Below are 70,711 nucleotides of genomic sequence, written 5' to 3'. Positions count from 1 at the left end.
TGACCCCTCGGAAGCCGCAGTCAAGAACCGAGGGTGGGAGTGGGGCTGTTGCTTGCTGGGGAGAGGGGTGCAGACAGGGGAAAGGGGGTCGAGGCCGAGCTAGGAGCCAGAGGCCCAGGCTGAGGGTGGGGCTGGGGAAGAGCTGGGGCAGAGTGGGGCTGAGTGCTGCTCCCTCCATGGGGGCTGGCTCAGGCCCTGAGGTGCCCCCATGAATGTTCCTCTGTGTCCCCTAGGAGTCATGCCCCACTTTTTGGGAACCACTGAACCCTACTCACTAATCAGGGGCTAGTGATGCCAAAGCCCTGGGCAAAGTAGAACACGTGCGGGGCCCCCAGCACTGGAGCCATGTGACGGGGCTGCAGGAGAGGGGCAAGGGCTGGTGGCGCAGGGAGTTAAGGGCAACGGGGGCACAGGAGGGGGCAGGAGTTAGGGGTGAAGGAGGCACAAGGGTTGGGAGTGCAGGAGCTAGCAAAAGGGGAGTGGGGACTGTCCAGGGGCAATGGGGAAGTGCCAACAAGCTGCCAAGGGCACCATTTTCCTAATGCTGGTCTGAGCAAACAATTGGAAATGACCTTCAGTGAGACCAGAACCATAGTGTAGAAAAGCCTTTTGGTTAAGTGGTGGTGGCTGAGTGCTTAGGAAAAGCAACTGGGTGTCTTTCTGTGGAGGTTTGATTCTTACCTGCTAGGCATGGCTGGTGTGTGGTGTCTCCACGGCTGTACTTTCAGTGTCTGATCACCCACAGTGCCACAGGGACCCAAGTCTAGACATACTCAGAGGCTCTATGCCAGGGTTTCTCAAACTTCCTTTCACCGCAACCCCCTTCTGCCAAAAAAATACTTACTACATGGCCCGGGAAAGAGGGACCAAGCCCTCCACACTGAGCAGAGGCAGGGGAGACAAAGCCTGAGCCCTGCCCCAGTTAGGAGGACAAAACCAGAGCTTGAAGGATTCAGCTCTGGCTGGTGGGGCTCAGACTTTTGGCTTCAGCCCCAGGCACCAAGAAGTCTAATGCCAGCCCTGGCAACCCCATTAAAACAGGGTTATGACCCACTTTGGGGTCCTGACTCACAGTTTGAGAACCACTCCTCTATACTGAGGGGAGAGTTTTCATGTGGGTGCAGTTAATCCACTTCCCAAGAGGTGGCAGCTATGTCAGTGGAGAAGCTATATCGGTGGGTGTGCAAGCTGTGGTGTTTGCCACATTTAAGAAGTTTAATCAAACCCCATTTTAAACCACCTGTGTTCTGGGAATGGCAAAGGTGCTCGATGAAGCAGGGTCTGTCCTTCAAAGTCCTGGAGATCACGATTCCACTTTACTGATGTGATGGGGGTATAGCTCAGTGGTAGTGTACTTTACTATTGATCAAGTGGTACTTGGTTCAAACCACAGTGCTCTCTTATAACTTTCTTTTAAAAAAGGAAAACATTTTCATTTCCATTCTCCATTATGTTCAGGAGCCCACTATATGTGGATGCTTAATATGAATGTAAACACTCAACATTTTGCTGTCCAAATGCATAAAACCCTAGCAAAGTTGTCCATCAGCTGAAATCAGTCCAATCCTCTAAGTGTCTAGTTTATGTTTTCATCAATTAAACAAAGGGATCATATGAATGTACATTTGCAGATCCTCTTCTCCAGGGGCTGTGCTGTGCAGAAGAACAAGAACCACATCCAGCTGCAGTTCAGGAGTCTGATGACCAAAGAGCCAACAAATGTTCTGAGGGCTGAGAAAATGCCTTCTAGCGAGCTATTGAACGAGCTCAACCTGTTTCGCTTATCAAAAGAAGATTGAAAGGTGACTTCATTGAAGTGTTTAAGGGCCTTAATGGAGACAAAAGATTGGGTATTAAAGGGCTCTTTAATCTAGCAGAGAAAGGCATAACAAGACCCAATGGCTGGAAGGTGAAAAAAGACAAATTCATATTACAACTAAGGCACAAATATTCAACAGCGAGGATGATTCACCACAGGAACAAACTACCAAGGAAAGTGATGGATTTGCCATCTCCTGATGTCATTTAATGAAGACTAGATGCCTTTCTGGAATGTATTTGCCCCAAAAGTAGCTATTGTGTCATACAGGAGGCCTGTGATATGCAGGGGGTCAGATTAGATGCTCTAATGGTCTCTTCTGGCCATAAAGTTGACTAATTTCTGAAAAACTGAGTGTAGCATTGGGAGCAGTGTCTGATGTTTTCCTGTCTAGCCGGCTCGCTTCCTAGAACGAATGCTCCTTGAGTGGGGTGATCCACAGGAGTAGCTCAAACCTCCAAAGTTCCTGGCCAGGGGCAGGACATTAGCACAGCAAGGAGGTGCAGTGACATCACAAAGAATTTTTGCAGGACCTCCGACTATTGGTCAAAGGTGGTGGGGAGGTGGTGACCTCACAGAGAGATGCTGACATCAGCCAGGCAGTACAGGGGCGAGGGGCCAGGGAAACCTCAGAGACCCCTGTGGCTTTGCTTCAGCAACTCTCCTTCTCCAGGTCTCTCTTTGAGGACTGAGAGAGTATTTGGGTTCAGGTACGTGAGTGCCAGGAGGAACCTTTTCGAGTTTTCTCCTTCCCTTTTCCTGATTTTACTAGAAAACAGACGTCCCTGTTTAGAAGGTAAGAGCCTCCTCGAGGTTTGAAACCTGTTCAGTCTGGATCCATCTGGTGACAGTTGAATTCTACGCATGGAAAACATGAGTTTAAGGGGTCGAATTTTATTCTACACCTGGGGTTTTGTCCCTTAGAATCACTGGGGCCATTAGGGTTTGTCCTTTTGTTTCATCTTTTCCTTCATCCGTCCCTCCTCCTTTCTCTTTGTCTCTTGCTTCTTTTGTCCTTTCTCCTGTTCCGCTCCCAACACCAGGAGCGGCTGTGTGGGTTTTATGGGGAGTGCTTGGCAGTGTTGAGATGAGTTCCTGTCTGCATCCTGTAAAACTTGCCCATACCGGTATTGCCCTGGCCTCTTCTTTTGTCATTCAGTGTTGAACGATTCTAAGACAATATGCATTTCTCACCTTTGGGGCGAAGCCAGACTTTAAGGCACCTGCTCCCTACTTGGTGTAAACTTTGCTTGTGCCAATCAGAAACGGACACAAACAGATTTTGGGCACCGTCCCTATGACACTTCTATGCAGGGCCGGCTCCAGAGCCCAGCGCGCCAAGCAGGTGCGTGGGGCGGCGTTGTTGGGGCAGGGCGGCATTTGGCTCCGGCGGACCTTCCGCAGTCATGCCTGTGGGAGGTCCACCGGAGCCCGGGACGAGCGGACCTGCCGCAGGCATGACTGCGCAGGTCCTCTGTTCCCGCGGCCCGCTGGAGCTCCCGCAGGCATTACTGCAGCGGTGCGCTGGTCTCGCGCCTCGGAGGAGATCCCGCAGGCATGCCCGCGGATGCTCCACCGGAGCTGCGGGACCACCACACCCGCCGCAGACACTTCTGCCCCGGCCGCGGGACCAGGGAAGGGCGGCGCAGCACGGCGCCCTGCTTGGGGTCTGGTATTTTATAGAGCCGCCCCTGCTTCTATGATGTCATAGTTAGTACTTTACGCCTGCCTGCCATGTGCAGGCAGGAGAGGAGAAAGAAAACGAATCCTGTGTACACCCGTGAATCGAGCCTGATCACCTCGAAGCCTCTCTCTCAGCTCACGTGTTTCAAACAGAGCTTCTACGCTTGCCGGTCGTTATGCTGGTTTGTATTTGTAAGTATCAGTTATTATTAAATGCTGCACCTTTGTTTATAAATATTGTTAGTAGATATTTTAGTCATTGTGTGTTTTAAGTTTCATTAACTCTATTAGCTAATCATACGCTCCTCCTTACCCCTTGTAATTATCCCCAATAAAATTTAAATTAATTAATTTTAGTGTGTGTGTGTGTCTGCAGTTTGCATCGTGACCCATACTCTCCTTGCATCCCTTACCGACATAGTCTGTTGCCACGCACAGCCTGGTAATTAACAGGCCTGCATTTTCTTTTGCCCCTGCGAGTCCATGGCAATCTACAGGCAGCTCCCACTGTGGGTGGTCCACCCAAAAATGTGGGGCTGAAATAGTGCTTGGGCAGTGATCCCCACCGTGACCTGGGCCATCCTTTGGGCTCTCTGGTGAGAACCCTCAGCCTCCCGTCCTCAGTCTCTACCCTGATTGGCTGAGCAGGGGTTATTGATAGGAGGAGACTCAGGTCCTTGTTCTTCTCTTTAAGACCAAGGAAATAAGTCATAACCGTCATATGTTTGACAAATTTTGCTGCTTTCTGCATTAATGGTCTCTGAGCAGTTCATGATTCTCTCTAACATTGCAGTTCTCAAATACTTGCTGAATAATTACTGTGCACTGTTGTTGGTCTGGAGCTCATCTGAGAGCACTTTATTCAGTTCCTTCAGTGTCTGAAATTCAAGATCTGATGGTTACTTTGAAAATCAGGGCTCTTGGGTCCTATTCCCAACTCTGCCACTGACTGGCTGTGTGACCTAAGACAAGTCAATTCTCCTTTCTCAGCCTTAGCTTCTCCCTCTTCAAGTAAGGATAATAATGATCCGCTCCTACCTACCTCACGGTGGGTGGAGGATGCAGATCCATTGAGAGCGTCACTAGGAGTAGTGTATAATATGAGGTGTCCTATCACATTTACTCAGAGCAGATTAACACATAATAGAATAGCTGAAATAGTCTATTTCATTTGTATTCTTTATTTTGAAATTGTGAAGAGCAGCAACTACTTAGCTCAGACTGAAGCATATTATCTAATGTTTGAGATCTAGGTGTCTCTTTGTGTGTGAGGAGACAATTTAACACACTGTGACAAACAGGAGATGCTTTTGTTTTGCAACAACATATTTTTGCAAAGAACTTTCATCCCACTTGTTATGATTTTGAGAAACAAACTGGTTTAGTCTGAATGGGCTTTTCTGACAGAAACGGTTTCAATGAAATTTCCCCACCATCTCTATTCCTGGGCTTTATCCCTGCCTCGGGGTGGTGGTGGGGTGTTTGTCTGTTAGAACAGGAGTCAGGACCGGTGGCTTCTCTTTCTGGCTCTGTCACCACCTTGCTGGGTAGGTCACCTCCCTTCTCTGTACCTCAGGCTGCTCCTCGTCTGCCCAATGGGAACAGGGACAATTCTCGAACTCTGGGCAGTTTTGAGCCTGAGTGAGATAAGGGGCATTAAAGCCCTCTGTGAAGGAGAAAGGGGAGTTTCACAGAGTTTAGCACCAAGGAATTCGAAAGTTTGCTAAAATGTCTAGTCATGGAAACAAGAAATGGTCGGGGCCAAACTTTTTAACCATTGCCTTTTTAAAGCCCATTCAGGTATGTGAGTCCCTGTCTTTTAGGTACCTGGGGTTCTTTGCCAGCAGGAAAGAAGAGGTTCCTGCCTCCATTTTTGTGGCTTTAACAAACCAGGTGTTGTGTCCCAGTTCTCGTCTGAGATCCCTGGAAAAAAAATCCTCCCATCCATGAACAAGACAGGACCTACCTTTAAAATGAGAACAAAGAGACCCCTGGGACTTACAGACTAGCTAGCCTCACTTCCATAGCTGGGGAGATACTGGAATACATTCTTAAACAATCACTTTGTCAGCAGCACCTCCAGGACACTTTGGTTCTTAGGACTAGTGAGCATGGATTTGTCAAGAACAAATCATTCCAAACCAATCCTCTTTCCTTTTTCGGCAGGGTTCCGGGCCTAGTGGAGGTGGGTAAACAGTAGATGGGATCGATCTCGGTGTTACTAAGGCTTTTGACACAGTCCCGTAGGACATTCTCACAAGCAAAGGAGGGAAATGCGGTCTAGATGCAATCAGTGTCATGTGGGTGCAGAGCTGGTTGAAAGCCCAGACTCCAAGAGCCCTTCTCCATGTCTGGCTGTCCAACGGAGAGGGTGCACCTAGTGGGTCCGGCAGGGATCGGTCCGGGTCCGGTACTATTCAATATTTTCATGAATGATTTGAAGATGGAGTGGAGAGCAGGCTGCTAAAATTGGCAAATGACACCAAGCACTTTGGAGCACAGGACTGGAATTCAAAACGCCCTTAACAAATTGGCGAATTGGTCTTCTTGAGCCAAACTCCATGGCTGGGCTCTCTCTAGACTGGGCTGAAGTGAAACCCCAGAGCCAAACCCTCCTCCTCCTGGGCAGTGCGCTCCACCCTTGAATGGTCAGATGCTGCTTAGCACTGTCAGAGCAGCTTTGGCTGGGATTCTCCCAGCACTTTCCAATAGCGGGAAAGTAGGAAATCCCCATTTGACTGCTGGGGACAGAGCCCTAGAGGGGGGAGCAACCTGCCCAAAGTCCCACAGGAAAAGGAAAACAACCAGCAGTGGAACCAATAGGAGACCCAGCAATGGAACTCAGGAGTCCTGACTCCAGTCCCCTGGTCCAGTCACTCCAGCGGAGCACACTCTCTCAAAGGCAGGGGAGCAGCCACGAGGGCTGCTTGTAATTGCCAGCTGTGGGAGTGGTTAAGGGGCCTGGAAAGAAGGACTGCTGGGTCCCATCCATCCTTCTGACACTTGGTGTGACCCTGAGCCACTAGCTTCCCCTCCCCAGGCCTGTTTCTCATCAGTAGGGTTGGGGTCGCAGTCCTGACAGCCCAGGGGGGTTGGGAGGCTCCAGGAAGGTGTGTAAAGTGCTGGGATTTCAGGATCCGGAGGCACTGTCACCCCCGCACTAGGGTGATGTTCTGCACCCCCTGCTGCTGGCCAAGTGTCTCCTTTCCCTGGCAATAAGACAGACTCTTGTTTTCCCAGCCAGCCGATCACCCGGTGTCATCACCCTGCCTGCTGGCTGGGCAGGGTAACTCCTCAGGTCACCCCCCCCACCCACCCAACAGCCAGCCGTGGGCTTTGAGAGTGAGGAGAAGGGTGAGGGATGACACTGAACATCCTCCATCCATCGCTCCGTCACCAGAGCAAGTGAGTGGCATTAGGGTTCCTCGGTGGCGTCCCCTGTCTGTCTGGGGAGAGGCAGAAAGAGGGGGAGAGAATCTCTCCCAAAGGAGATTGGATTTGCAAACAGCCCCCAGGAGCCCCTCGCTCTCAGACTGGGGAGGTGCTTCTCCAGAGCCGTCTCCACTGTGCTTGGAAAGGTCCCAGCAATGGGGCTCCCAGCCCTTCCCTTGTGGGAGACTGTTCCCCAGGCTGAGAGTCTCTGAGCTGGGCCAGACCCGGGGAGCTGCTGAGCATGGAAATCAATGGGAAACGAGGGGGCCCTGGCCTTGCTATGCCGAGGGACTTTGCTGTGGGGAATGGTTTCCCCAGAGAAGTCCGGACTCCTGGGTTCTGTTCCTTCTCTAGCCTGGGCGGGGGGAGGAGGGGGAGTGTGAGTGTGTCCTGGGCTGGAAGGAGGGAGCTGCTTGTCCAAAGTGACCGATGGTCTTTGTGACTGACCCCAGTGCTCGAAAAGGACGAGACTCCCCGGTTCTTGCAGCCCCAGGGATGACAAGGGGGAACGTTGAAGGGGAGCAGATCATGCAATGAACTCCTGCCAGTGTGTGTAGCCTGCACTCCCTGCACCCCTGTGGGGGGAGGAGGAGCTGCTCTGGCTGGGGCCGGGATGGGGAGGGACCAAACAGGCTGGTTAGTGAGAGGCTGCCCTGACCTCGGACTCACGCCCGCTCCCCGCTCGGTTCCAGGGTGGCCGGGCTCCTGAGGATGTTCAGGAAGAAGGCTCTGCAGGTGGCCCCAGAGCCTGAGGGAAGCAGCTGCCATCTTCCCCAGGAGCGGAGCGGCCCCTCCGTCCCCGCTGGCGGGGAAGGAGCTCCCGGCCGGGGCAGGAGGTGGAAGTGCGCAGACTTCTGGAAGAGGAAACCTGCTCCTGGCGCAGGTGCTGAGGTTGGAGAGGCACCGGCCAGGCCAAAATGGAGCTGGGCCAGGATGCGGCTGGGCAGGCAGGACCCAGCGCAGGAGCGGAACCAGGCAGGGTGGCTCCGGGGCTTGTTGTGTGGGCAGCAGCGGCCCCAGGAGCCCAGCCCCCATTTCCAGCAGGAGGCATCGCCCTGCCCAGTCAGTGGGGACCTTCCAGCCTTCCCAGGGCAGGAGGTGGAGGATCCCTCTCCCAGCCCCAGCAGCTCGGCCCGCTCCCCATGGGACAGCAGCAGCGCCTGGGACTCGGACAGCAGCGAGGCCGACGGACGCTTCTGCTTTGTTCCAGGTGAGGAGCCAGGCTGGGCTCAGGAAGGGGTGAGGAGGGGGCTGTGAACACCCCAGGCCCAGGCCCTCGAGCAGTGCTCTGGGGGCAGGTCCCCAGCTCAGGTGTCTGGCCTGAGCCACTGAACCCCACTGTCACTAGATGCTGCCACTGTAATCCTTGGTGCTCCATTGGGTTGGGGGTGGGAGGCACCTCCCAGGGAGTCCAGGACAGTGGGGGGGGGGTGTCTCTTTGCTATGGACTCCTGAAGGAGTTGGGGGCTAATGACAATACACAGGGAAGAACAAAAGGGTCAAATGGGGCCTGGAACCCTTAAGAAGAATCCACCCCACCGAGTACCAACACTTGTCGCTACCTGCTCTCAACTCCACTAAGAATGTTTTGGGGTCACGCCTTGGCTTTATCAACCTAGGCATCTCAGAGCATCATAATTAATAAGTGCTCCAGTGGTGCAATTGGCTAGTGCACAGTATTTATAGAGCAGTGCTGTGAGGAGCTATGCTGAGGTTGTGAGTTCAAGCTTCATCTAGAACACTGGTTTTCATTAACTGCATGGCATCACCCCCTCATTTGGCCCTGTGGAATATAGAATTCCAGCCCTGGGGACCCTGAGGAGGGGAGGAGTCAGAAATGCCCCCTTCAATTATTACCTCCTCTCCAGAGCACAGGTCAGAAACTACAATCCTTTCTCCCCCACCAGCCCCTGTGCCAGGATCCCTCAAGCAGAGCCTGGAGTCCTGCCCCTGGCGTCTGTACTATTGACAAAGACTAAGTGACAGGGACAAACACTCAAATCCCGCCTGGTGCGGGGAGCCAGGTTTGCTCTTCAAATTCTGTCGTTGGTACATTTCCAGGTCTGGGAATGTCCCACAACAGCATTGAATGGGAAGCTGCCTGCAGAACAGTTACACTGCACAGAGCTCCTGTGGAGGAGGGGTGGGAATTAGTAACATTTTGAGGATCGTTTGGGAAATGAGCCTTTGCTGACAAGGTTTGTCTCTGTTTATATTTCACCTTCAGGTGTTATGTTGAGGGATCTTTAGTGTATTTTTGGGAGGTTAATAACTATCTCCTCAACTTTATTTACTCAACTTAAAAATTGATGTCACTTGATTTTTGCATCTCCCTGTGAAAATACAACTGACACGTGTGTCTTTCTACAGGGGCCATGACGTTAAAGATGGGGAATTCAGTCTCTGTACTTCTGGTGGGGGTGTTGCTTTTTTACAGCTGCCTCATGGCCAGGCACACGGGGCTGTTAGCTGCACCCACTGTCCTTGCCAGGGGCCCCTGCTGAACCCTGGGGTTGCACTGCCATGCTGGGGTGACTCTGCAGGGGGAGAAGCTGCTGTGGAGCAATGTAGAGCAGGTGCAGGAAGGAGACGGGGTGCCACACTGGTAAATAGTACAATGGGTCAATGGTATGATATAACCTTTTCCAGAGGGTTTGGCTGGAGAGTCTTGCCCGCATGCTCGGGGTTCAGCTGACCGCCATATTTGGGGTCGGGAAGGAATTTTCCTCCAGGGAAGATTGGCAATGGCCCTGGAGGTTTTTCGCCTTCCTCCGAAGCATGGGGCAGGGGTCGCTTGCTAAGGAGTGGGTGGATCGGCTTATGTGGCCTGCATCTTGCAGGAGGTCAGACTAGATGATCATAATGGTCCCTTCTGATCTTGAATTCTATGATTCTATGATTCTATGATTCACATTCTGAACTGCACAATTTTCACTCCCAGCCCTACCGGTGCCCCTCAGTCCTGACCCGCAGCCCTCTTGTTTCCCAGCTCTACCTCACTCCCGACCTGCAGCCCCTGGGCTCCCCGCTGAGCTCCCCCATCACTGTGCGGCTAGTGCTCCTCACTCCCGACCCGCAGCCCCTGCTATCCCAGCCCTGACCTCCAGACTCACACCTCTGCTGGTGCCCCTCAGTCCCAACCCGCAGCCCCCTGGTTTCTCCCCAGCTCTACCGGTGCCCCTCACTCCCGACCCGCAGCCCCCTGGGATCCCCGCTGAGCTCCCCAGTCACTGCGCTGCCAGTGCCCCTCACTCCCGACCCGCAGCACCTGCTATCCCAGTCCTGACCTCCACACTCACAGCTCTTCTGGTGCCCCTCACTCCCGACCCGCAGGCCCCTGGGCTCCCCGCTGAGCTCCCCAGTCACTGTGCTGCCGGTGCCCCTCACTCCTGACCCACAGCCCCTGCTATCCCAGTCCTGACCTCCAGATGAGAACTGGGGCACAACACCTGGTTTGTTAAGGCCACAAAAACAGAGGCAGGAACCTCTTCTCTCCTGCTGGCAAAGAACCCCAGGTACCTAACAGACAGGGACTCACATCCCTGAATGGGCTTTAAAAAGGCAGTGGTTAAAAAGTTTGGCCCTGACCATTTCTTGTTTCCATAGACTAGATATTTTAGCAAACTTTAGAATTCCTTGGTGCTAAACACTGTGAAACTCCCCTTTCTCCTTCACAGAGGGCTTTAACGCCCCATATCTCACTCAGGCTCACGACTGCTCAGAGTTCGAGAATTGTCCCAGTTTCCATTGGACAGATGGGGAGGAGTCTGAGGTACAGAGAAGGGAAGTGACCTACCCAAGGGCCTACACAGCAAGGAGGTGGCAGAGCCAGAGAGAGAAGCCACCAGTCCTGACTCCTGTTCTAACAAACAGCAAAACCCGCCAGAGGCAGCGATAGAGCCCAGGAATCGAGATGGTGGGGAAATTTCATTGAAACCATTTCTGTCAGAAAATCCCCTTCAGACTAAACCAGTTTGTTTCTCGAAATCAAAACAAGTGAGATGAAAGTTCTTTGCAAAAATATTTTGTTGCAAAACAAAAGCATCTCCTGTTTGTCACAGTGTGTTAAATTGTCTCGTCGCACACAAAGAGGAGACACTTAGATCTCAAACATTAGATAAGATGCTTCAGTCTGAGCTAAGTAACTGCTGCTCTTAACAATTTCAAAATAAAAAAATACAAATCAAATAGACTATTTCAGCTATTCTATTATGTCATAATCTGCTCTGAGTAAATGTGATAGGACACCGCATATTATGCACTACTCCTAGTGACACTCTCCAATGGATCCCCACCCACCATGAGGTAGGTAGGAGCGGATCATTATTATCCCTACTTGAAAGAGGGAGAAGCTAAGGCTGAGAAAGGAGAATTGACTTGTCTTAGGTCACACAGCCAGTCAGTGGCAGAGTTGGGAATAGGACCCAAGAGCCCTGATTTTCAAACTAACCATCGGATCTTGAATTTCAGACATTGAATGACCTGAATAAAGTGCTCTCAGGTGAGCTCCAGACCAACAACAGTGCACAGTAATTATTCAGCAAGTATTTGAGGAGCACTGCAATCTTAGAGGGAATCATGAACTGCTCAGAGACAATTAATGCAGAGAAGCAGCAAAATTAATCAAACATAGAACTGGTTCTGACTTATTTACTTGGTCTTAAAAGAGAACAACAAGGACCTGAGTCTCCTCCCTGTCAACAACCCCCTGCTCAGCCAATCAGGGTAGAGACTGAGGACGGGAGGCTGAGGGTTCTCACCAGAGAGCCCAAAGAATGACCCAGGTCACCGGTGGGGATCACTGCCTGAGCACTATTTCAGCCCCACATTTTTGGGTGGACCAGTGGGAGCTGCAGAGCACTCCCCCTCAACACACACACACACACACACACACACACACACACACACACACACACACACACACACGCTCCTGGTGCTGGGAGGAGAACAGGTGAAAGGACAAAAGAAGCAAGAGAAGAAGAGAAAGGAGGGAGAGATGGATTGAGGAAATGGACAAACCCTAATGTCCCCAGTGATTCTAAGGGACAAAATCCCAGGTGTGGAATAAAATTCTGCTTCCTTGCCTAGAATTCAACTGTTTTCCATGCCTAGAATTCAACTGTCACCAGATGGATCAGACTGAACAGGTTTCAAACCTTGAGGAGGCTCTTACCTTCTAAACAGGGACGGTTGTTTTCTAGTAAAATCACTAAAAGAGAAGGAGAAAACTCGAAAGAGGTTCCTCCTGGCACTCACGTCCGTGAACCCGAATACTCTCTCAGCCCTCAAAGAGAGACCTGGAGAAGGAGACTTGCTGAAGCAAAGCCACAGGGGTCTCTGAGGTTTCCCTGGCCCCTCGCCCCTGTCCTGCCTGGCTGATGTCAGCATCTCTCTGTGAGGTCACCACCTCCCCACCACCTTCGACCAATAGTCTGAGGTCCTGCAAAAGGCCTTTGTGATGTCACTGCCACACCCCTCCCTTGCTGGGCCAATGTCCTGCCCCTGGCCAGGCACTTTGGGGGTTTGAGCTACTCCCTCAAGAACAAATGGATATAAATTGGCAGTCGGGAAGTTTAGGCTTGAAATTAGATGAAGGTTTCTAACAATCAGGGGAGAGAAATTCTGGAACAGCCTACCGAGGAAACAGTGTGGGCGAAGGACCTCTGGCTTTAAGATTAAGCTTGATAAGTTTATGGAGGGAATTGTTTGATAATAGAACGTGATTTAGTCATTAGGTCAATAACGTGCAACCACTGGTAATTAGTACCGAGGGTCAATGTTGGGATATTGAAAGTCTTTTTCCTGAGTGTCTGGCTGGAGAGTCTTGCCCGCATACTCGGGGTTCAGCTGATCGCCATATTTGGGGTCGGGAAGGAATTTTCCTCCAGGGTAGATTGGCAGAGACCCTGGAGGTTTTTCGCCTTCCTCCGCAGCATGGGGCAGGGGTCGCTTGCTGGAGGATTATCTGCTACTTGAAGTCTTTAAATCAGGATTTGGGGACTTCAACAGCTGAGTCAAGGGAGAGAATTATTTCAGGAGTGGGTGGGTCAGCTTTTGTGGCCTGCATCTTGCGGGAGGTCAGACTAGATGATCATAATGGTCCCTTCTGATCTTAAGTTCTATGATTCTATGATTCCCTGTCGATCACCCCATTCAAGGAGCGTTCGTTCTAGGCAGCAAGCTGGTAGTTTTGGATCATCTGCAAATTTTGTCAGCTCACTGTTTAGCAGGTTGTTTATGAATATGTTGACTAGTCCTGGTCCCAATACAGACACCACTAGTTACCTGTTTCCATCCTGAAAACTGACCGTTTATTCCTACCCTTTGTTTCTTGTCTTTTGACCATTTATTGATCCATGTGAGGACCTTCCGGAGGTGAAAGTAAGCCGGTATGTTCCAGTATGGGGTACCGGCAAGAGCTGATACGCTGTGCCAGCCCGTCCTGGCTTCCACAGGCTGGTGATTTAAAGGGCCCAGGGCTCCCTGCAGTGGCCGGAGCCCCTGGCCCTTTAAATCACCTCCCGAGCCCCCCTGCCGGAGCCCCAGGGAGCACATCACTGCCGTGGGTGCTGCTCTCCCGCTCTGCCAACACAGAGCAGGGGCGGCAGAAGCTTCCTTACAGTGGGGGCACCGTTGTCCAAACTGTGGCACCCCATGACACCCCTTCCTAAGGACCCCACTCACAGCACCTCTCCCCGAGGCCACACCCACAGACGCCTCTTCCCCAAGACTGCAACCTCCCCCCCATCATTTGTCCTAACAGCCAGTAAAGAGTGGTGGGGCCATGGTGCTCTAACCCTCTGTTCCAGCCCCCCTGACACCGAGCTAAGCAGGCAGCAGTGTGTGTGTGTGTGTGTGTGTGTGACAGAGAGTGCTGTGCTGAGCTGAGACAGGGAGAGAAGGGGGCCTGATGTCGGGGCTGTCCCCTGCCTCAGGACTGGTTGCTTCCAGCAGCTGTCTGAGCTTAGAGACAGTGTGCGACACACTCACTCTTCCGCAACGCACACACTGTCTCCCCACACACGCTCTCTACCCCCCCACGCACAATGCAGTTGAAAACCAGCAGGCACAATAGTAGGTTGCCCCTGGAACAATGGGATAGAAACCTGCATCATGTGACGCTGTACCAGCCCGTGAGGCATTGCAAACCCTTCCCAAAGCACCCTGCAGCCAGCTGCACAGTGGGATAGCTACCCACAATGCACTGCTCTCTGTGGCGATCCAAGAGATGCTAGCATGGATGTGCTCTGGTGACACAGGGGCATAGGGTGGACATGCAACAACTGTTCAATTAAAACACTTTAACTAAAGCCACATTATTCTTTCATGTAGACATAACTGAAGAGTGAGACAAGACCCAGCTCCATTGAAACTAAAGAACCACAACTTCCTGTGTAGCTGGCAGGATTTGAACCTGCGCAGGGAGACCCCAATGGATTTCTAGTCCATCACCTTAACCACTCAGCCACAACTATTTGCCTGGTATGTAGCTTTCACTGCACTCTAGTTCTGTTCTCACTGAGTGATCAACTCCAGTTGTTTCCTCAGACCAGCTTCCACAACACACACACTGCTGTGCCCTTGTGTAAGTGTGTCCATGGCTGAATTGCAAGAATTCCTGCTCCTTTCCCTTCTGGCTGGAGCATGAGGAGAGTGCATTTGTGGCTAATGACGTTGCTGTAGATTTTTGTCCATATCCTGCCTCAAGTATTCAGACAGTCCCTTTCCCATCATATCCCCAGTACATCAGTGATTGCGATAGCAGGGGGCAGGTTTTCTCTGGGGCACTGAGCTTTGCCAGGGGGTTGATGGGTCCTTTCTTTCCTCACCCTGGAGTAAACTCGCTTTTTATTCCATCCTTGATGTTTCAAGGAATAACAAGAGATGATCAAAGAAGGAGGTGGACTGGGTAGGTCTCCGGGGAGGGGCAGAGAGGGGGGGCAGCAGGCAGACCTTCGGGTATGGGGTGGAGAGGCACGAGGAGGCTTTGCGGGAGGAGAGGAGCGAGCGATCAGCAGGCCTCAGCCAAAGAGCAGGGGTGGGAAGTGGCCAAATGGGAGTGAGGGTGGAGCACAGGGGGGGCCTCGGAGGGAGGAGAACGAGGGAAGGGGGTGGAGGGGGGGACAGCACCACGGTCTGGGAAGGGGCCGCCCACAGGATTCAGGGGGCCTGGGGCAAAACAATTTCAGGGGCCCCTTCCATAAAAAAAAGTTGTAACACTATAGAATCCTGTATTCTCCTGGGGGCCCTGGGGCAAATTGACCCCCGCTGCCCCCCTCTGGGCAGCCCTGCCTTCAGCCTCTCCCTGTAAGTCCCCTGCCCCCTAGACTCTCTCCAATTTGTTTCTGTAGTGTGTGTGTGTGTATGTGGGAACTGGACGCAATGCTCCAGATGTGGCCTCACCAGTGCTGACTAGAGGGGAATAATCACTTCCCTCCATCTGCTGGCAATGCTCCTACTAATCCAGCCCAATATGACCAGTTACCCATATTGAATGCAGACACAGCAATATCTGATACATTGGTTCCTGTCCATTCAGGAGGTTATTTCCCACCTATTCATAAATAATGAAGCTGCTCTAAGCGGAGGGGAGAGAACTGTCCCGTCCGTGCAGTTAACCCATCTCCCCGAGAGGTGGTAGCTATGTCAGCGGGGGGAAGTTATGTTGGTGGGTGTGCAAGCTGTGGTGTCTACATGTGTATATAAAGTTTAATCAAACCCCATTTTTAAACCCTGTGGTCTGGGAATAGAAAAGGAGCTCTCTGAGGCAGAGCCCGTCCTTCAAAATCCTTAAGATCACGGACTTGCCTATGTAAATGTCAGGGGGGTATAGCTCAGTGGTCGAGTGTTTGACGGCAAATCAAGTGGTCCTTGGTTCAAATCCAAGTGCCCCTTACAAGCCTGTTTCTTCAATAAAAATAATTCCATTTCTAGTATGCTCAGGAGCTCTACTATATAGGGATTCCTGAAATGAATGGACACACTTACTGTTTTCCTGTGCAAATGCATAAACACCTAGCAAACGTCCCCCAGCAGAAATCACTTTCAATCCTCTAAGTCTCTTGGTTTGTTTTCATCAATTAAACAAAGACACATGAAGAGACAGGTCCTTGGCCTCCATGGGTTACAATGTGCAGAAGAACAAGAACCACATCCACGTGGGAGGAATGGACTAGTCTGTATTACATTTGGTAAGTAAGTTGCCATTGGGACTGAAAACTCTACTGGGGGTGGACAGGAGCCTGTTACAAAACTAAAATAACCAAGATTTACCAAACTCCCTGTTACACATTCAATCCTCTCTTTGTGCACATGGCATCAACTGGGGCTCTAATAAATGGCAGCCTTCCTTTAACACAGATCGTTGTTCCTTGTGACTTTCAGATGCATTCGAATGGCAGCTGTTCAGAGGTCATGTGCTGCTAGTTCATGAGCAGCAGCAGAGTCTCTGTACGTTTCCCAACCGTAGAGCTGGGTGTGTCTGCATCCAAGTAACTGCAGAGTCAGTGTAGTACCAGACAGTTAATTGCACAGTCTCCCTTTCTGGTCTCATTGATCATTTGGGTAGAAACAGCAACGGTTTGGTGGGTTTTGTTTGTTTTTTCCCCCTTCGTTTTCTCCTAAGGAATGTGTGATCTTGAGCATGTTAGTTTCAGTTCCCTGTGGGTCAGGAAAATTCCATCTCCTTGAACTAGCTGGGAAGTGACCTGTTTGTATCACCTAGAATAAAGGAGCTTTTGTAAAGCAGTTTCATCTTTAAATACGCAGGATAAAAATAGTAAACAGTAAATTCCACAGCCAGACACCAGGCCAGGATCAAGTCATCCCACATAAAAGAACCATGTTGTGGTACATACTGGCCCCATCATGTGGCCATGGCCTTTCCCTCCTCCTCCAGAGTCAGAATGTGATCAGCTCCCACTGAGGAGCAACACCCCTGCCTTGGTCTCTGTGCCAGAGCTCCTATTAGCTCAGTGTCTTTCCCACAAGAGTCGGCTGCTGAGAGGGTTGCGATGGGGTAAATTAAGGCAGAGGAGGATTGTTCCTCATGGGTTTTCTTTGTGTGGCTCTGTGATCCTGATGGAGGAAGCATCATTGGAGTTTGTCTCAGTGGCTTGGGTTGGGCTGAGGTTGTGACCCTGAGCACAGGGGTTCTCTGCTCTTAGCCCCTCAGGGAATGGACAATGGAACAGTTTCAGAAATTGGATAGAAAGTAGCCTAAGAAAGTGTAGCATAAGTGAGAGGAAAAACAACATAATTACCTCCCTGGTGCTCTCGTGGTTAGGATGTGGTACTTTCATTGCCATGGTCTGGGTTCAATTCCCAGTCAAGGAGAAATGACTTTAAACCAAAACTGCTTTAGTTTTTCTTCACTTACAATATAAACAAATCCATATTATTTTCCTGATTCCCCCCATCTTCCCAGTGTCTCTATGGCAGGGCTGGTTCCAGGCACCAGCACAGCAAGCAGGTCCCTGGGGTGGTCAATGGAAAGGGGAGGCTTCAGTGGCAATTCGTCCCTCTCAGAGGGAAGGACTGGACGCCAAAAGCAGCAGAGGTAGAGCTGCAGTTGATTGCAGCTTTTTTTTTTCCACTTGGGGTGGCAAAAACACTGGATCTGGCCCTGCTCCAGGGAAGACAATTTGTTAAATCCCAGATGAGTGCAGTTCTATCAGTTCTCAGCCTGAGTCCTTAGGTCTTAATCCTGAGGATATTGTCCCACCATGGGGCCATTTCCCGCCTCTCTTTCCTAGGGAAGCACAATTTTCCTTGCACAGACACAGGAACAGCAAGATCTTTCTCTGTCCCTTGTGCAAAGCAGGGGGCCAAATTGCAGGGAAACAATGGACAAGCAGGGGGCCCTGGGCACATCCAGCCCTGGCCGTGAGATGTTCCTCCCCTTTTCTTTATGCCCTGTTGTTATTTCATGGATTGTCTGGGATGGGGAAAAGCTGATTTCACTCCAGGTGGAGGGTAAAAAGGACCCTGAAAATCTCAGGACCCAACCCCTGCTACCAGGATCACCGAGGTGCTGGGGATTTGAGTAGGAAAGGGACTGTGTGAATTGTCAAGGTGGGGAATGAATAACAGTCTACAACTAGATCCACCTCATTAACCACTGACACAGGCTAATCCTGCTGCCGATAGAAGGGAAACTGGGAGCGATTCTTTGCTGCTCAGCCATGGAAACAGTGACCCAATTGCAGCACAGTGAATGTGCTGGGGAAAGCTGGACTTCATAGGCAGGTGGAAAGAGCAGACCCTAGAAACAGCTGGAGCTTCCCACACCACTTCTGCCACCGGATCAGGTGTTGAGCGGCTCACAGTGCCCCTCCCCTCCCATTACCTTCCAGCAGGGGGTGGCAGCACCCCCCACCCAATGCAGGGGAGAGGGCTGAGTGCATCTCTGCACCCTGAGTCCAGGGCACCCACTCTCTCTGCCCCACACATCAAATCTGGCCCTGCTGCAAAGTGACCCCTAAGAACCAGCAGCCTCAAGGACCGCAGGTTTGGCCCTCAGAGCAGGGAATGTGCAGCCCGGTCTTCGGCGGTAATTCGGCGGCGGGGGGCCCCCACCGCAGGTCTTTGGGGCACTTCGGCAGCGGGTCCCGGAACGGAAGGGGCTCCCCGCCGCCGAATTACCGCCGAAGACCGGGTTGCGCTTCGGCGGCGGCCCCCGCCCCCAACCTCTTACCCCCGGCTCCCTCCTCGCCCAGAGTCTCAGCGCCTCGCCGGAACAGCCACAGCGTGTGGCCGGCGGGGCCTGAGCTCCATCCTGCTCAGAGCCGCGTGGGGAGGGGGCGGGGCTGGGAGCTCCACGCCGAGCGGAGGGAGCAGAGCTCAGCCCAGAGCTCCCAGTCCCGCCCCCTGACGACGCGGCTCGGAGCGGGGCGGGGCTCAGGGGCCCCGGCGGAGACTCGGCGTTTGATGCGCTGAGGCTCCAAGAGAGGGGCGGAGGCGGGAGCCCCCGCTGTTCTCTTGGGGGCCCCTGCGGAGCCCGGGGCAAATTGCCCTCTTTGCCCCCCCCTCTGGGCGGCCCTGGCTCAGATGCCCCAGTTATTGCACCCTGGCCTGTCACAGAGTGAGAAAAGACACAGCGGGACCCAGCCACCCTACAGTGATCCCATGGACAAGAACCTGGCTGGGAGTGGGGTGAAAGCTCCCTGTGGGCAAAGGGGAGCTGAAATCCCTCAGTGTCCTGGAGTTTAAGCAATGGAAGCTTCAAACCCTGCAGGGGTGTGGGCTGAGGTGCATCAGCAGAAGGTTGGGCTGGACAGGGGCGGCAGGTTTGGATAATTTTTGGTGGTGCCCAGAATGGGACCAAGTCCTGCCCCACCCCACCCCACCCCCACACAGGGCCAGCTTTAGGCCGATTCTCCCGATTCCCCTGAATTGGGCCCCACTCCTAAGAGGGCCCCGTGCCCAAGCCCTGGTTCTGCGTACTGGCAAGAGCTGGTGCGCTGTACCAGGGTGGCCCGGCTTCCCCAGGGGGCAATTTAAAGGGCCTGGGGCTCCCAGCAGGGGCTGGGATAGGGCTGGGGTAGGGCTGTGGGACGCTGGGGGCTATTTAAAAGGTCCAGGGTTCCCATTGCTTCTACCGCCCCGGCCCTTTAAATAGCCCCCAGAGCCCCGCCGCTTCCCCAGGGCTCCCAGAGCTATTTAAAGGGCCGGGCGGTAGAAGCAGGGGAGCCCTGGGCCCTTTAAATAGCCCCCGAATCCCAGGCTGCTGCTGCTATCCCAGTGGGGGAGGGAGGAGGAGGGAGCACTTACCGTACAGGGTGGGCTGTACCCTCTGTACCCGCACCCCCTGCCTGCAGCCAGCCCCTGCTGCACCCCCTGCCCTGCCTCCAGCCCCTCACCCCCTGCCCTGCCTGCACCAGCCCCTGCCTCCAGCCAGCCCCACACCCCCTGCCTGCAGCCAGCCCATTTCCAGCCAGCCCTGCACCCCCTGCCCTGCCTGCACCAGCCCATCTCCAGCCAGCCCTGCATCTCCTGCTCGCAGCCAGTCCCTGTTGCACCCCCTGCCTTGCCTCCAGCCCCTCACCCCCGGCCCAGCCAGCACCCGCCCCAGCCGCCACCCCGCCCCCCACCCCCTGCCTGCACCAGCCCATCTCCAGCCAGCCCAGCACCCCCGGCCCTGCCTCCAGCCCCGCACCCCCTGCCCTGCCTGCACCAGCCCCGGCCTCCAGCCAGCCCCACACCCCCTGCCTGCACCAGCCCATCTCCAGCCAGCCCTGCACCCCCTGCCCTGCCTCCAGCCCCTCACCCCCTGCCCTGCCTACACCAGCCCCTGCCCACAGCCAGCCCCACACCTCCTGCCCACAGCCAGTCCATCTCCAGCCAGCCCTGCACCCCCTGCCCTGCCCACAGCCAGCCCCTGTCTCCAGCCAGCCCTGCACCTCCTGCTCACAGCCAGCCCCTGCTGCACACCCTGCCTGAACCAGCCCCGCACCCCCAGCAGCCCGCCCTGCACCCCGTGCCCTGTCTCCACCCAACCCCAGTCGTACCTCCTGCATCTCTGCCTGAAGCCAGCCAGCTCCCCACACTCCCCTGCCCGCACCAGCCCTACACCACCGGCCCCGCACCTCCTGCCTTGTCTCCAGCCAACCCCTGCTGCACCCCCCTGCCTGAAGCCAGCCAGTCCCGCACACCCCATCTCCAGCCAGCCCCGCACCCCTTGCCCTGCCTGCAGCCAGACCCTACTTCCAGTCAGCCCCATGTCCACTGGTGCCCTGCAGTTCCCAGGGCAGTAACCCTGCACACCTGCTTCAATGAGGGGGGCAGGGAGCAGCTGGAACCCACACATGTGCACACCGTAGGGTGACCAGACAGCAAGTGTGAAAAATCGGGACGGGGGTGGGGTTTATTAGGATCCTATATAAGAAAAAGTCCCAAAAATTGGGACTGTCCCTATAAAATCAGGACATCTGGTCACCCTAGCACAGCCCCAGGGAGTGGCAGGGACCCACACATGTAAAACGGAATTCGTTTCTGGTTCAGGCCCATCTTTTTAAAAAAGAACTTTAGGTAGGGTTAACATACACACGTATTTTCCTGGACATGTCAGGCTTTTTGGTTCTTAAATCACTGTCTGGGAGGAATTTTAAAAATTTAAAAATTTAAAAATTCCTCCTGGGAAAATACGGACGCATGGTAACGCTATTGGTACAAAAAATACGTACTGTGACACATCCCTTAAATGAAAGTCTTATAAATTTTTAGTTATCCCTGCCGGGGCCCCGCCGAAAATGACTGCCCAGAGTTCGAGAACTGTCCCTGTTCTCATTGGACAGATGGGGAGAAGCCTGAAGTACAAAGAAGGGAAGTGACCTTCCCAAGGGCCTACACAGCAAGGTGGTGACAGAGCCAGAAAGAGAAGCCAACAGTCCTGACTCCTGTTCTAATGGACAAAAAAAACCCAGAGAAAAGGATAGAGCCCAGGAATCGAGATGGTGGGGAAATTTCATTGAAACCATTTCTGTCAGAAAATCCCCCTCAGACTAAACCAGTTTGTTTCTCGAAATCAAAACAAGTGAGATGAAAGTTCTTTGCAAAAATATTTTGTTGCAAAACAAAAGCATCTCCTGTTTGTCACAGTGTGTTAAATTGTCTCGTCGCACACAAAGAGGAGACACTTAGATCTCAAACATTAGATAAGATGCTTCAGTCTGAGCTAAGTAACTGCTGCTCTTAACAATTTCAAAATAAAAAAATACAAATCAAATAGACTATTTCAGCTATTCTATTATGTCATAATCTGCTCTGAGTAAACGTGATAGGACACTGCATATTATGCACTACTCCTAGTGACACTCTCCAATGGATCCCCACCCACCGTGAGGTAGGTAGGAAAGGATCATTATTATCCCTACTTGAAAGAGGGAGAAGCTAAGGCTGAGAAAGGAGAATTGACTTGTCTTAGGTCACACGGCCAGTCAGTGGCAGAGTTGGGAATAGGACCCAAGAGCCCTGATTTTCAAACTAACCATCGGATCTTGAATTTCAGACACTGAATGACCTGAATAAAGTGCTCTCAGATGAGCTCCAGACCAACAACAGTGCACAGTAATTATTCAGCAAGTATTTGAGGAGAACTGCAATGTTAGAGAGAATCATGAACTGCTCAGAGACCACTAATGCAGAGAAGCAGCAAAATTCATCAAACATATGACTGGTTATGACTTATTTCCTTGGGCTTAAAAGAGAACAACAAGGACCTGAGTCTCCTCCCTGTCAATAACCCCCTGCTCAGCCAATCAGGGTAGAGACTGAGGACGGGAGGCTGAGGGTTCTCGCCCAAAGGATGGCCCAGGTCACTGGTGGGGATCACTGCCCAAGCACTATTTCAGCCCCACATTTTTGGGTGGACCTCCCAGAGTGGGAGCTGCAGAGCACTCCCCCGCAACACACACAGACACACACAGCCCTCCTGGTGTTGGGAGGGGAACAGGAGAAAGGACAAAAGAAGCAAGAGACAAAGAGAAAGGAGAGAGGGATGGATGGATGGAGGAAAAGGTGAAACAGAAAGGACAAACCCTAATGACCCCAGTGATTCTAAGGGACAAAATCCCAGGTGCGGAATAAAATTCTGCCTCCTTAAGTTCGTGTTTTCCATGCCTAGAATTCAACTGTCACCAGATGGATCAGACTGAACAGGTTTCAAACCTCGAGGAGGCTTCAACCTTCTAAACAGGGATGGCTGTTTTCTAGTAAAATCAGGAAAAGGGAAGGAGAAAACTCGAAAAAGCTTCCTCCTGGCACTCACGTCCATGAACCCGAATACTCTCTCAGTCCTCAAAGAGAGACCTGGAGAAGGAGACTTGCTGAAGCAAAGCCACAGGGTCTCTGAGGTTTCCCTGGCCCCTCGCCCCTGTCCTGCCTGGCTGATGTCAGCATCTCTCTGTGAGGTCACCACCTCCCCACCACCTTTGACCAATAGCCTGAGGTCCTGCAAAAAGCCTTTGTGATGTCACTGCCACACCCATCCCTTGCTGTGCCAATGTCCTGCCCCTGCACATGCACTTTGGAGGTTTGAGCTACTCCCTGTGGATCACCCCACTCAAGGAGCGTTTGTTCTAGGAAGCAAGCCGGCTAGACAGGAAAACATCGGAAACAGTTCCCAATGCTACACTCAGTTTTTCAGAAATTAGTCGACTATATGGCCAGAAGAGACCATTAGAGCATCTAATCTGACCCCCTGCATATCACAGGCCTCCTGTATGACACCAGAGCTACTTTTGGGGCAAACACATTCCAGAAAGGCATCTAGTCTTCATTAAATGACATCAGGAGATGGAGAATCCACTACTTTCCTTGGTAGCTTGTTCCTGTGGTGAATCATCCTTGCTGTTGAATATTTGTGTCTTATTTCTAATATGAATTTGTTTCTTTTCACCTTCCAGCCACAAGCTCTTGTTATGCCTTTCTCTCCTCAATTAAAAAGCCCTTTAATACCCAATCTTTTGTCTCCATTAAGGCCCTTCAACACTTCAATGAAGTCACCTTTCAATCTTCTTTTGATAAGCTAAACAGGTTGAGCTCGTTCAATAGCTCACTAGACGGCATTTTTCTCCAGCCCTGAGAACAATTTGTGGCTCTTTGGTCATCAGACTCCTGAACTGCAGCTGGATGTGGTTCTTCTTCTTCTGCACAGCACAGCTCCTGGAGAAGAGGGATCTGCAAATGTACATTCGTATGATACCTTTGTTTAACTGATGAAAACATAAACTAGACACTTAGAGGATTGGAACTGATTTCAGCTGATGGACAGCTTTGCTAGGTTTTTATGCATTTGGACAGCAAAATGTTGAGTGTTTACATTGTTATCAAGCACTCCTGTATAGAGGAGCCCCTGAACAGAATGGGGAATGGAAATGAAAATGTTTAACTTTTTAAAAAAAAAGAAAGAAGGTTATAAGAGAACACGGGGGTTTGAACTGAGGACTATTTGAACTGCAGTTAAGCACTCTAACACTGAGCAATATCCCCAATGACAACAGGAATATGGAATCGTGATGTCCAGGACTTTGAAGGACAAACCCTGATTCATCGAGCTCCTTTGCCATTCCCAGACCACAGGTGGTTTTCAAAATGGGGTTTGATTAAACTTCTTAAATGTGGTAAACACCACAGCTTGCACACCCACCGATATAGCTTCTCCCACTGACATAGCTGCCACCTCTTGGGAAGTGGATTAACTACACCCCCAGGAAAACTCTCTCCCATCAGCCTAGAGCAGTGGTTCTCAAACTGTGGGGCAAGACCCCAAAGTGGGTCATAACCCTGTTTTAATGGGGTCGCCAGGGCTGGCATTAGACTTGTTGGTGCCTGGGGCTGAAACCAAAAGTCTGAGCCCCACCACCCAGGGCTGAATCCCTCAAGCTCTGGTTTTGCCCTCCCCCAACTGGGGCAGGGCTCAGGCTTTGTCTCCTCTGCCTGTGCTCAGTGTAGAGGGGCTTGGTGTGTCTTTCTAGGGTCATGTAGTAAGTTTTTTGGTTGGTTTTTTTTGGCAAAAAGGGGTTGTAGTGAAAGGAAGTTTGAGGAACCCTGGCATAGAGCCTCTGAGTATGTCTAGACTTGGCTCCCTGTGGCAGATCAGACACTGAAAGTACAGCCGTGGAGACACCACACACCAGCCTGGCTTAGCAGGCAAGAATCAAACCTCCACAGACAAGTGGCTGCTGTTTTCTAACCCATTTCTCTAAGCCCTCAGCCACCACCACTTAACAAAGGGGCTTTTCTACACTATGGTTCTGGTCTCACTGAAGGGTCATTTCCAATTGTTTGCTCAGACCAGCATTAGGGAAAATGGTGCCCTGGGCAAAGCTTGTACTTTGGCACTTCCCCATTGCCCCTGGACGATCCCCACTCCCCCTTTACCGCTAGCTCCTGCACTCCCAACCCTTGCACCTCCTTCACCTCTAACTCCTGCCCCCTCCTGTGCCCCCTTTGCCCTTAATTCCCTGGGCCACCAGCCATTGCTCCTCTCCTGCAGCCCCTTCACATGGCTCCAGTGCTGGGGGCCCCGCACTTGTTCTCCCTTTCCCTGGACTTTGGCATCACTAGCCCCTGCTTAGCGAGTAGGGTTCAGTGGTCCCCAAAATGTGGGGCATGACTCTTAGGGGGACACAGAGGAACATTCATGGAGTCAATGAAATCAATTGAGCTTCTTCAGTTTCTCGCTGCAGATATTTCCCTTGTTTTTAAAGGCAAAAATCCTGATCTTTCCAATGGGAGCTGCTGCTTCAATGTTCAGTTTGGGGAGGGATTTGGCTGCGCTCAGAGATCTGCCCGCGGGTTACAATCTGCGATCCGAAGGGCCGAACGCAAACAGCGTTTAGATGGGACCGTTACTGCCGCCCCCGTGTGGCCAAAGATTAGAACTGACCAGCGGAGTTTACAGCTGGAGCCTGGGACGCTCCTGAACAAACTGGGAACAAAGCCTCTCGCGTGGGATCCTCGCTGTGCAGCAGGAGGCGGAGGGAAGCTGATTGTCAGGGCTCAGGGCAGCACCCTGCCATGCTGAGCCGGTGTCTGTGCTAAGCTCGGCATCAATCAGGTGATTCTGGGAAGTTTGGGGTCCCCGGGCTCCCACAGGAGGGTGAAGCAGGTCACCCCTGGAGCAGGTTAAAGCTGCAGGTTGACAGTGGGGCTGCTGCCCCTGTGAACAGCTGCTGTAGCACCGCCTGGGCAAGACAGGGAGAGCCAGTTATACCCCCCCCCCGCCGCCTGTATCGGGGGATGGGAGCACTCACACCCTGGGGACCCACCCACCAGAGATCTACGGGTGGGAGAGTGGCACCCACACACCCAGGATGTTGTAGGGGGGGACAAGGGCATCCACACTCCGGGATCCTCTGAGAGGGACGGACACCCACACATCCAGGATTCTGTAGGGGGGGCAGAGGTACCCGGACACCTGGGCGGGGGATGGGGGGCACCGAAACATCCGGGATCTTATCTGGGAGGACAGCGGCGCCTGCAGCTCGACATGAGACGGGGCGGGGGGAGCAGAAGCATTTCCCAGTTCCAGGCTGTCCCCGTCTGGCCAAGGCACAGAGCTCACAAGCAGAGTTTAAAGCTCCAGCTGCCAGGCTGAGAAACAAGCTGGGCCCTGTGGCTGGTACCTGTGATCCCAGCTCCTGGGGAGACTGAGGCCAGTGGATCGCTTGAGCTCAGGAGTTCTGGGCTGCAGGGGGCTGTGCTGATCGGGTGTCCGCACTAAGTTTGGCATCAATATGGTGATCCTGGGGGAGTTTGGGGTCTCCAGGTTGCCTCAGGAGGGGTGAACCAGCCCAGGTCAGAAACAGAGCAGGTCAAAACTCCCGTCCTGATCAGTAGTGGGATCACACCTGTGAATAGCCCCTGCAGTGTAGCCTGGGCAAGACAGTGAGACACAGTCTCTTTTTAGACACACACACACACCCCGCAGAGCCTGGAAGGGGGGATGGGAGCACCGACACGATGGGGAGTCTGACTTGGGGGGAGGAATGCCCCCCTACAACACAGATCTTGAAAAGGGGAACAGAGACACCCACAGATCCCGGATGGGGGCAGGCAGGGGAAACCACACACTGGAGCTAGTTCATGGGGTGGGGGACAGAGACACCCACCAGAGATCCTGGATGGGAGCATCCACATGATGGGGATCTTGAACTGGGAGGAGGGAAGCACCATGTACCAGAGGTTCTGAAGGGGGAACAGGGACACCCACACACCAGGTGTCTTGCAGCAAGAGCTGCGGTCTTCATTTACACAGAGCAGTGATGGGGAATTAACCACATCCCTTGCGGAGCTTGTTCCACTAGATGATTAGCCTCATTGCCAGGGCGGCTTCAGGAAGTGCGGGGCCCAATTCGAACAGTTTCGATGGGGCCCCGGCAGGGATGACTAAAACAAAAAAACACTTAAAAAAAACCCTTTCGTTTCTTCCATGTATTATTTACTTTCCATGACTATATAAATAATAACAAAATTATCTATTACATACATTGCATCATATATTAATTAGCTGATTTGCACTTTCATATCAGGAAAATAATTTGTTTTGATAGTTGTACAACTGATTTTCTTCACTAATGTTTATTTTATTAAAATTTATAAAACATTTCCTTATTAATATAAAATTGCCCCCTTCTTCCCCCCCCCAGCGCCGCCCGGCCCCGTGGAAACAAACCCTCCTTCCCCAGCTCCGCCCCATCGAAACAAGGTTCGGCGGGGGAAGGAAGAAACTGCACATGGGGTGACCAGATCACAGCAGTAAAATAGGACCTGCCCCCTCCCTGCTGGGCCCCACCATCACACCCCTCTTCACCCCCTAGCCCCCCGCTGGCTTGCTGCGTCCCTCCTAGTCAGTCCCCACCCACCACTCGCCTCCTTTCACCTTCTCCCTCGCCTGCCAGAAACCCCCATGCCCACCCATAGGCGACAGGTTTGTATAATTTTTGGTGGGGCCCAAAATGGTGGTGCCCCCCCGCTCCCGCCCTGTAAGCCGATATAAAATGAAGCTACAATGTGTCAGTGCCACAAGATTACAAGGGTCAATTAAAAGTGGAAAGTCAGAAGCGGCACTTGCCTACTTCAATATATGGTATTATATTTTGTTGCATCTGTTGTGACAAAGTGGAAATGTTCTTAATGTTTTCTCTGAATACTGTGTGGGTGCCTCAGTTTCCCCTGCAAGATGCCAACTGAAGGTGTTGGGGACAAATAGATCAGGTGGCCTCCTTGTCCAGAAGAGACACAGAGGCCAGAGGAGGGAGTGTCAGTTTGGAGCTGGCTGGGGAAATGGGGAGAGACACAGAACTTGGTTCTGGGCTCCCCACCCCACAAGATGGGCCTGACTGAGGGGTCCTGTTTTCTGTACCAACAAGCTCTGTTTAAACTGTGTTCCCGTCATCTAATAAACCTTCTGTTTTACTGTCTGGCTGAGAGTCACGTCTGACTGTGGAGTTGGGGGTGCAGGGACCTCTGGTTGCCCCAGGACCTGCCTGGGCAGACTGGCTGCGTAAGGCACACAGTGTGGAAGGGCTGAATGCTTCGAGGTCAGACCCAGGAAGGTGTAAGCTTCCTGCACTGGAGACAGTCTGCTCCGATAGAGAAAGCTCCCCCAGAGTCCTGACTGGCTTTGTATGGAGTTGTTCCAAAGCATCCCAGCATCCCCTTCCACACCGTGCGCTTCCCGGAAGTCTGCACAGGCACTGACACTCCCTCCTCTGGCCTTTGTCTCTTTTCCAGGCATTAGGAGGCCACCCGATCTCTCTGTTCTCCAACACCTTCAGTTGGCACCTTGCAGGAGAGCGGCCCAGGCCATCAGTATCCAGGAGACAGGGTGTCAGCCATTCTCTGTGCAGACGGCATCACACTAGCACTCTAGGGCTCTACAACAATCACACCCCCTTATCCCACCATCTAGATCCTTGAGAAATGCACAGGGGAAACTGAGGCACCCACACTGTATTCAGAGAAAACATTAAGAACAGCCCCACTTTGTAACACCTGTATACAACTAGTTATACACTTTAAAGGGGTGTAAAATAGTCAAGTATTGTGCCAAACAAAATGATACTCCAAACTGACCACCAAATTTAAGTTGCATGTTTTTCCCCTCAGGTGTGGGCTCTGGGGTTGGGCTGGGGATGAGGGGTTCACAGTGCAGGAGGGTGCGCAGGGCTGGGGTGCAGGGACTGGGGTGGGGCAGGGCTGGGGATAAGGAACTTGGGATGCAGACAGGCTGCCCCAGGGCTAGGGCCAGAGAGGACCCCCCTCCCTGTTACCGGCAGCCGCAAGCTCCAGAGGAGGGACCCATCGTCCCCACCTCCCGCAGCACACTCACTCTGCGCCACAGTCACTGCACATGCTCCTAGGGACTCTCTCAGGTCCAGAAAGCCCACTCGCCTTCCCTGTGGTGGGTACCGGGTGTCACGGAGTCCCTGGGCGATGCTCTGGAGCTGCTCCCCACCAAGCCAGGCAGGACTTTGGGGAGCCTCCTCTCCCTCAGAGCAGACTTTTTCTGGGCAAGAAGCTCACACGGCTTCACCTTCCTGGGTCTCTCCTTGGAGCATTCAGCATCCTCTGCCCCTCTGTGCGCTTCCCACAGCGAGCCCGCCCAGGTGGGGTCCTGGGGAAGCCAGAGGTCCCGCCCCACTTTGCAGTCAGACGTGACTCTCAGCCAGCCAGTAACACAGAGATTTATTCGATGACAGGAACAGGGTGTAAAACAGAGCTTGTAGGTACAGTGAACCGGACCCCTAGGCCGGGTCCATTCTGGGGGCAGTGAGCCAGACCCCCCTTGTCTGCACTTCACGCCTGGTCCCCAGCCAGCTCCAGACTCCCAAACCCCCTCCAGCCCCCACTCCTCTCTGCTCACCTGATCTCTTTGTCTCCAACACCTTCAGCTGGCACCTTTGCAGGGGAGGGGCTCAGGCCATCAGTTGCCTGGAGACAGGGTTTCGGCCATTCTCTGTGCAGACACCATCACACTGGCCCACGAGGGCTTTACAACAATCACACCCCTTATCCCACCATCTAGAGCCTTAAGAAATGCATTGGGAAACTGAGGCACACAGACAGTATTCAGAGAAAACATTAAGCACATTCCCACTTCGTAACACCTGTATACGACCAGTTACATACTTTGAAGGGGTGTAAAATAGTGAAGTATCGTGCTAAACAAAATGATACTCCAAACTGACCACCAAATTTAAGTTGCATGTTTTTCCCCTCAGGTGAGGGTTCTGGGGTGGGGCTGGGGATGAGAGGTTCACAGTGCAGGAGTGTGCTTGGTGCTGGGAGTGCAGGCTTTGGGGTGGGGCAGGGCTGAGGATGAGGAACTTGGGGTGCAGACAGGCTGCCCCAGGGCTAGGGCCAGAGAGGACTCCCCATCACCACCACTGGCAGCAGCAAGCTCCAGGGGAGGGACCCCTCCTCTGCCCCTCTGTCACCACAGCACACTCACTCTGCACCACAGTCACTGCACATGCTCGTAGGGCCCCTCTCAGGTCCAGAAAGCTCACTCACCTCCTCTATGATGGGTACTGGATGGGGGGGTTGCCATCACAGGTGGCCTTCCATGTTGCTGCCCCTCACCATAACTTCACTGTGGATGGGGGATGGGGCTGCCCCTTCCCCAGCATGGGGCAGGGGCAGGGGCAGGGGCGGGGGCGGAATCATAGGGTCAAACACTCACAGAAGCCCCAGCAGTTGCTAAGGTGAGTGAAGTCCGTCTCCTGGCCGGAAGTCCCCTTTGTGTCTCCTCCAGGTAGCGGGAGAGGAGGGCTGCCAAAAATGGCAGGGTCCCCTCCCTCCTGAGGTGCTACAGCAGCTAGCACTGCTCTTATGCTGTAGCCCTTAGGCGGCAGCAGCAGCAGCAGCAAGGGAGAGAGACGCGCGCTGCGCACTCTTTACGTTCAGGCAGGGAAGATCCGGGGTGGAAGGGGGGAAGATGCCATTTCTGGGGGATTGTTCCCAAGCTGCAATACTTTGTGTTCAAACATCTACCAGCTTCCTTGGTGAAAAATAACACCAGGTTTCTTTGCAATATACAAGAAAGAAGGAGTTCTTCTTCGAGTGATTGCTCATATGCATTCCAGTTAGGTGTGCGCACGCCGTGTGCACGTTCGTCGGAAGATTTTTACCCAAGCAACACTCGGTGGGTCAGATAGGTGCCCCATGCAGTGGCGCTGCTATAGCGCCAGATATATACCACTGCTGACCCACCCGCCCCTCAGTTCCTTCTTACTGCCCGTGTCGGTCGTTGGAACAGTGGAGCGCGGCTTAGCTGACCTCCACTTCCCTAGCTACTCGTAGTTTCTCTCGTTAATTCTTGTATATATAGTTCAGATTTATATAGTTGTAGTTAACTTTATTCGTTTGTAGTATAGTTAGTGTATATAGTTCATACTATATATATGAATGGGTCACAACCTTAGCCCAACCGAAGGCACTGAAACAAACTCAAATGATGCTTCAGCTTCCTCCCTCAGCATCACAAGACCAACACAAAGAAAACTCCCGAGGAACGGAGCTCTGAGCATTGCCAGGTTGTGAGTTCCGTGCCCTCAGGAAGCAGCCAAAATGCTCGAACCCCCAACCGCTTCTCTTGGACCGCTGGCAACATGGTATTTGCACAGGAGCCGGAAGCCCGTCTTTCCTGTCTTTGTCTATCCCAGCCCCTTCCCCCCAAATGCTTTCATCGGACGCTGGAGGGACCTAAGGACCTGCAGGTTCCCGCACCCACCTCCTAAAGCAAACAGTCCTTCCCTTCTCTGACATTCCTGGAGCCGCACATCCTTGGAAGAGTTTTACCCCAGGGGGTTCTGATTCCCTGCGAAAAGATGTGTCTGGCGGCCGGCGGGGAACTGTCTTCTCTGCCCCCTCTTTGGGCGCTGAGAAGCTTTTTCTGAGAAACAGCACCTCCTCCTGCTCGGAGAATCCTAAATTCCACCCTCCCACCCAGGTTTCTCTGAGCAGCTGCTAGATGATTTTCCCACTTCTCTGGTCTAGACACCAGCATCTCACTAGCCTTGGAACGGGCCCTGTTTGCTAGCTGGAGAGCGAAGGAACCAGGAAAGAAGGCAAATGTCAGGAAACGAATCTCAGCACGCAAAGAAACTTCCTTCGCTCTTCTTTTGCACTGTCTGTGCCTTTGCTACCCCTTGAGGCCTAGCCCGACTAGCTCAGTCGGTAGAGCATGAGACTCTTAATCTCAGGGTCGTGGGTTCAAGCCCCATGTTGGGCGTTTCATCTTGCACTCTTCGACATCACTCTCTCCCTTAGAGTCTCAGAGCATGGAATCCACTCTTTGTCCTCTCAACCAGCTGAGGCGGTCTCGGACCTTTAGTACATCATGAAGACAAGACACATTGACAATTCCATGGTCCTAAGAGAGTTGAGTCTCTTCTAGCCCAGGCAAGAGAGGGAAAAAATAACCTTTCAGAAGCTGATTGCCCCCCTCCCCCTGAGCAGCCATCTAGAGCTTCTCTACTTATTTCTATATCTTTGCCAGCGCTCAGTAGTTGAGATAACTGCTTCTTTCTCAAATCCCCCACCAGCCCTCTTCATTGGGATGGAGATTGCTTAAGGCTGACGATTCCACCACATCTTATTCATCCCTCATACATTTCTGTAAGCCCATGGAGAGTAAAACAAGATAGCAACAAAACTATTTTTTTAAAAAAAAAGACATGGCCTCAATGTATAACAATACTGGAAATTGTCTTAATATGTTTTCTGTTTCTTTTTCATATCAGTGCTAAAAATAGGAAGGGAACCGTAAGGAAACGAAGAGCTCAGAGCTTGTGTTAACCTCCTTTGAAGACGAACGAATGGCCTCAGTTGGACAGAAAGTAGGCCTAGAAAGTTATGCCCAACCCCCCCAACTGTCATCTCCCTGGTGGTCTAGTGGTTAGGATTTGGCGCTTTCACCGCCACGGTCTGGGTTCGATTCCCAGGCAGGGAGTTATCCTCTTCAACAAAAGTCTACCTTGCCTTCCTCGCTTGGAGTTCAACCAGAAGAATGCAACTTCCTGGCCTCCTTCAGAATGCTCAGAAACTCTTTAGAGGCCATGGGGAAAGCAAAGCTTCCAACTACTACAATATGGCTATCTGCCCCTTAAAGCCCAGCCTCTGCACCCTTTACACAAATACACTTACTTGTGCAAACAATTTAGTTTTTCCTTCTTACCGAGCCTAACCTAAATTAGAACAACATTGCACTTTGACCCAAGATCTTTTTCTTTTCTTTTCACTTTTCTTGGTGAAACCAAACCAAACCAAACAATCATTTTGGGTCCACCAAAATATTTCACTAAATATAATATTCATCCAAAACCTTTCACCCAGCGCTATATACAAGTCTTTGGAAGTAACACCCCGGAGAAAGATCATTAAGCTTTTCCATTCCTAAGATCTAGCCGCTGAAGGCTTCTGAGCATGGGCTATGGGCCTTTCACCTCTAGGCCAGTGGTTACCCTCTTGCTCAGGTGGCTACTGATGAAAGGCAATGTGGTTTAGTGGCAGATCCATTTCAGCCTCCCCTTCCAATGTCTACAGGAGGGTGTTTGTTTCGCATTGCATCTAAGAATCAAATCAATTCTCTTGAAACCTCAACCTGGAATCAAGGTGATTGTAGGTCAAGGAAGGAAGGTTTTGTTCATCCTGTTCTAGTAAATGCTCAAAGTTGCGATGCTTCTTGGAGCTTCCAGACACATTGGCCAGAATTTTCAGAAGGTCTCACACCCACCGCTAGGGCCAGATTTGCAGAAGAACTAGGCTCCCAGTTAGGCACTAAAATCTTTAGCCAGATTGTCAAAAGGCTCAACCTATTTTTCCAAAAGATGAGTTATTTTGGAAAAAGCTTGTAAAGATTGTGGGTGCTGGTTACTTGTCTATGTGGCCCACACTGCTGGAGTTGGAGGTTCACCATTGTTTTCTCAGAATGCGGTGTCCGTAGTCTGCCTCAGTTCTGGTGTCCATCTTTATTCTCCTAATAAATCAGCAGGAGACTAAAACAACATCGGACTCACAGGGCTCCCGGAAACCTGCCAATTTGGCTCACGGTGAAGGTGTATACAAATCATCTGTGCTGTAGAAGGGCTCTGGGAGTTGAAAGAGTTGTGAATTTAACCCTCTAGGTTTCGGGCCTAATCTGAAACTGTTTCAAAACCAATTCCTTAAATAGACCATAGTTTGAAGCATCAGCAATAGGCATCTTACTGAATATATCCAGAGCTTTCCCAGCCAATTTGGCAACCAAAGTTGTCATCTTCCCTTTCCCGAATAAGCACTTTGTCTGTCCTCCGGGCAACACGCTTAAAAATCACTACCAGTGTCTCAAAGCAATCAGCTGTGCACATATCCTGCTCGACTACGCCACTGTGATGGGTTCGGTCACAGAGATCCCCTTGGGACTGAAATTACTTCCGAGCCCGTTTTCCCTGCCAGCTTGGGACTCCAGAACCCTGCCTTGTTGAGCCAGACACCCTAGCCTGCTGCAACACAGACCCAGGCTCTGGGCCACACCCCCAAAGCTGCAGACTTTAACTCAAAACAGCTCAGCACCTGTCTCCAGCACCCAGCTCCCAGTGGGATCCAAAACCCCAAATAAATCCCTTGTACTCTCTATAAAGCTTATACAGGGTAAATTCCTAAATTCTTCACCCTCTAGATCACTGATAGAGAGAGATGCACAGCTGTTTGCTCCCCCAGGGATTAATCACTTCCTCTGGGTTTATTAATAAACAAAAGTCATTTTTATTAAGGTTAAAAAGTAGGAGTGAAGTGATTTCAAGGAATAACAGACAGAACAAAAAAAGTCACCAAGCAAACTAAAACAAAACACGCAAGCCTAAGCCTAATACATTAAGAAACTGATTCCAGGGAATAGCTCACCCTCAGAGGTGTTCCAATCAGCTTCTTTCACAGACTAGACTCCTGCCTAGTCTGGGCCCAATCCTTTCCCCTGCTTCGGTCTTTGTTACTTCCAGCAGACATCTTAGGTTTTCTCATGACTGGCAGGGGTTTTCTCATGACTGGCAGCCCCTTTGTCCTGCTTCACCCCCTTTTATAGCTTTGGCATAAGGCGGGAATCTTTTGTCTCTCTGGGTCCTCACCCTTCCTTCTAAACGGAAAAATACCAGATTTAAGATGGATTCCACTATCGTGGTCTCTGTAAGACCCCCTAGTTTCCATTCTTCCTGGGTTGGCCCACACGTACACAGGAAGATTTGCAGGTCAATAAACCATTTACAACCAATTGTCAATGGGAGTCGTCAAGGTTTTAAACCACCATTAGTGGCCCACGCTTTGCACAATTACAATAGGACCTCAGAGTTAGACTTCATATTTCCAGCTTCAGAGACAAGAATGAGACATGCATACAAATAGGAGGCATATATTCAGTAGGTTAGAACCTTTGTTATGATACCTTACAAGAGACCTTTTGCATCAAGCATATTCCACTTACATCATACTCACACCTATAAGCATCTTTTCATAAAACGTATGGAGTGCAACGTCACCGGGTGCCCTACCTACCCTGCTTTCGCTGCTTCCTGATGGCACAGAATTGACAACAAAAGAGCCAGGCTAGGAGGCTTCTAAAACCGAGAGAGCTGTTCTATCGCGTCCACATCCTCTCAGGAGGTGTCAAACCCCCTCTCTCCGTTTCCATCCCCCAAATCCTATCAGCTCAATGAGTTTTGTCCCTGGAAGAGCCTCGAGGGAGGCAGAAGAAGCGGAGAGGATTGCGTTGGGGGTAACTAAAACAGAGACGAGTTGTTCCTCTTGGGATTTTGGTGTGTTTCCTGGTGATCCTGACGGAGGAACGGGAAGCATAATTCCATTTTTTCAATGCCTCGGATTGGGTTCAGCTGGTGAACTCTCTGCTCTTGTTCTCACAGGGAATGGAGACTGGACCGGTTTCCCAATTTGGACAGAAAGTGGCTTGCCAAAGCCGAGGAGAGCCTGCTTCCTGCCTGCACCGAGTTGACAAACTGGGGAAGCCAAAGCTGAGAGACCCCGTAGACGAAGTCAGAGTGCTATCCGCTCACATGGAGGGGGAGCACAAGCCCTCCCTGGGTTTCTCTGCCCAAATTATAATCAGTTGAGTGATTTTCCTGGATGAGCCTCTAGGTAGGCAGAAGAAGAAGTGAAGAGGGTTGCGATGGGGTAAATGAAAACCGAGGACTCTTCTTCTTGAGATGTCTTTGTCTTGCTCTTGTGATTCTGATGGATGAACCTAAAGCGTCATTTGAGCGTGTTTCAGTGCTTTTCCTCGGGCTCAGGTTGTGATGCTGAGCACAGGGGTTCCTTCACTCGCTCTGCTTGAACCCTCTGTAATGGGGAACGGACCAGCTTTCGAAAGAGCCTAGTGGAGCTGAACGAAAACAGCAGTAAACATCCAGGTTCACCCTAGATTAATCTTTTGTCCCCAATTTTCTTGGGGAAACAAAACAAAAACAAGGTTTTCTTAAGAACTCAACACCCATTCAGGTTCCAAACTCTTTTGCAAGATTTCCAGAAGGGCTCAACACCCTGAGTGCTGAGCTAGTTTGGGAAAAAAACCCAAACAAGGCCGGTACCGATTGTGAGTGCTGGCTGCTTGACTCTGTGGTCCACCGTGCGGGAGTTTGAGGTTCTCATTAAGCTAAGTGTCTCTATTCTGCCTCTGTCCTAGTGTCCATCTAATAAGTGAGGGGGGAGATTAGAACACCTCAGAAGGCACAGGGTTGTAGGAAACCTGAAACTTTAGATGAGGGTGATGGTGTCTAAAAACCAGATGTGATGTAGGTGTTGAACGAGAGATGCTGTCTTGGCCTCCTTGAGCGGCTCATACAATATTGAAGAAAAGGAGGGTTGAGAGAGCTGCTTTTGTCCCAGCGTCAGGATGGCCGAGTGGTCTAAGGCGCCAGACTCAAGGCTCTGTCTTTCCCACAACTGGGGCTTCTGGTCTCCTGCAGGAGGTGTGGGTTCAAATCCCACTCCTGACACAACCTCTTGATTCCACCTCAAGAGGTGGCCTGGTTTCAATTGCCCTTGTAACATATTGGAAGAGCCCTTGTTTAGGAGCTTTCTTAGAGTAGCGGCAAGAGAAGTTAGAGGGAATCGTAAATACCTTCGGAATCCATGCGCTCAAGGCACCTAGTTGGGTAAATTCCAGTTTATTCCCCACCAGAAAGTTGGCATTGCTTGATCTTGGGCAGGTATGGGTGTCAAATATACAGGTGGAGGAAGAAGGGAGCAGTACAGTAGACACTGATAAAGGGAAGGTAAGACTCTTAGTCTCAGGGTTTGGGCTTGAGCCCTAAACTGGGTGCTCTATGTACTCTGGTTTGGCTGCTTCATGAGGGCACAGAATTGACAACATAGGGAGCAGAGACAGGAGGCAGCTACAGCCAAGAGCCCTGTTAGATTGTTTCAACATCCTATCAGGAGGTCTCAAAGCCTCTCTCTCAGTTTGTATCTCAGAAATTCTATCCGCTCCAGGATCTTTCTCCATCAAAGAGCCGCTAGGTAGGCAGAAGAAGAGGTGGAGAGGGTTGCGATGGAGGTAACAAAAGCAGAGAAGAATTGTTCCTCTTGGGATTTTTTGTGTTTCTCTTGTGATCCTGACGGAGGAACCGGAAGCATCATTAGATTTTTTTCTGGCTACTTTCTGTCCAACAGATTAAGTTGGTCCATTGTCCATTCCCCTCAGGGGTTAAGAGCTGGAACCCCTGTGCTCAGGGTCACAACCTTAGCCCAACCGAAGGCACTGAAACAAACTCAAATGATGCTTCAGCTTCCTCCCTCAGCATCACAAGACCAACACAAAGAAAACTCCCGAGGAACGGGGCTCTGAGCATTGCCAGGTTGTGAGTTCCGTGCCCTCAGGAAGCAGCCAAAATGCTCGAACCCCCACCCGCTTTTCTTGGACCGCTGGCAACATGGTGTTTGCACAGGAGCCGCAAGCCCGTCTTTCCTGTCTTTGTCTATCCCGGCCCCTTCCCCCCAAATGCTTTCATCGGACGCTGGAGGGACCTAAGGACCTGCAGGTTCCCGCACCCACCTCCTAAAGCAAACAGTCTTTCCCTTCTCTGACATTCCTGGAGCCGCACATCCTTGGAAGAGTTTTACCCCAGGGGGTTCTGATTCCCTGCGAAAAGATGTGTCTGGAGGCGGGGAACTGTCTTCTCTGCCCCCTCTTTGGGCGCTGAGAAGCTTTTTCTGAGAAACAGCACCTCCTCCTGCTCGGAGAATCCTAAATTCCACCCTCCCACCCAGGTTTCTCTGAGCAGCTGCTAGATGATTTTCCCACTTCTCTGGTCTAGACACCAGCATCTAACTAGCCTTGGAACGGGCCCTGTTTGCTAGCTGGAGAGCGAAGGAACCAGGAAAGAAGGCAAATGTCAGGAAACGAATCTCAGCACGCAAAGAAACTTCCTTCGCTCTTCTTTTGCACTGTCTGTGCCTTTGCTACCCCTTGAGGCCTAGCCCGACTAGCTCAGTCGGTAGAGCATGAGACTCTTAATCTCAGGGTCGTGGGTTCAAGCCCCACGTTGGGCGTTTCATCTTGCACTCTTCGACATCACTCTCTCCCTTAGAGTCTCAGAGCATAACGGAATCCACTCTTTGTCCTCTCAACCAGCTGAGGCGGTCTCGGACCTTTAGTACATCATGAAGACAAGACACATTGACAATTCCATGGTCCTAAGAGAGTTGAGTCTCTTCTAGCCCAGGCAAGAGAGGGAAAAAATAACCTTTCAGAAGCTGATTGCCCCCCTCCCCCTGAGCAGCCATCTAGAGCTTCTCTACTTATTTCTATATCTTTGCCAGCGCTCAGTAGTTGAGATAACTGCTTCTTTCTCAAATCCTCCACCAGCCCTCTTCATTGGGATGGAGATTGCTTAAGGCTGACGATTCCACCACATCTTATTCATCCCTCATACATTTCTGTAAGCCCATGGAGAGTAAAACAAGATAGCAACAAAACTGTTTTTTTTTTAAAAAAAGACATGGCCTCAATGTATAACAATACTGGAAATTGTCTTAATATGTTTTCTGTTTCTTTTTCATATCAGTGCTAAAAATAGGAAGGGAACCGTAAGGAAACAAAGAGCTCAGAGCTTGTGTTAACCTCCTTTGAAGACGAACGAATGGCCTCAGTTGGACAGAAAGTAGGCCTAGAAAGTTATGCCCAACCCCCCCAACTGTCATCTCCCTGGTGGTCTAGTGGTTAGGATTTGGTGCTTTCACTGCCACGGTCTGGGTTCGATTCCCGGTCAGGGAGTTATCCTCTTCAACAAAAGTCTACCTTTCCTTCCTCGCTTGGAGTTCAACCAGAAGAATGCAACTTCCTGGCCTCCTTCAGAATGCTCAGAAACTCTTTAGAGGCCATGGGGAAAGCAAAGCTTCCAACTACTACAATATGGCTATCTGCCCCTTAAAGCCCAGCCTCTGCACCCTTTACACAAATACACTTACTTGTGCAAACAATTTAGTTTTTCCTTCTTACCGAGCCTAACCTAAATTAGAACAACATTGCACTTTGACCCAAGATCTTTTTCTTTTCTTTTCACTTTTCTTGGTGAAACCAAACCAAACCAAACAATCATTTTGGGTCCACCAAAATATTTCACTAAATATAATATTCATCCAAACACCTGTCACCCAGCGCTATATACAAGTCTTTGGAAGTAACACCCCGGAGAAAGATCATTAAGCTTTTCCATTCCTAAGATCTAGCCGCTGAAGGCTTCTGAGCATGGGCTATGGGCCTTTCACCTCTAGGCCAGTGGTTACCCTCTTGCTCAGGTGGCTACTGATGAAAGGCAACGTGGTTTAGTGGCAGATCCATTTCAGCCTCCCCCTTCCAATGTCTACAGGAGGGTGTTTGTTTCGCATTGCATCTAAGAATCAAATCAATTCTCTTGAAACCTCAACCTGGAATCAAGGTGATTGTAGGTCAAGGAAGGAAGGTTTTGTTCATCCTGTTCTAGTAAATGCTCAAAGTTGCGATGCTTCTTGGAGCTTCCAGACACATTGGCCAGAATTTTCAGAAAGTCTCACACCCACCGCTAGGGCCAGATTTGCAGAAGAACTAGGCTCCCAGTTAGGCACTAAAATCTTTAGCCAGATTGTCAAAAAGGCTCAACCTATTTTTCCAAAAGATGAGTTATTTTGGAAAAAAGCTTGTAAAGATTGTGGGTGCTGGTTACTTGTCTATGTGGCCCACACTGCTGGAGTTGGAGGTTCACCATTGTTTTCTCAGCATGCGGTGTCCGTAGTCTGCCTCAGTTCTGGTGTCCATCTTTTATTCTCCTAATAAATCAGCAGGGAGACTAAAACAACATCGGACTCACAGGGCTCCCGGAAACCTGCCAATTTGGCTCACGGTGAAGGTGTATACAAATCATCTGTGCTGTAGAAGGGCTCTGGGAGTTGAAAGAGTTGTGAATTTAACCCTCTAGCGAGATGGCCCTCTTCTGCTTCCCAAAGGCTTTGGCTGCAGTAACAGCCCTGGGAAAAGCCCTGGCCCTCCTCACCTGCCCTTGCCCAGCACAACGCCTTTCTGGGCCTACACAGCTCCTCACACAACACCCGCCTGGGACCTTGCCCTCACCTACCAGCTCAGCAGCACCTTTTTTCCTCTCAAAACCTCCTCTTGCCACCCTCCCCCTTCCACACTTCACACTCACCTCATCGCAAACTCACCCACGGCCCCTTTGGCTATTCAAGCGCCTCTGGAGGGACGCAGCTTCCCAGGCACGCAGATCCTTCCCTTCAACGCACACTGGATGGACATTCGAAACACAGCCCTTTCCAGTAGGTAATGTGTTGCTTTTGGACCCTGATGCCCAGCAAGAAGTCCTGGTACTCTTTTTCTGACCAATGGACCCCACTGACTTGCCTTTACCAAGCAGAAACTAAGGACCGGCTGATGGCTCTCTTTGCAAACGGACGCCATCAGACTGAGCCACGAGGCGTGCTGCAGGATAGCCCCTCCCCACCAAAAAGCAATGCCGTGACCCGGATTCGAACCTAGGCTGCTGCGGCCAGAGCGCAGAACACTAACCACTATACGATCATGGCCAGGCGCTGAGGGTGCAGGCAGCAACCCAGTGGAAAATGCTCAGCTCTGTGCTCTCGGGGCAGCCACCTACCTCACCAGCATCACAGGTATTTCTCAAGTCTCCCCATTACAGTCACAGGTAAAATGCTGAGCAAAGGAAAAAAGACAGGAAGCCAATCCCATGCCTGTCCCTTTTTCTGTCTTCCTCCACCCCTGGACCAAGTCCCTCCCCCTTTGTCTGGGCCATTGTCCTCATGCCCCTGGCCAGCCTATTTCCCTTTGCATTTTTCCGTGGAGAGGAATGTTTATGAGTTTGTACCCAATTTTTTAAGGCTTTGCTTTGGCAAGGCTGTTGCCTGCTGTGAGAAAAACAGAAGGGGCTACCTGAACTGGTGTCACTGGCTGAAGCTTATCTATAGTATATGAAAAAAGCTCAGAGCTCTGAAAATGGTTTATTTACTTTAAGATTCTCATGTTAGTGAGATTGTTTCCTAGCTAGCAGGGGACTGTTTTGTGATGTGCATTCTACTGGCTCTTTGGTTTTGTATGTTTTTGGGAGGAACGGTGGAGGAGAGTATCACGGTGGAAGAGCAGCAAAGAAATGCGTTGTTGTTTGTGTTAACGTTTGGTTTTTCCTAAAAGTGTATGGTTTGGAGTCATTTGTAACTCTTCGGTTAGTTATTGGTAACGGCTTCTTATTGGGCCCCTGAGTTGAAAGGCTGCTCTTGCAGATTTTAGTTTGTCATTGTTGGAAGGTCAGTTCAAGAGCTGCTTTCTTAGTCTAGTCCGTGAGGGCTCTTCCGCCGCCCTCCTTAATATACCTTCCAGAAGGTGATTGCATGGTTTCCCTCGTCTTCCCACAGAAGAGAAATTGTCCATCCCTTTCCTGTTGGGAAAACACCAGTGTTTTAACTTAGGAAACGGTCAATGTTTTGCCCAGATGAGTGCTAGTTCATAGGCGCAGAAGAAGAGGAAGGCTGTGGCCCTTTGAGTCAGATTCCTAGCGTTTCAGGCCAGAAGGAACCAGCCGATCACCTCAGAGGGACTAAGGGGCACCAATGCCCCAAATGGCAAGGAATTGCTTTGATGCAATTGACTGTCTGTTTGAGCTAGTTCTGTGGGAAGGAGCAGAAAAGAGCCTCGGGGCTGTGGAATAGCGCCTGCATAGGCTTTCTTTACCCTGTTTTGCTGTAAGAGTTAACAGTGAGAGATTGGTAGTGCAGGTCAGTGGGTGGCTTTATGGAAATTAGGAGTATAGAGGGGAAACCAGGGAGAGGAAGGCATCTGCAAGACTTGTCTGTCTTTGAACAGAATTGTGTGTTAAGGGTTCTTGCTTCGAAGTCTTCCACTGGAGTCATTTTGGGGAAGTGATTCTCAGGTAGAGTTCCCGAGTTGTGGTGTTTGTTGTGGTTCTGGGAGCTCGTCCTGGTGAGGTCAAAATGGGTGGGTGCAGGGGTGTGCGTGCGTAGCAGAGTGTGAGTATTGCTTTTTGGTTCCTTGGAGCTCAGATCAAAGTGTCATGTCTGTTCTTATCAGTTTAATCTCTGATACTTCCTTGATGTGAGGACTGTATATTAACTTGATTTTTGAAGCAGCGGGGGTTAAAACAGAAGCTTGCTTTGTCTGTCCTATGCATTGATCTGGTATTGCAGTGCTTCCAGGAACGGTGTATCTCCTTTAGAGGAGAACCTTCTGGTTAGAAAAGCAGAAAAGAGTTGAACTGTGATACTTTCTTTAAAGCAAATGTTTTTTGAAGTAGCAGAAAAATCTGGGTGTTTTTCTTTCTTTACAGTTTCTTGGAAGTGTTTTGTGAGTCTATAGATGTGAGAGGTTCTTCTTTGTCTTGCTAGAGAGTTATTTAAGAAGCTGGACTCCTTCTTTCTGCTGTGAGTCTTTTCAACAGTATGAGGGACAAATGCTTTCCAGATTCTGGGTCTGTTGGGGAGATGGGATTTTTTTGTTTGTTTTTTTTTGTATTTTTGGGGGGTGGGGTGGGGCGGTTGGTAATATTTGAGGTCACGTGTATATCCACAACTGCATGAGTTACACAGACTTCTCCCCACCCGGCCTACGTTCTATGTATCTTGGTTCGTAAGATCAAGACAAGGCACTAGGTGTCGTGCTGCACCCAGCACACAGGGGCCCCAATCCTGATTTCCCCCCCCCCAAGCCTACTGTAATCTAAATGCTACATAATAACCCTTAGCTTCTCATTGTTGCCATCCTCGCTATTGGAAAATCCCCCAAATCATGACAGTGGCTTACAAATCAGGAGGATTCTTTTTTTAAAAAATGTAATGTGGGTTCTCTTTCTTTCCCTTCTGGTTTTCTGAATCAGGCAAGCTAGAAACTTACCTTTCTAGTGTGGCCAGAGCCCCAGATTGCAGCAGCCCCCGGTGCCTGGGCCTGGCAGGCAGTGGGGCTCCTCTGTATCAAGTGTGAACTCCTCAGGCACTAGAACAGCCTTAACATGGAGTCACAGACAGACCCCTTGGGCACCCTGACTCTATCTTGCTACCCAGGGGTAGTAGAAGCTGCTGTAATACGCAAGCTCTGTATGTCCTTTAGGGCTAACCCTAGCCAAACAGCCAGGATCCCTTGCTGCTGCTTAGAAGGTGTGCCGTCTCCCTGAAGTCCAAGCAGCATCGTGGGGAGGGGGGAACAACAGTTTCTTCCTGACAGGGATTTTTATTCCATTCCCCCAGAGCTCAAGCTGATGGGGGCGAGTGTTTGTGCAGGGCTCTGCCTCCTCGTAGGTGTGTGAGGAGGAGCAATCAACCAAGTCTTTTGTCCACAGATGATCCACAGTGGCTTGCCTGATGTCTCAGTCAGGGCCTTCTCTTGTTGGAAAGGAGATGACACCTCTTCTGGTAAACTACCATTTCACACTTGGTAATGCTTCTCTCCTGACTGGTGGCGTGGCGGCAGCAAGGGGGTTTACAGCTTTAGTGCCAACGCTTATATATCACCTTACAACATGGGCTACGGCTATTATAGGTGAGAATAATGCATGCAGCAACTCACGAGCTTGTCATAAACTCTAAACACGTTTTTATAAAGCTAATGCCTGTTTTAACAACACTAACAAACAGGTGAGCAAGACTAGTTTCCAGCCATGCGTTTGTCACTTTTCAGTAAGGCCTAGGGGCCTTGGCATGAGCTGGCACCTGGTCTGCCAGTGTCAGAAGAGGATCTTCCCTCTCTTATCCCCGGGTGTCTGTACTGGGAGCAGTACTGTTCAACTTATTCATAAATGATCTGGGGAAAGGGCTAATCAGTGAGGTGGCAAAATTTGCAGATGATACAAAATTGCTCAAAAGAGTTAAGTCCCAGGCAGACTACCAAGAGCCACAAAGAGATCTCACAAAACTGGGTGAAGGGACAACCGAATGGCAGATGAACGTCGGTGCTCATAAGTGCAAAGTAATGCACATTGGCAAACATAATCCCAACTATCCCTATAAAACGATGGGGTCTAAATTAGCTGTTACCACGCGAGAAAGAGATCTGGAAGTCGTTGTGGATAGTTCTCTGAAAACATCCACTCAATGTGCAGCGGAGCATTGGGAATCATTAAGAAAGGGACAGGTAATAAGACAGAAACTATCATATTGCCTCAATATCAATCCATGGTATGCCCACATCTTGAATACTGCATGCTGATGCGGTCGCCCCAATCTCAAAAAAGATATATGGGAATGGGAAAGATTCAGAAACGGACAACAAAGATGATGAGGGGATATGGACCAGCTTCCATCTAAGAAGAGATTCATAAGATTGGGACTTTTCATCTTGGAAAAGAGACGACTAAAGGGGGATACGAGGGAGGTCTGTAAATCTATGACTGGCGTGGACCAAGTAAATAAGGAAGAGTTATATACTCCTTCTCATAACACACGAACCAGGGGTCACCAAACCAAATTAATAGGCAGCAGCTTTAAAACAAACAAAAGGAAGTCTTTCTTCACGCACCACACAGCCAACCTGTGGAACTCTTTGCCAGAGGATGTCGTGAAGGCCAAGACTATAACAGGGTTCAAAAAAGCACTAGATAAATTAATGGAGGATAGGTCCATCTATGGCGCTTTGCCAGCGGTATCCCTAGCTAGGTATCCCTGTTTGCCAGAAGCGGGGCATGGGCGACAGGGGATGGAGCACTTGATGATTCTCTGTTCTGTTCATTCCCTCTGTGGCACCTGACATTGGCTGCTGTCAGCAGACAGGATACTGGGCTAGGTCTTTAACTTTGATGGGTAGCTGGGAAGACGTTAAATCAGACAGAACCCGTTCGACAAACCTCTTCATTTCCTTGTTATTGCCTGACTCCTTTAATTCATTTCCTTTTCCTTATTTCCCAGCAGACTGACTAGCCACCAGATTTGGGTGCTAGCAGAGGGACCTGACGAGCTCCTTCTTTTCGGCAGCGTTGAACTTGCCAGGGCACAGTCAGATTCTGGATGCTCATCTGAATGTAACGCCTAGCGCTCACCTTTATTTCTGTTTCTTAGCTCTTTTGGGCCATCGATATTTGGTCTGACCAATAGGATCCCTGCATTAGGAGAGATGGCTAATTAATGAGCCCATAAACCTTGGAAATCAAATGAAACCTGAAGTCCGTAGAAGACCTCGAAAGGCCCTTGAGGGGTGGAGTGCGAGCTGAGGAAGAGTTCCCTGCACAGCTTACCTCTCCATTCTCGTTTTCCTGTCCTGAGCGCAAAAGCCAGGAAGCAGCTCCGGGTAGGGAGGGGATACCATATGTGTGCAGTGGTTAGACAGGAAACAGCGAGGAACTGGACTCGTATGGAGTGAAACTGTAAGCATCTTCTGTATGCCTGATGACTGCAGGTTTGAGAGAGTTATGTGGGAAGTGGAGGCTTTCGGTGGCTTTCAGAGGAAATGGAATGGAAAGGCAGCCGAAAGTGGAATCCCAGGTTTTTAAACAATCCTCCACTAACACACCAAACAGCTCAGGTCTAGTTACTCATTGAAAATTAGAATAAAGTTACAGCAAGATTTCATCATAAATGAATTCAAACCCTAAAGATTTCAGAACACAACTGCTAAAAGGAGCCACGAGGGAAGCAATACAAAGTCAACCTTGCCTCAGAGAAAGGCAGTTAAACAATTTCTCTTTTTTAAAGCAGCATAATCTCCCCAAACGGAAGGGCCCTGTTCCTGGAGAAGGGTCCTGGAGAGGGTTTTCCTCGTTGATGCCGGCCATCCACCTCCCCGAAAGGCGGGAGCTAGGTCGACGGAAGAATTCTTCCGACCAAGGCGCGGACTGATGTAGCCGCGCCGATTTACGTTCCCCGTGCAGCCCAGGCCCGAGGGTCGGTGCGTGCTGAACAGTTACGTCAAAACAGCTCCGTCCGTCAGAGGTGTGCCAAAGGGAAAACCCGCTCCTGGGCGACACGGCCACGCCGCCCTAACCCGCAGCGTAGCTAAGGGCATTCGGGCAGGCGGTGGGTGGGCCTCAAGCGACGGAAAGCCCTCCTCCAGCATGGGGTTGTGACAGTCTAGTCTCCGTAGCACAGACAGGGTGGCCACCAAGAGACAGGAACAGACAGCAAAAGCCAAAGCGGCCCCAGGGCAGGGGGCGAGGCTGCCTGTTGGACGAGGAGACCAGGTGGGACAGGCGTTTTGGACAGAGCGTCCTCCCGTCAAAGGAGGAAGAGCCCGAGAAGAAGGGCCGGGCAAGAAGCTACAAGCAGGGAAAGAAGCAGAGCAGGCAGGCAGCTCCCCTTAGAGCCAAAGAAGGCACCGGTCCAAGCCCCCTCAAAAGCAGACTAGAGAGCAGATCAGCTGCAAAAGACCAGGGAAAGCCAAGAACACAGAAAGACCCAAGTAAAGTTCCAGAGCTGAGCTTTGCTTACAAGGAGGAACCTGTGACAAAGATACCTAGAAGTACAGGGCCTGTAGAAAAGAGCACTCCCAAAGACCCAGACTGACAACTGCTTTCCCGAGAGTCTGCTTTGCAGTGCACTAAGCCTAAGCAGCCCACTGTCGGTTTTCTGTTGTTCAAACCAATCGCCAGGGGAGAGCGCGAACGCAGTCCCCCACTACCACAAACTATGCAGTTGAGTTTCCCGCATTTGGGGAAATCGCAGGGGTCAGCACACCCACAGTGCAATGGATGAGCCTCACCCTGGGAAAACCACCTTTGTGATCATCAATAACCAAACTTCCATACAAACGGACTTCACTAAAATAAGACAGGAGATCTACATCACTCACTTCACCTCTCTAAAAAGGAAAAAGGACTGTAAGCTGTCTAAACTCCTACCTGCCACATGGGGCCACAACCGTGATACCCCTAACCCACCGAGCAATATCGTCAATCTATCCAGCCACACACTCAGCCCAGAAGAACAGTCTGTCCTATCTCGGGGACTCTCTTTCTGCCCTGCCACCCCCACCAACATGATACAGTTCTGCGGCGATCTGGAAGCCTACTTTCGCCGTCTCCGACTCAAAGAATACTTCCAGGACAACACTGAACAGCGCACTGATAAACAGTTACCCTCCCACCAACAGCACAAGAAGAAGAACTCCACAGAGACTCCTCCTGAGGGTCAAAATGACAGTCTGGACCTATACATTGAATGCTTCAGCCGAAGTACACAGGCAGAAATTGTGGAAAAACAACATCGCTTGCCTCACAACCTAAGTCGTGCAGAACGCAATGCCATCCACAGCCTCAGAAACCATCCTGACATTATAATCAAAGAGGTTGATAAAGGAGGTGCTGTTGTCATCATGAACAGGTCTGACTACCAAAAGGAGGCCGCCAGACAACTCTCCAATACCAAATTTTACAGGCTACTTCCCTTAGATCCCACTGAGGAATACACTAAGAAACTGCACCATCTACTCAGGACACTCCCTACACTAACACCGGAACAAATCAACATACCCTTAGAACCCCGACCAGGGTTATTCTATCTACTACCCAAGATCCACAAACCCGGAAATCCTGGACGCCCCATCATCTCTGGCATTGGAACTCTCACTGAAGGACTGTCTGGATATGTGGACTCTCTACTCAGACCCTATGTTACCAGCACTCCCAGCTATCTCCGTGACACCACTGATTTCCTGAGGAAACTACAATGCATTGGTGACCTTCCAGAAAACACCATCCTAGCCACTATGGATGTAGAGGCTCTCTACACAAACATCCCACACACTGATGGAATACAAGCTGTCAGGAACAGTATCCCTGATGATGCCACAGCACAACTGGTTGCTGAGCTCTGTGCCTTTATCCTCACACACAACTATTTCAAATTTAATGGCAATATATATCTCCAGATCAGTGGCACAGCTATGGGCACCCGCATGGCCCCACAATATGCCAATATTTTTATGGCCGACCTGGAACAATGCTTCCTCAGCTCCCGTCCACTCACGCCCCTTCTCTACCTACGCTACATTGATGACATCTTCATCATCTGGACCCATGGGAAGGAGACTCTGGAAAAATTCCACCATGATTTCAACAGCTTCCACCCCTCCATCAACCTCAGCCTGGACCTATCTACACGGGAGGTCCACTTCCTAGACACCACGGTGCAAATAAGTGGTGGTCACATTAACACCACCCTATACCAAAAACCTACCGACCGCTATGCCTACCTTCATGCCTCCAGCTTCCATCCTGGGCACACCACAAGATCCATTGTCTACAGCCAAGCACTGAGGTACAACCGTATCTGCTCTAACCCCGCAGACAGAGACCAACACCTAGAAAATCTCCACCAAGCATTCTCAAGACTACAGTACCCACACGAGGAAATAAGGAAACAGATCAACAGAGCCAGATGTGTACCCAGAAGCCTCCTACTGCAAGACAAACCCAAGAAAGAAACCAACAGGACTCCACTGGCCATCACATACAGTCCCCAGCTCAAACCCTCCAACGCATCATCAGGGATCTACAACCCATCCTGGACAATGATCCCACACTTTCACAGGCCTTGGGTGGCAGGCCAGTCCTCGCCCACAGACAACCTGCCAACCTGAAGCATATTCTCACCAGCAACTGCACACCGCACCATAGTAACTCTAGCTCAGGAACCAACCCATGCAACAAACCTCGATGCCAACTCTGCCCACATATCTACACCAGCAACACCATCACAGGACCTAACCAGATCAGCCACACCATCACCGGTTCATTCACCTGCACGTCCACCAATGTAATATATACCATCATATGCCAGCAATGCCCCTCTGCTATGTACATAGGCCAAACTGGACAGTCTCTAAGGAAAAGGATAAATGGACACAAATCAGACATTAGGAATGGCAATATACAAAAACCTGTAGGAGAACGCTTCAACCTCCCTGGCCACACAATAGCAGATTTTAAGGCGGCCATCCTGCAGCAAAAAAACTTTAGGACCAAACTTCAAAGAGAAACTGCTGAGCTCCAGTTCATCTGTAAATTTAACACCATCAGCTCAGGACTAAACAAAGACTGTGAATGGCTTGCCAATTACAGAACCAGTTTATCCTCCCTTGGTTTTCACAGCTCAGCTGCTGGAACAGGGCCTCATCCTCCCTGATTGATCTAACCTCTTTATCTCTAGCTTGCTTCCTTATATATACACCTGCCCCTGGAAATTTCCACTGCTTGCATCCGAAGAAGTGGGTATTCACCCACGAAAGCTCATGCTGCAAAACTTCTGTTAGTCTATAAGGTGCCACAGGATTCTTTGCTGCTTTGTGATCATGGTATTTCCCCTGCCAGGTAAGTATGAGTTCCTGCTGCCTGGCCACCGCCTGCCCTCGCTCGCCCTGCACTTATAACACACGGGGCGGACCAACCACCGGCCTCGCCCACACCGGCCCCCACTGCCGACAGCTGCCCCGACGCGTCCCCCGGAGCCCCTCCCTTCTCCACGCCGAGCTCCCGGTGCCAAAGTCGGGCCCTGCCTGGCAGCCTGCGTCCGCTCCCACAATGCTCTGCTCGCACACAGATCTGCATACCCGCTCACGTGGCTCCGCCCCTCCGCTCGGGCCCCGCCCCCTGCCCGCCCGGGCCGCCACTCTTGCCTGCCCTGTAGTGGTAGCCGGGTCCCGTCCCGGGAAGCCAGGCCAGCAGAGAGACGACGTGGCCCACCTGCTGCTGGGGAAAGAGCACAGCTTACATTTTGCTTCTCGGTCTCTCGCTCTCTCCCCACCGGAAGCTGGTCCAATACAAGAATGACCTCCCATCCCCTCGCAAAAAACCCACCTTTCCAAACAGTCCTTCTTTCCCAGCCCCCTAATTTTGCTTTCACACCCTGGGACCATCTCCTCTCTTTGTCTCCCCCACACCCCCCAGGTAAAGTAGAGATGGAGGCAACTTCAGCCACTGGAGACAGCCCCAGCGAGCGCTGCAGCCCGCCCCGGGGGACGGGGGAGGGGTGTTTGCAGACAGAATACATATATTCCAGAATTCCAGCCCTGGGACACTGAGGAGGGGAGGAGTCAAAAATGCCCCCTTCAATTATTACCTCCTCTCCAGAGGTCAGGTGAGAATCTACAATCCTTTCTCCCCCCCAGCCCCTGTGCCAGGATCCCTCAAGCAGAGCCTGGAGTCCTGCCCCTGGCATCTGTACTATTGACAAAGACTAAGTGACAGGGACAAAACACTCAAATCCCGCCTGGGGCGAGGAGCCAGGTTTGCTCTTCAAATTCTGTCGTTGGTACATTTGCAGGCCTGGGAATGTCCCACAACAGCATTGAATGGGAAGCTGCCTGCAGAACAGTTACACTGCACAGAGCTCCTGTGGAGGAGGGGTGGGAATTAGTAACATTTTGAGGATCGTTTGGGAAATGAGCCTTTGCTGACAAGGTTTGTCTCTGGTCATATTTCACCTTCAGGTGTTACGTTGAGGGATCTTTAGTGTATTTTTGTGAGGTTAATAACTATCTCCTTGACTTAAAAATTGGTGTCACTTGATTTTTGCATCTCCCTGTGAAAATACAACTGACACGTGTGGCTTTCTACACAGGGTCATGATGTTAACGTTGGGGAATTCAGTCTCTGTACTTCTTGGGGGGAGGGAGGTTGCTTTTTTACAGCTGCCTCACGGCCAGGCACACCGGGCTGTTAGCTGCACCCACGGTCCTTGCCAGGCGTCCCTGCTGAACCCTGGGCGGCTGCACTGCCGTGCTGGGGTGACTCTGCATGGGGAGAAGCTGCTGTGGAGCAATGTAGAGCAGGTGCAGGAAGGAGACGGGGTCACTATTCACATTCTGAACTGCACAATTTTCCAATTTTGGGAAAAGATAAATAGATTCATAGACTTAAGGTCAGAAGAGACCATTATGATCATCTAGTCTGACCTCCTGCACAATGCAGGCCACAGAATCTCAACCACCCACTCCTGTAACAAACCCCTAACCTATGTCTGAGTTATTGAAGTCCTCAAATTGTGGCTTAAAGACCTCAAGGTGCAGGGAATCCTCCAGCAAGTGACCCGAGCCCCATGCTGCAGAGGAAGGCGAATGTCTGAGAACAATTCTAAGGGGAAGGTGAATGCAGAGCAATGACACTGGAGATGCCCAGACCTCCAGTGGGGGCAGCGTGGAAATTAATAATGGGAAGATCATTTGCGAAATTAGTCGTCACTGACAAGCTTTGTCTCTGTTCCTATTTCACGCTGTGGTGGTAGTTAGAGGAATCAAGACAGATTTTTTTACTATATTGATTAAACACTTAATTTTATTTAATCAAGCCAAAAACTTAATGTCACTTATTTTTTCTCTGTCCTAGCAAGAATGAATTGAATTTTGTGACTTTCTGGAAAGTGCAGCGAGATTAAATGTGGGGAATTCAGTCTCTGTGTTTGTGAGCTGATGTTTTCCTCTCACAGGTCAGTGCCTACATTGAAATGCCAAGAGGGATCTAAGGGCTGGTGTACACTGGGCACTGAACTGGCAGCGTGACATCTCTTAGAGTGTGAAACCCACCCCCAACCCATAGAGTTAAGGTGACCTAAGCCCTGGTTAGATAGTGCTAAAGAAAAGGAAGAATTGTTCTGTTCATGTAGCTATTACAGGGATTGGAAAACCCTTCCAGTCATCTGCCTGCTCACTCCAGTGGCTGCCGGCCCCTCCGCATGGCAGGGTGGGGTGGGTCTGTGCCTCCACGCGCTGCCCCTGTCCCGAGCCCCTGCAGCCAATGGGACACTGTGGGGGTGATGCCTGGGGGCAGCAACACATGGAGGCCCCCCAGCCTGCCCTGCCTTGGAGCCCCAGGTAAGCGCCACACCCTGACCCCTTCCTGAGCCTGCACCCCCACCCCTTCCCACATCCCCTCCTGCCTACCCCCAATCTTCCTCCCACAGCTCACAACCCCACCCCTACTCCTGTTCCCCCTTCCTCCTGCCCCAGCCCAGAGACTGCACCCTGCACCCAAACACCATCCCAGAGCCTGCAGCCCAGACCCCCGCCCCCCCCCCAACAACCACCCCCAGCCCAACCACTCACCCCTTCTGCACCCAAACTCCCGCCACAGCCTGCACCCCAATCCCCAGCCCCAGCCCAGGGCCTGCACCCTAGACTTCCTCCCCCCACCCAAACTCCCTCCCAGAGCCTTAGGCAGGTGAGGGGCAGAGGGGAGAGAGTTTTCCTGGGGGTGTAGTTAATCCACTTCCCAAGAGGTGGCAGCTATGTCAGTGGGAGAAGCTATATCAGTGGGTGCGCAAGGTGTGGTGTTTGCCACATTTAAGAAGTTTAATCAAACCCCATTTTTAAAACCACCTGTGGTCTGGGAATGGCAAAGGAGCTCGATGAAGCAGGGTCTATCCTGCAAAGTCCTAGTGTGGAAGCCAGTAAATAATTAACAAGGATTTGAAGAGATCTTAATGAATGTTAGTTAGCAAGAGTCAGGCCATACTGTAACCTTAATGACGTAAGACTTGTAGGAGCAAAGATAGTGCGAGGCGACAGGACAGGAACTGTGTACAAAGTTATTATGACCTTGCAATCACTAACCAAAATGCAGGCTTGCTTTTCTTAGGATTGAGACAAATAAGATAAGCCTTTTTGCTATGTATAAACAAAATGTAGTTGTTGCTTTTTACTGTCTGTATTATTGTTAGAAATTGTCTGTAAAAGGTATAAAGGCTTGCTGTGATTGTTTACCAGTTGAGAGACCTGTCCAGGACCCTGTGTCCTATGGCACTCTCTCCCTCCATGGTAATTACTGGAGAAATAATAAAGTATTTAATTTTGCTGCACCCAAACAAAAAAGCGAGAACTGAGTTTTTCTTCGACAATTTGGGGGCTCGTCCGGGATGGCAACGCCCACGGACCCACAGACAACTACTACGGATCATTCCCCTTTGAACCCCATGGCGCCACATGAGAGGTATGAGACCTTTTGAAATCTCTATTGGGGTATCGGAGGAGGACTTTCCGTGAGGACGTCTGTCTCTCTGTTGGGCTCACGCCATCTGAACTTATTGACTGTGCAGCAGGATCAGATGCAAAGTGGTATTGGGGAGAGGCCCCAATAAGGTTAGTTTATAGCAGTACTGGGAACTGCTGAGTTGGCCAAGGAAATGCATAAGGTAATGCATAAGGTAATGCATAGGTAAATGCATTAGAATGCACCGGTGCTGAGGGGTTTTTACCGCCTCAAGAGGGGTTATCATACCACCTCATGGTATTGGTCCGGACCAGGTAAAGATGCATCATGGTTTAAAAAAAAAAAAAAAAAAAAGATAAAAAGGTTGAAAAAGGGTTAAAAAGAAAAAGGAAGAAAAAGAGGCCTTGGTGTGTGTGTGTGTACACCAGTGTGAGTGGCTGTTACCGGGCTAGCCCGGTAACTAGTGGATCTTTAGGAGATCCGACCCACGGTGGGCTGACTCAGCCTGGCATAGTCCGGCGAGGAAGCTGCCTGGGTCTAGGAGTGTGTGAACCCATCTTCCCTTCCCTTTCCTTGTGAGTCTCTCCTGTGTGAGTGGAAAATGTACATACATTATGGTCCTAAAACTGCAGGTATTTAAATGATTGGAATCTGTATACGCGTGAAAATTCATTTAAACAATGCCCATTAGAAGGTACTTTCAATCTAGATAAGATCATATATCTCAGTGGAGCTTTAATCACAAAGAAAAACCTCTGTCACAGTGTGAGCAATTTGTCTAGGAACGGGTTAATTTGAAATTCGGCTTAGCCCTGAGATAAAGGAGAAGTTGTTTTGTGTTCAAGGTCATGAATTAGTGCGGACTATGCTAAGTGCTAAGTAACTGCTTCAGCCCCAGCTGGTTGTGGAAAATAAAAAAAGGCAAACCAAAAAGCAGTATAAGTTACAAAACTGAGATTGCATTTGCAAAGCTTAACGGTTCAGTGAGATCCAACAGTTTTTGCAACCCTGAAGCCGGACAGGCAGCTGACCTGAACTGGAATCTCTGAAAGAGACGCCGCAGGAGATTCCAGGGTGTAAAAGAACAGCCATCCCAAGAGTGGAAGTATGTTGGAAATGCTGGACAAGCTGTATACAGGATAATCTCCCGTCCACCTATTTCCCTTCTCTGAACATTATACACAGACATGCCAGTCTGGATATGTGTAAGTATTAAAGTGGCTTAAGGCTTGGGGCATTCATATTTTTCCCGAGTGATGTGGGAGCATTCCCAACACCCTCCATTGTTGTTTTATTATTTTAATGAAGCTTTAAAATTTGATTATATGCTCTGTCAGTTTGATCACCTGACATGAGGGATAAATTAGTAACAGGAATTTGTCACAGTTTGGTGAGCAATTAAGAATGGGGGGCACTACAGAATTTACACCATCTATCTGTTTTACCCTTGTTAGTTTATGTTTGCTTTGTTTGGTACTGTTGGTGTTTTGTGTTAAGAATAGCATGATTATAGGTGAGCTCTCATAGAATAAGGAAACACTATTTGGTTTTGGTGCACTATTTAGCTTTGGCTCTGTTTTGTTTAACCGGTTACTGATGTTTTTCTGCTCTGTTCATTTGGGCGTTAGGTGTGTGAGCGGAACTGAACTTCTCGTTCGTAATTCCTCAGAGTGGAAGCCATGTGTGCGATGAAGCTCTGAGGTTGTCCTGAAATTTTACAGTCCCGCCCCCCCCCGTAGCGGACAATGTAATAGAAGTAGAAAAATTTGGCTTAGACTGTAATTTTCTTTGCTCTCTGTGTAATTTTCTTTTCTGTTTAAGTGTCAGCAGACAAATGGGTGGGTCTCTGGGTAGACCCCCAAAGGGGTTTGGATTATGTGTTAAGTGAATGGCCATGTATTTTTGCCCAGGTGGCAAGCCTTACTAGGAAGGACTCAGGTAGTCTTGTGAGTAGAAATGTTTTGGGGACAAGACCAGAAGGGTGGGGGCTAGTTGAGTAGCCCACCCTCCTAGCTAAGAACTGGTTGTGGAACAAGCTAGTGTCCACGGACGGGACGATTCAGTGAGGAAAAAAGGATCGGGCCCAAGCGGGAGGGCAACAGACAGTGTGATTGGAAAACAGGTTGGAAACTTTTGAGGGTGTAGTGGAAAGAAGGAGTAAGTGAATATAAGCATGAGCATTTCAAATACTCAAGAGGATATTTGGAATGGTGATTTAAGTTGATAAAAGTGGCTGTTGGAAGGGAAAAGCAAGTGATTTTTAAGAGAACAGTTTTTGGTGTCTATGAAATGTTTGTGAATGAATTCAGGCAAAGAACTTATTAGATTGCAATCATTTGGCTATGAACAATTTTGTTAAATCAGTTGAAGAATGTATACAGTGCTATGTAATGACATTTTATTAGGCCCTACAGGCACTATACGTGGGGATGTTTTCTTTCAGTGTTTAAAAGCAGGAGTTAACAGTAAAAAAAAAAAGGCAAGCCGGAGAGCATCTGTGTTAATGCAAATTAACTAACTGATAAGGTAGAGGCCGCTGAACCAGGGCTGTCTAAGAAGCACATACGAGAAAATATGGGCTAATTCCTCTGTTTTGCCTAGAATCAACAAGAGTATTTGTATATTTTAAGTATTTAATTGCCCAGACGGGGTGGACCTCTGTTTTTGTCTTTCAGATAATCAAAGAAAACTAATGCCAGCTGCACAGCATTCAACGTACCTTGATTTACTGGCACAGTAAAAAAAAATTATGTTGTGTGTTCTATGTTCTGTTTTGTGGTGTTTTGTCTCGTGGCAAAAAAAAATTGTTGTGTTTAATATTTTCATGAGATGGTCTGATTTGATATCAAGCGGAAATGTTGGATTGAGATGCAGATACTTGTTTTGTTCAACTTAGAATACAAAGTGTTTGGTTACATCAGAAAAATGTGATATACTGAAGTCTAATACATTTTCTTAAGTAAGAGAAAGAAACTACATTGGCCAAATCTTTTAATTGAGAATTGTTGTTAAAATTTGCATACTGACAGTCTTTGGAAGCAAGGACATGAAAAGTTAACCCACTCCCCATATTGTACGAGGGATCCTTCTGGCTACCTCAGACTTTTAGCCAGAGGGCTGGGGATGGTGGATAGCTATTGGACTAGAAGTTATATTAAGTGAACTTCTCAAAGTGGGTGTGCTTGTCCTGGCTTGTTCTTCCAAAGTTCTGTAATAAGGTTATTTTAGAGAAAGGGTATATGTGGCATACTTGATTAATAAGACTAATGTACTGTATAACAGTAATGTTTATGTGTTCATGGTATAATAGAAGGTGTATGAGTAAAGGGTAACAGTTTTCTTTGTATGTTAACAAAAAAAAAAGAAAAGAAAAAAAACGCAAAGAAGGGAGAAAAAAGAGAATGGCTAACATGCGCTGGCCCCAGTCAAGGACACTGCTTGGCTGCCTACCAAGGGAAGGGGGGGGGGAAATGGTTGCTACAGTTACACGAGATTGGTGTGCAGCGGCCAGCCCACTCTCCTCCTTGGGGAACTTTTGTGAATATTCAGATTGATTTTATTTCGATGTCTACATGTTGTGGTTATGGATATGTATTTGTTTTAGTTGATGTATTTACCAATTGGGTTAAAGCTTTTCCCTGCAGGAAAGCAGGTGTCAGGACTGTTGTGACATTTTGCTTAAAGATTTTGTGCCACGTTTTGCCATCCCTGTGGGTATCAACAGTGATCGTGGAATTCATTTTTACTGGACAGATTGTAAAGGAGTTATGTGCAACTCACTGCCCTCACCACCCACAGTTGGGACAGTGGAACGCCAGAACGGGATTTTAAAGAATAAACTGGCCCAGATTTGTGCTGAAACGAACTTAAGGTGGCCGGATGCCCTTCTTTTGGCACTGAGGTGTATGAGAGCCATTCCCAATCGAACGACTGGACTCAGCCCTCATGAAATTTTGACAGGACGCCCAATGTGACTACCAACTGCATCCCCACTAACCCCAGCTCAGATGGACATTCATTTGCTGGATAACATAATGCTTAAATATTGTCAGGCACTAATGAAATGTGTTAAGTCTTTTTATGCACAGGTGATGGACGCACTACCAAAGGATCCTGTGCAACCTTGCCTCTCGTTGGAACCAGGAGCCTGGGTCTACATAAAGATCCATCAGCGAAAGACTGCCTTGGCTCCATGCTGGAAAGGCCCTTTCCAAGTCCTGCTGACTACCGACACCGCTGTGAAGTGCCACAGACTGACTGCTTGGACCCAGGATTCTCACTGCAAAAAGACCCCTCCACATCAGAAGAATTTTCCTATTGATGATTAGCCTATTCTTTCTTCTAGTTCTACTGTGCTTCTGGACAGCAGGGAAAAAGCTCCCTTGTCCCCTGACAGACCAACTGTGCCTTTAGACTTTTCTAGAAAAAAGCACAGCTATTACAGGGTGATATGTGCTGGAAACCTCTCCCCTGTAGGATGCTAAACCTCGATTGTTTTGGGAAAGAAGGAGACACACTCACTCCACTGACATTGCCAAAGTCCAGGAATTCCTGACTGAAAAGGACATTGAGAACTGACCCTGGTGAAGAAACAAAGAATTGTACACTGGCAGGAGGAAATTTGTGGGACCCATGCTTGGGACTGTGGTATTAATTGGATTTTGGGGTTTATTCTACAGGCTGCGCCCTGTGTTTTGGATAAATCCTTCAGTATGTATTGCCCTCCCTAGTTGGATTTTACCTGACATTGCCCTTATCCAGTTTTCTACATACCCAGATTGCTCACAAGGGGCTACCATTAGATTAGCACAACAAAAAGGCCTGGGTTATTTCCTCTGGACAAAAAGGGAATTGACCAGATCCTGTGGGCTGGGGCCAATAGTGTAGTAGCCATTTGGACTACTCTTCCAGGCCAAGAACGTGATAAGAAATTGGGGCAACTAGAAAAGGCCACTAGTCTTATTTTTGAAGCTCAGCTATCTTCAGTACAGGCTGGAGTTGGTGAGTTACATGTCATTTCCACCCTTAGTTCTATGACCCAGAAGTTACTGACAGAGATGGTATTGAATATCACTGAGGCTGGGAAGGCATTGCAGTGGGATCTAGACTAGACTTGGCCCACTGCCCTTACAGACGTCAGGAGTACCATCTGATCTGTGGTCATGAAGACATACTTGGACACTTTCTGGATGGAAGTGTGGACAGTCACAGTGCTCCTTCCAAGCATATGGACCGGTTAGGGTGGGTGTGGGCTCCACATACCGAATCCTGCTGGGTCCATGGGGAGGATGCCTGTGGGACTGCAATTGTTTACCGAGACATCTGGGAAATTAGACCACCTGGTATCTCCAACTGATTTCTAGACAGTACCCCTAGAATGACACCTGACATTTTGGATAAGAATAGAGAGTCAATGGACATTTTGGCCGTTAGAACCACCACAGCTCAGTGTATCTATAAACTGAAGCTAGGGGAAGTTGTCACTGTTTATGACAATATTTGTTGAGAGGGTGGAGGTCAAGGAACTACCTGACAGGACACCCATTTTTTTCGAGCTAATGATAGCTGTGTGTGCGTTAATGCCACCACTTTACAAGATATACATATTGATCTTACCACTGCTGCAGGCAATCCTATTATTTCCTGGCCTGCAGATAGAATGTTACATGTAGCTCTTAGATTTCAGGTATATTTTAATTGGACTAGAATAGTACCTGATCGGTTTCAAAATTTGCTTTCATTGTTACCAAAGGTTCAAAGAATCTCTGAATTGCAAGGGCAAATTCCCATGCTTTAGAATATATATCAAGCTGGAAGGAATGCCTTTCATACAGCTTATAGAGTGTTTACTTTATGTACTAGGTATGATGTTTTGTGCTTTGTGTTCACGATTGTACAACAGCCCCATTATATTGTTCCTATAGGATTGTTATTATTTGTAGTGTTGTTAGTTAATTTAGGATTATATTATTGTTGTTGTTGTTGTAAATAATGTAAGAATAGCAATACCTTTCATGTTCATGCTAATCATGCATTGTCATTACGTCCCATGACGGTTGAAATGTTTGCTGTAGAATCTGAAGTCCATGGTTTCATGCGAATTGAGATTTGAAATTGTTTGTTGTACTAGAAGTACAAAAGGGGGGAGTGTGGAAGCCAGTAAATAATTAACAAGGATTTGAAGAGATCTTAATGAATGTTAGTTAGCAAGAGTCAGGCCATACTGTAACCTTAATGACGTAAGACTTGTAGGAGCAAAGATAGTGCGAGGCGACAGGACAGGAACTGTGTACAAAGTTATTATGACCTTGCAATCACTAACCAAAATGCAGGCTTGCTTTTCTTAGGATTGAGACAAATAAGATAAGCCTTTTTGCTATGTATAAACAAAATGTAGTTGTTGCTTTTTACTGTCTGTATTATTGTTAGAAATTGTCTGTAAAAGGTATAAAGGCTTGCTGTGATTGTTTACCAGTTGAGAGACCTGTCCAGGACCCTGTGTCCTATGGCACTCTCTCCCTCCATGGTAATTACTGGAGAAATAATAAAGTATTTAATTTTGCTGCACCCAAACAAAAAAGCGAGAACTGAGTTTTTCTTCGACACTGGAGATCACAATTCTATATTCCTGTTGTCACGGGGGTATAGCTCAGTGATAGAGTGCTTCTTGCTGCTCACAGTGGTACTTGGTCAAACTCCTGTGTTCTCTTATAACCTTTTGTCTTTTTTTTAAAAAAGGAAAACATTTTCATTTCCATTCTCCATTATGTTCAGGAGCTCCTCTATACGGGGGTGCTTGATATGAATGTAAACACTCAACATTTTGCTGTTCAAATGCATAAAAACCTAGCGAAGCTGTCCATCAGCTGAAATCAGTTCCAATCCTTTAAGTGTCCAGTTTATGTTTTCATCAATTAAACAAAGGTATCATACGAATGTACATTTGCAGATCCCTCCTCTCCAGGAGCTGTGCTGTGCAGAAGAACAAGAACCACATCCAGCTGCAGTTGAGAAGTCTGATAACGAAAGAGCCAACAAATGTTCTGAGGGCTGGAGAAAAATGCCTTCTACTGAGCTATTGAACGAGCTCAACCTGTTTTGCTTATCAAAAGAAGATTGAAAGGTGACTTCATTGAAGTGTTGAAAGGCCTTAATGGAGAGAAAAGATTGGGTATGAAAGGGCTGTTTAATATAGCAGAGAAAGGTATAACAAGACCCAATGGCTGGAAGGTGAAAAGAGACAAATTCATATTACAAATAAGACACAAATATTCAGCAGCCAGGATGATTCACTACAGGAACAAGCTATCAAGGAAAGTGATGGATTTGCCATCTCCTGATGTCATTTAATGAAGACTAGATGCCTTTCTAGAATGTATTTGCCCCAAAAGTAGCTATTGTGTCATATAGGAGGCCTGTGATATGCAGGGGGTCAGATTAGATGCTCTAATGGTCTCTTCTGGCCATAAAGTCGACTAATTTCTGAAAAACTGAGTGTAGCATTGGGAGAAGTGTCTGATGTTTTCCTGTCTAGCCGGCTTGCTGCCTAGAACGAACGCTTCTTGAGTGGGGTGATCCACAGGGAGTAGCTCAATCCTCCAAAGTGCCTGGCCAGGGGCAGGACATTAGCCCAGCAAGGGAGGGGTGTGGCAGTGACATCACAAAGGCTTTTTGCAGGACCTCAGACTATTGGTCAAAGGTGGTGGGGAGGTGGTGACCTCACAGAGAGATGCTGACATCAGCCAGGCAGGGCAGGGGCGAGGGGCCAGGGAAACCTCAGAGAACCCTGTGGCTTTGCTTCAGCAAGTCTCCTTCTCCAGTTCTCTCTTTGAGGACAGAGAGAGTATTCCGGTTCAGGTACGTGTGCGCCAGGAGGAACCTCTTTAGAGTTTTCTCCTTTTCTTTTCCTGATTTTACTAGAAAACAGCCATCCCAGTTTAGAAGGTAAGAGCCTCCTTGAGGTTTGAAACCTGTTCAGTCTGATCCATCTAGTGACAGTTGAATTTTAGGCATGGAAAATACACACTTAAAGAGGCAGAATTTTATTCCGCACCTGGGATTTTGTCCTTTAGAATCACTGTGGTCATTAGAGTTTGTCCTTTTTGTTTCACCTTTTCCTCCATCCATCCCTTCCTCCTTTCTCTTTCTCTCTTGCTTCTTTTGTCCTTTCACGTGTTCCCCTCCCAACACCAGGAGCAGTGTGTGTGTGCGTGCGTGTGTGCGTGTGTGTTGCGGGGGAGTGCTCGACAGCTCCCATTGTGGGAGGCCCACCCAAAAATGTGGGGCTGAAATAGTGCTCGGGCAGTGATCCCCACTGGTGACCTGGCCATCCTTTGGGCTCTCTGGTGAGAACCCTCAGCCTCCCATCCTCAGTCTCTACCCTGATTGGCTGAGCAGGGGGTTATTGACAGGGAGGAGACTCAGGTCCTTGTTGTTCTCTTTTAAGACCAAGGACCAGTCAGAACCAGTCATATGTTTGATGAATTTTGCTGCTTTGCTGCATTAATGGTCTCTGAGCAGTTCATGATTCTCTCTAACATTGCAGTTCTCCTCAAATACTTGCTGAATAATTACTGTGCACTGTTGTTGGTCTGGAGCTCATCCGAGAGCACTTTATTCAGGTCATTCAATGTCTGAAATTCAAGATGTGATGGTTAGTTTGAAAATCAGGGCTCTTGGGTCCTATTCCCAACTCTGCCATGGGCTGGCTGTGTGACCTAAGACAAGTCAATTCTCTTTTCTCAGCCTTAGCTCCTCCCTCTTTCAAGTAGGGATAATAATGATCCGCTCCTACCTACCTCAACACACTCACTGTCTCTCCCCACACACACAAAGTCTCCACACTGCAGTTGAAAGGCAGCTGGCAATCTAGTAGGATGCCCACAAAGCGATGGGAGAGAGAAATCTGCATCATTGAAAGTACAGCCATGGAGACACCACACACCAGCCTACCTAGCTGGCAAGAATCAAACTTCCACAGAAAAACCCCTATGGTGTCATAGCCCAGCTCCCTAAGCCCTCAGCCACAACCACTTAACACATGGATCTTTCTACACTCTGGTTCTGTTCTCACTGAAGGGTCATTTCCAATTGTTTGCTCAGACCAGCTTCCCCAGCACACTCACTGTTGTGCAGCTCTGTACATGTGGCCATGGCTGAGCAGCAAGAATTCCTGCCCTTTTCCCTACTGGCTGGAGCATGGCTAGAGTGTGTCTGTGGTTAATGATGTTACTGTAGATTGTTCATTCCCTGCCTTGGCAATTCAGACAGTCCCTTTTCCCAACATATTTCCAGCACATCAGTCTCTGGCTGGTGTCTCCTGGGCAGTGGAAAACATCCCTTGTTTGGTGCTGCCAAGGGGATCGTGCAGAGCTGAGACATCCCTCGGCTTGGAACAAAGGGGGAGTTGGATGGAATTTATCACACAACCCTCCCTGCTCCCCAGAGCCCCATGGGGAGAATCTAGAGAGGGGGGAGTCATTCCTCCCCTGCGCTCCCAGAAGAGCTGCTAGGGCTCCTTCCTGCCAGCTACTCACCCCTGGATACACCCTCAGCTCCTGGGAACTTTCTGCTCCAAAGGCTCCAGAGGCCTGGGGTGGGGAGGGCGTCACTGCACAGTCTGAAACACAAGGGAGGTTTCTGGAATTGAAGGAAGGAGCAGGAAATGGAGAGGAAAGAAACAGAGAGAAAACGCCTCTTCTCCCCTCCCCCTCCCAGCAAGAAATGTGACCAAGGACCAGCGTTAGGGGAAATGGTGCCCGGGGCAAAACTTGTACTTTGGCACTTCCCCATTGCCCCGGACGATCCGCCTCCCTGTTTACAGCTAGCTCCTGCACTCCCAACCCTTGTGCCTCCTTCACCCCTAATTCCTGCCCCCTCCTGTGCCCTAACCCCTACACTGTCGCCTTTGCCCTTAACTCCCACACTACCCTCCTGTGCAGTGCCGACTCCAGACCCCAACGCGCTAAGCGCGCGCTTGGGGCAGCATCCCGTGGGAGGGCGGCAGGCGGCTCCGGTGGACCTCCTGCAGACGTGCCTGCGGAGGGTCCCCCGGTCCCGTGGCTTTGGTGGAGCATCCGCAGGCATGCCTGCGGGAGGTCCACCGGAGCCGCGGGACCAGCGGACCCTCTGCAGCCACGTCTGCAGGAGATGCACCGGAGCCGCGGGACCGGCGACCGCCAGAGCGTCCCCCGTGGCGTGCCGCCCTACTGGGGCGGCGCAAATCCTAGAGCCGCCCCTGCTCCTGTGCCACCAGCCATTGCCCCTCTGCTGCACCCCCTTCATCCCTAACCCCTGCACCCCCTCCTGCACCCATGTGGGGACACTGACCTGTGTACATGGAGCCGCTGGCATTGCTGCCTGCTCCTCCCTGGGATGCTGCTCCTCCGGGCACCCCGAGGGGCTGCAGGGCGTGGGGAGGGGCGAGAAGTGACATCATCCGAGCTCCCTGCATCCAGGTCACTTTCCTCAGCCGGGCTGTATCAGGGGAGGGCAGAGAGCAGCAGCTTCTGATGCTCCCCTCACAGCACAGCCCAGCTGGGGAAAGTGACCAGGACGCATGGAGCACATAGTGTTGCTCCTCGCTCCCCCCACCCTCTGTGGGGCCACGGAGTAGCACTGGGGCAGGGAGAGCAGTGAGCACCTTTGCACTGCCACACAGTGCCCTTTGACCCCTGGAGCCCTGGGCGGCTGCCGGGGGCCCCACCCCTAAGGCCGGCCGGGCTCCCCAGCACGAACAGCAGAGACACAGGGAGACTGGCCACCCACTGAGCAGAGGTAGCCTGGGCGGCTCGTAATGGAGGCTCGGGGGGCTCAGCCTCCTCAAACCTTGCGTCGCCCAGGGGGCAGTGGGGCCCATGACTAGGGGCCCTGGCCAAACTGGGCCCCCTGGAAAACTCTCCCCCATGTCGGCCCCAGGAGTGGAGGAGCTCCCACTCCCTGCTACGGCCCGGGGGCTGCAGCAGGGGCACAGAGCATCTCTGGTCTCGGGGCCACAGCGGGGCAGGGGTAAAGGAGTGACAGGGTGGGGCCAGTGGGGGAAGGGGTGGAACAGAGGTGACAGTGGATGGGGCCGTGGGTGGAAGGTGTGGAAGGGGGCGGAGCCACAGACGGTAACGGGGGGTCATGGTTCCAGTGCTGGGGCCCCGCACTTGTTCTCCCTTCCCTGGGCTTTGGCATCACTAGCCCCTGCTTAGCGAGTAGGGTTCAGTGGTCCCCAAAATGTGGGGCATGACTCCTAGGGGGACACAGAGGAACATTCATGGGGGCACCTCAGGGCCTGAGCCAGCCCCCATGGAGGGAGCAGCGCTCAGCCCCACTCTGTCCCAGCTCTTCCCCAACCCCACCCTCAGCCTGGGCCTCTGGCTCCCAGCTCGGCCTCGACCCCCTTACCCCTGTCTGCACCTCTCTCCCCAGCAAGCAACAGCCCCACTCCCAGCCCCAGCCTCGACCCACTTACCACTTACCCGTTTCTCAACCGTGGCTTCTGAAGGTATGATGCTGCCCCGCGCAGGAACGTGCTGTGCCGCTTCACCCCTTCCCCCCCCCGCACAAAGCGGCTGGTCGGGGCGGGGGCCGGGGGGGAAGCTCCTGCCGCCGAAATGCCCCACCCCCGGCACAGGGCAGGTCTGTGCGGGGCGGGTCCGGGCCGGGTCTGGCTCTGTCCGGGGACTCGATCCCTGTGTCCACCCCGTGGGGATGTTCCCGGCGCCCCTTGTTCGCTGGGGCTGTAACCCACCCCCCCTGCATCTGGGTGTGAGCGGGTCTGGGTGGGTCCGCCGGGCCCAGGCACCGGCCGCGTGTCACCCCCCGACTCCCGCGGCCCCCCCCCCCGCCCCCGCCCCGGGGGAGCCCGGCTCTCAACACCCGCCGACAGTCCTGCCCGTCCCGCACACCCCTGCCCGGCCCCCCTCCGTCCCCGCCCCTGCTCCCCCCTACCCCCAAAGCACTGGCCCTGCCCCCGCCTGGTCACTGCCCACCCCGTGTGGGGGCACCAGCACTGGGCCGGGTCGTGATGGGAAATTGTCCACGCTGGCCCAGGAGAGACGTGTGTGTCCCTGCTGCCCCCTGCTGGTGGGGCTGAGCCCTGCTCTGTGTGTGTGGGGGCTTTGCAGGATTTTGTATCCTGCAGCAAGTGACACACACACATTGACACAAAGGGACTCACACAATCTCAAGAACACTCACACACAACACACCCAGAGGGCATGCTAGCCCAACCCCACAGAGAGAAACAATCACACCCCACAGCCGCACTCTCAATCACACACACACACACCAGAATATTCGCAATCTTGCACAGAGACACAACTGCACACAGTTCACGCCCACTGCTCCCAACACAAGGACCTCCTGCCCCACACAGCCTGTGCCGAGGCCTGTGGAACTCACTGCCCCTGGACAGCTACCAATGAGAATGATCCCCTCCTGCTGGATCATCTGCTTGGCCCCCCAATCCCTCTCAGGACGTGTGTGGCGTGGCTGGGGATTGTGCAATGGCCCAGCACCAGGCAATGCAGAACAGACACCACACGCCCTGCTCAGCCTCACCTGAGCTGCTCTCCAGGTGCATTGGAGCCCAGCACCCCACACCGTGGCACTCCTGCCCCACAGGGGGTGAGCTGCAGCCCCTGCCACACTCCGCAGAGGGGAGAAGAGTCAGGCCAGCCAGCCCTTTTAAGATGGGGAAATCACCATCGGGGTCAACGGTATGGGGGCTGTGACATATAGAGAAATGCTTGTTGCACTGGCAGAGGGCAGCAGAGTATGCGCACACACACACAATTGCAAACATACACAAACACATGCATGAATCCAGCCACACACACACAATTGCTAATGTACACAAACACCCGCACAAATCCAGCCAACACCAACACAAGCCTGGGAGCCAGGGGAGCAGAGCAGGCTGGGGCTGGGTCACTCCACTTCCTGCAGGAAGTAGCCGGCCCCCCTGGTCCCACGATGGCCTGGGACCAGCCCCCCTCTGCTTCCCCCCACAGAGACCTGCGGCCCCAGCCTGCTCTGCTCCCCTGGCTCCCAAGCTTGGGGGAGGGGGAACCGCCCCACAGCACTCGCCGGCGGCGTTGCTGGGAGCAAGGGCAGTGGACCAGGCTGGGGCTGGGTCACTCCACTTACCATGCAGTGAGTGCAGGGGCAGGGGCCATGGGGACGAGCCGGGCAGCCCCCCCTGCAGCAGCTCCCCTCCCCAGCTCACCTCCGCTCCACCTTCTCCCCTGAGCTCGCCACGTCTCCCGTCTCCCAGGCTTGTGGTGCCAATCAGCTGTTTAGTGCGGCAAGCCTGGGAGGGGAGGAGAATCAGAGCGGGGGCGTTGTGCTCAGGGGAGAAGACGGAGCAGAGGTGAACTGGGACAGGGAGCGGTTCACCTGCACGCTCCCACCCCTGTTACTTGCTGTGGGCAGCCCTCCCCCCGCACCTCCCAGCCCCCTGCCCCAGCTCACCTCCACTCCCCCACCTCCCCATAATGCGTTTTTTGGTGCCCCCAACCACTTGGCACCCTGGGCGGCCGACTAGTTCACCTAGTGGTTGCACTGGCCCTGGCCACTGCCTATCAGCAGGATTCCCCCTCCTCCTCCTCAGTGAGAATAAATCTCCACACCTAGACAGCTGGTCCGTCCGTAGCACCACAATCCCCCATGCCTGAGCCTCCCTGCCAAAGCCCTGCACCTGGCTCCAGAGAATTAAGTCTCACATCTCACTGGGAACTCGACTTCTTGTGCCCAAAGAGTCTCGGCCCCCCTCAGTAGCTGACCCGAGAAACACAGTGTCTGCAAAAGCAGCAAAGAATCGTGTGGCACCTCACAGACTAACAGACGTATTGGAGCATGAGCTTTCGTGGCTGAATCCCCACTTCGTTGGATGTGTCAGTGTCGGCCTTTTCCAAAGAAGTGCCTGGAGGGCCTTTTTTTTCTGTGTAACCACGTGGCCTAATGGATAAGGTGTCTGACTTCGGATCAGGCAATTGAGGGTTTAAATCTTTTCGTGGTTGTGCTCGTGCAGTTTTACCATTGTGCTGAAAGTCCTGCTCCCTTCAGGGCTGGAACTTCTTCTTGGCGGCTCAGGCCAATGCTCTGGCCTGGAGGATGGAGACCCCAGCGACTGGTGACCTGGTGACCTGGTGACCCGGAGACGCAGCTCAGGAGTCACAGCCAGTTCTGGCCAGTGAGAGGACAATGGGCTGCGGGGAGAGGACCCAGTGACCAACCTGTTCCAGCCAGAGGGGGATGGAGAGGAGAGGAGGCCCAGGCAACCCTGTTTACCTGGAGAAAAGACAATGGACAGAGGCGGGGCCTGGGGCCGGGGATATCGGAGGCCCATCTGGGAGCAGGGGACTCTCGGGGCGAGGAAGCAGGCAGAGCCCACCTGGCTGCAGGGGGACTGGGATGTGCTGTTACTGTGAGAGGCCAGGCCTGAGGCCCTGAGAGTTTCCTGTGCTGTGTTCAACTCTCAATAAACCCTCCTGTTTTATGCTGGCTGAGAGTCACTCCGGTCTAGAGAACAGGGGGCCTCAACCCCTTCGGGGGTGAGGAGGCCCAGGGGGTCCAGAGCGCGTGGACTCCCTGAGGGGCCCACGGCGAGAGACAGACGTGCTAAGGCTCAGAGAGGTGCGGCTCCAGGAGGTGGAGGGGCCTGACCCCGAGAGAGAGTGGACCCCCGAGAAGGGCTGTCGCACTGAAAGGGGCACCCCCCACGGACCGCACGGGGCCAAGAGTGGGCACGATCTGTGAGTCCGTGACAGGCAGTGACATCACAAAGGCCTTTTGCAGGACCTCAGACTATTGGTCAAAGGTGGTGGGGAGGTGGTGACCTCACAGAGAGATGCTGACATCAGCCAGGCAGGACAGGGGCGAGGGGCCAGGGAAACCTCAGAGACCCTGTGGCTTTGCTTCAGCAAGTCTCCTTCTCTAGGTCTCTCTTTGAGGACTGAGAGAGTATTCGGGTTCATGGACGTGAGCGCCAGGAGGAACCTCTTTCGAGTTTTCTTCTTCCCTTTCAGTGATTTTACTAGAAAACAGCCGTCCCTGTTTAGAAGGTAAGAGCCTCCTCGAGGGAAGGGGTGTCCTGGGGGTGTCACAGTTCAAATGCCGGTGGCCCCCCATGTAAGGAAGTTCCCGCCACCGGCTTTGTGTTCGCAGTGCGGGAGAGAGCAGCATCCACGGCAGTGATTTGCTCCTGGCTGCCGGAGCAGAGCAGCAGGCTCAGCTGTTAGGACTTCCCAGAGCTATGAAAGGGGAGGGGCCCATGGCTCTGTAGCAGGAATGCAGGGCAGGCGAGTTCACGGCGGGCATTGTGGGATACTGGAGGTCAGTTATGGTGATATAATGAACAGCAGCATCTACACTGACACACAGGGTAAGTCTACACTACGGGATTATTCTGAATTTACATAAACCGGTTTAGCAAAACAGATTGTATAAAATTGATTGCGTGCGGCCACACTAAACACATTAAATCGGTGGTGTGCGTCAACGGTCCGAGGCTAGCGTCGATTTCTGGAGCGTTGCACTGTGGGTAGCTATCCCGTAGCTATCCCATAGTTCCCGCAGCCTCCCCCCCTCGTTGGAATTTCCGGGTTGAGATCCCAGTGCCTGATGGGGCAAAAATCATTGTCGCGGGTGGTTCTGGGTACAGCCTCACCCTCCCTCCTGAAAGCAGCAGACAACCGTTTCGCCTTTTTGCTTGGTGAACTGTGCAGACGCCATAGCACAGCAAGCATGGACCCTGCTCAGCTCAATACCACAATCGTGGATGTTTTAAACACCTCACGCACTCTCGTGCAGTATATGGTGAACCAGGACCTTCAAACCGAGGCGAGGAGGAGGCGGATACGGCAGCGCGGCGATGACAGTGATGAGGACGTAGACACAGAATTCTCTCAAACCACGGGCCCCTGCGCTTTGGAGATCCTGATGGTAATGGGGCAGATTCTATCCATTGAATGCCGATTTTGGGCCCGGGAAACAAGCACAGACTGGTGGGACCGCATTGTGTTGCAGGTGTGGGACGATTCCCAGTGGCTGCGAAACTTTCGCATGCGTAAGGGCACTTTCATGGAACTTTGTGACTTGCTTGCCCCTGCCCTGAAATGCCATAATACCAAGATGAGAGCAGCCCTCACAGTTGAGAAGCGAGTGGCGATAGCCCTGTGGAAGCTTGCAACGCCAGACAGCTACCGGTCAGTCGGGAATCAATTTGGAGTTGGAAAAACTACTGTGGGGGCTGCTGTGATGCAAGTAGCCAAAGCAATCACTAAGCTGCTGCTACGAAAGGTTGTGACTCTGGGAAACGTGCAGGCCATAGTGGATGGCTTTGCTGCACTGGGATTCCCTAACTGTGGGGGTGCTATAGATGGAACCCATATCCCTATCTTGGCACTGGAGCGCCAGGGCATCCAGTACGTAAACCGGAAGGGGTACTTTTCAATGGTGCTGCAAGCACTGGTGGATCACAAGGGACGTTTCACCAACATCCACGTGGGATGGCCAGGGAGAGTTCATGACGCTCACGTATTCAGAAGCACTACTCTGTTTAAACGGCTGCAGCAAGGGAATTACTTCCAGACCAGAAAATAACAGTTGGGGATGTTGAAATGCCTGTCGTTATCCTGGGGGACCCAGCCTACCCCTTGATGCCATGGCTCATGAAGCCATACACAGGCAGCCTGGACAGTGGTCAGGATCTGTTCAATTACAGGCTGAGCAAGTGCAGAATGGTGGTGGAATGTGCATTTGGCCGTTTAAAGGCGCGCTGGCGCACATTACTGACTCGCTCAGACCTCAGCCAAACCAATGTCCCCTATGTTATTGCTGCTTGCTGTATTCTCCACAATCTCTGTGAGAGTAAGGGGGAGACCTTTATGGCGGGATGGGAGGCTGGGGCAAATCACCTGGTCGCTGATTACACGCAGCCAGACACCAGGGAGATTAGAAGAGCACACCAGGAAGCGGTGCGCATCAGAGAAGCTTTGAAAACGAGCTTCATCAATGGCCAGGGTACAGTGTGACTGCTGTGTTTGTTGATGAACACCCAACCCCCTTGATTGACTCAGTCCCTGTAAGCAACTCACCCTCCCCCGTCGAGTACAGCTTACTTGTGCAAATAAAGTCACTATAGTATAAAAATCAGGAATTCTTTATTAATTCATTATAAAAAGAGGGAGAGAAGTAAGGGTGTGGTTTGGGAGGAGGATAGGAGGGATGGAGAAGGCCATTTAAAAATTTCACAGTAATGACAGCCTTCTGGTTGGGCTGTCCACGGGGGTGGAGTGGGTGGGTGCACGGAGCCTCCCCCCACGCGTTCTTACACGTCTGGGTGAGGAGGATGTGGAACATGGTGAGGGTTGAGGGTGGTTATACAGGGGCTGCAGCGGCACTCTGTGATCCTGCTGCTGTTCCTGAAGCTCCACCAGACGCTGGAGCATGTCAGTTTGATCATGCAGCAGCCCCACAGTTGCATCCTGCCACCGCTGATCTTCCTGCCGCCACCGCTGATTTTCCTGCTGGTCTTCCTGCCGCCACCTCTCATCTCCGGTGTCTTTCCTGTCCTCACGTTCACTGGCATCTTTCCTGTAATTTGATACCACGTCCTTCCACTCATTCAGATGAGCTCTTTCCTTGCGTGTAACGTCCATAATATCTGAGAACATTTAATCTCGCATCTTCTTTTTCCTCCGCCTTATCTGTGCTAGCCTTTGGGATGGAGGAGGGACACTTGAAAAATTTGCAGCTGCATGAGGGAGAGAAATATTTTAAAAGATACATTTTACAGCACAATGGTTATACTCTTTCACAGTGAACAGCACTATTCACCTTACATTGCACATGTGATTTCCCTACAAGGTCG

At 51.0% G+C, this 70,711-nt stretch overlaps 8 non-coding genes across 8 annotated transcripts; 6 read left to right on the top strand and 2 right to left on the bottom strand.

Annotated features, from left to right (window-relative positions):
- Window positions 1-14,327: 14,327 nt before the first annotated feature.
- TRNAS-AGA lies at window positions 14,328-14,409 on the bottom strand. The gene has a single exon. It is a non-coding gene; the product is annotated as a tRNA-Ser (tRNA).
- A 17,191-nt stretch (window positions 14,410-31,600) lies between these two features.
- Window positions 31,601-31,673, top strand: TRNAK-CUU. Its single transcript has one exon. It is a non-coding gene; the product is annotated as a tRNA-Lys (tRNA).
- Window positions 31,674-32,321: 648 nt separating this feature from the next.
- On the top strand, window positions 32,322-32,393 carry TRNAE-UUC. Its single transcript has one exon. It is a non-coding gene; the product is annotated as a tRNA-Glu (tRNA).
- Window positions 32,394-36,314: 3,921 nt separating this feature from the next.
- On the top strand, window positions 36,315-36,423 carry TRNAL-CAA. The gene is made up of 2 exons: window positions 36,315-36,352; window positions 36,378-36,423. It is a non-coding gene; the product is annotated as a tRNA-Leu (tRNA).
- Window positions 36,424-37,905: 1,482 nt separating this feature from the next.
- TRNAK-CUU lies at window positions 37,906-37,978 on the top strand. Its single transcript has one exon. It is a non-coding gene; the product is annotated as a tRNA-Lys (tRNA).
- Window positions 37,979-38,630: 652 nt separating this feature from the next.
- Window positions 38,631-38,702, top strand: TRNAE-UUC. Its single transcript has one exon. It is a non-coding gene; the product is annotated as a tRNA-Glu (tRNA).
- A 3,263-nt stretch (window positions 38,703-41,965) lies between these two features.
- On the top strand, window positions 41,966-42,161 carry LOC120389495. Its single transcript, XR_005590968.1, has one exon. It is a non-coding gene; the product is annotated as a U2 spliceosomal RNA (small nuclear RNA).
- Window positions 42,162-46,515: 4,354 nt separating this feature from the next.
- Window positions 46,516-46,680, bottom strand: LOC120389467. Its single transcript, XR_005590941.1, has one exon. It is a non-coding gene; the product is annotated as a U1 spliceosomal RNA (small nuclear RNA).
- Between the last annotated feature and the right edge of the window lie 24,031 nt (window positions 46,681-70,711).

The sequence above is a fragment of the Mauremys reevesii genome, linkage group 23, assembly GCF_016161935.1.
Source record: "Mauremys reevesii isolate NIE-2019 linkage group 23, ASM1616193v1, whole genome shotgun sequence".
In the NCBI taxonomy this organism is placed as follows: Eukaryota; Metazoa; Chordata; order Testudines; family Geoemydidae; genus Mauremys; species Mauremys reevesii.
Note: the sequence above shows the minus strand (reverse complement) of the source record. Positions and strands in the feature narration are given on the sequence as shown.